At 51.9% G+C, this 72,089-nt stretch overlaps 3 protein-coding genes and 1 non-coding gene across 6 annotated transcripts in view; 1 reads left to right on the forward strand and 3 right to left on the reverse strand.

Moving 5' to 3' along the window:
* Nucleotides 1-13,615: 13,615 nt before the first annotated feature.
* On the reverse strand, nucleotides 13,616-32,479 carry LOC116942559 (YTH domain-containing family protein 3-like). 2 transcript variants are annotated; one of them, XM_032954620.2, is made up of 6 exons: nucleotides 31,153-32,479; nucleotides 27,637-27,661; nucleotides 24,940-25,019; nucleotides 18,479-20,716; nucleotides 16,452-16,679; nucleotides 13,616-15,130 (listed from the first exon to the last, which is right to left on the reverse strand). In XM_032954620.2, exons 1-6 carry the CDS (start codon nucleotides 31,174-31,176, stop codon nucleotides 15,107-15,109), a joined length of 2,619 nt encoding a protein of 872 aa, XP_032810511.2. In that variant the 5' UTR covers nucleotides 31,177-32,479; the 3' UTR covers nucleotides 13,616-15,106. The 2 variants fall into 2 exon arrangements, with proteins under 2 accessions (XP_032810511.2, XP_075923307.1); XM_076067192.1 differs by lacking the exon at nucleotides 27,637-27,661 and having other exon boundaries at nucleotides 31,153-32,477.
* Nucleotides 32,480-33,570: 1,091 nt separating this feature from the next.
* Nucleotides 33,571-54,463, reverse strand: LOC142924623 (transmembrane protein 214-A-like). Its single transcript, XM_076067193.1, has 15 exons — nucleotides 54,190-54,463; nucleotides 51,399-51,601; nucleotides 49,452-49,602; nucleotides 48,155-48,292; nucleotides 47,344-47,426; nucleotides 46,469-46,574; nucleotides 46,123-46,204; nucleotides 45,889-45,993; nucleotides 45,440-45,679; nucleotides 44,641-44,689; nucleotides 44,382-44,495; nucleotides 43,028-43,145; nucleotides 42,520-42,616; nucleotides 40,837-41,008; nucleotides 33,571-39,485 (listed from the first exon to the last, which is right to left on the reverse strand). Exons 1-15 carry the CDS (start codon nucleotides 54,335-54,337, stop codon nucleotides 39,342-39,344), a joined length of 1,950 nt encoding a protein of 649 aa, XP_075923308.1. The 5' UTR covers nucleotides 54,338-54,463; the 3' UTR covers nucleotides 33,571-39,341.
* A 1,287-nt stretch (nucleotides 54,464-55,750) lies between these two features.
* On the reverse strand, nucleotides 55,751-55,823 carry TRNAT-UGU (transfer RNA threonine (anticodon UGU)). The gene has a single exon. It is a non-coding gene; the product is annotated as a tRNA-Thr (tRNA).
* A 5,605-nt stretch (nucleotides 55,824-61,428) lies between these two features.
* The window catches only part of LOC142924624 (alpha-tocopherol transfer protein-like), a 16,474-nt gene continuing 5,813 nt past the window's right edge, over nucleotides 61,429-72,089 (forward strand). Inside the window, exons 1-5 of one of the 2 annotated variants that reach the window (XM_076067194.1) lie at nucleotides 61,429-64,039; nucleotides 65,984-66,284; nucleotides 68,458-68,611; nucleotides 69,161-69,354; nucleotides 70,019-70,129. In XM_076067194.1, the coding sequence (XP_075923309.1) occupies nucleotides 66,072-66,284; nucleotides 68,458-68,611; nucleotides 69,161-69,354; nucleotides 70,019-70,129 (672 nt within the window). In that variant the 5' untranslated portion in view covers nucleotides 61,429-64,039; nucleotides 65,984-66,071. The remainder of the gene's footprint in view (nucleotides 64,040-65,983; nucleotides 66,285-68,457; nucleotides 68,612-69,160; nucleotides 69,355-70,018; nucleotides 70,130-72,089) is intronic. The other variant, XM_076067195.1, reaches the window with a different exon arrangement.

Genomic DNA, 72,089 nt, shown 5'->3' on the forward strand with positions numbered 1-72,089 from the left:
TCACAAGGCCAGATAGCAGGTCATCCACCCAGCCAGCCAGCTAACCAGATAGCCTAAAAACCAGCCAGATAGGCAGTCAGATAGCCAGTTAGCCAGCCAAAAAGCCAAATGACCAGTCCGCCACCAATGATAGTCAGAGAGCCATAGAGCCTGTTAACCAGACAATAATTCGGATAGTCATCTGACCAGCCAGTTAGCCAGATATCCAGATACCCAGACAGCCAGCAAGATAGCCAGACGGTCAGATAGCCTAATAACCAGTTGGTAGGTAGCCAGCCGTATAGCGAGACGGGCAGACTAGGCAGGAACTAGGCAGACAGCCGTTATAAATGTCTTGTCTCTTTAATCAAGGGGGGCGGAGACCCAGGTGTCACCAGTAGAGACAAATAGGGTCCCATGTGTGTTTGCACGTGTGTGTGTGCGTGCATGTGAGTGTGTGTGCCGATGACTGGTACCAGCGGTATCAAGATCGGCCTCTGTGGAGGAGGCTCGTGAAGGACGCTACTGGGCAGTTGGAGGTAGTCGCCCTCCAACAACAACGGAGGGCGGAGGAGCGACGCTCACAACAACGAGCGGAGCGCCGGGTGGCTAAAGCACAGCAGATTGGCACAGTAGGGGGCACAGGTGGTGCATCAGCCAGTCATCTCAGTCAGTCGACCCGTGGCACCTGGGTCTGCCCCGTGACCTCCTGCCAGCGGGCGTTCGACGCTTCACGTGACCTCAGGGTGCACATAGCCTGGCACAAGCGTCGTGGTGACGTCACGCCACTTAGTGGCGAATGGCGGTTGTTGTTGTTGCACGTGTGTGTGCACGTGTGTGTGTGTGTGTGTGCACGTGTGTGTGTGCACGTGTGTGTGTGTGCACGTGTGTGTGTGCACGTGTGTGTGTGCACGTGTGTGTGTGTGCAGCGGTTACAAACCGGGCGCCCAGAGTTTGATTCCCGCTCACGGCCAACACCAGTAGCGATTACCTGAAGCGGCCCTGGGACTCCCCTAGATCGACTTAGCCTCAAAACGAGTACCTGGTGCAATGTGTAAACACCGCCACTGGGGAGACAAAGGCGTCCTGGTGTGTTACTGCCCACCCACCCCCTAGTGTACCGGACTTCGTAGGTGCTCACAGCACTTGCCCCAGTAATCTGTCAAGGCTATACGGTGGATCTTTGTCTTTGATTTGTTGTGTGCACACACAAACACACGTGTATAAACATCCTACACGGGCTCAAGTTTGTTTTACCAAGAGACCAGGACGAGTCTCGTTCGTCTCACGAGAGTGATCTTGGGCATCAGGCCTGCCAGTCGGGGGGGGCGATGATAACCACTGTGAGTTATAATTGAGTCATTTTTCACACCTGGCAAAATCTGGACCCTGACCGCCAGCAGGCCACACACACAACAGCGGCCTCGGCTCTTGCCAATGCCGACCAGGGGTGCTGTAACGTCCGCTCTGAATGGGGACGGCCGCGGATGACTCCCAGGGTTAACACAACCGCAGTATTAACCGGTGTGGCCCCTGCGACGAGAGGCGGACGCGCTACACCGATAGGCCACCGTCGCCCGCCCCTGTCGAGGGAACTTGCTGTTAGCGAGCGCCTATTAAGGCAATCACGGAACATGAGAGGGCGGTGTGGGCAAATATAACACCACGCCCGGCCGCCTTTGTCTCCCAAGTGCCGATGTCGCCCCAGTGCTGGTCTCACCAGGGACTCGTATGAGGCTGAGTTGGCTCAGGTTAGACCCAGTGCCGCGTGTACAAGACACATACAAAGATCCCCCGTATAGCCTCAACAGAATTTTGGGGAAAGTGCTTTTAGCGAGCAACAGCAATGCCTTTAAAGGCCGGGATTGCACACGAGGGAGCGGTGTGGGCGTACACCCCACGCCCGGCCGCTTTTGTCTCCCCCAATGCTGATTTTATTTTGTACACCCAGCCGGGTACTCAATTGAGGCCAAGTCGACCTAGGAGAGACCAGCTACAACCACAGAGTTACACATCACGTGTTTGGACCAGGATATAAACTAGAATTTTTTGTTTTACTAGGTAAGGCAAACTGCGCTATTTAACGCTCGTTCAGAAACGGCCTGCCACAGATGATAGATGAACGAAGTGGCTTATAATAACGTGGAAATATATAGCAGCCAAATCCTCTAAACGTGTGATTCTAAATGTGGAAGGATAAACCGGAGGGCCCGGAGAAAAATTCACACAGCCACGTGGAGAGAGACACGCAAACTCCAAATATACAGCAGGCGTCAGGGTCGGGATCGACCTCACGACCTCCTGTATACCAGGCGAGGTAGTTAACATCTCACCACGTGGAGAGAGACACGCAAACTCCAAATATAAAGCAGCAGCAGGCGTCAGGGTCGGGAGAAACCTCACGACCTCCTGTATACCAGGCGAGGTAGTTAACATCTCACCACGTGGAGAGAGAGACACGCAAACTCCAAATACATAGCAGGCGTCAGGGCCGGATCGACCTTACGACCTCCTGTATACCAGGCGAGGTAGTTAACATCTCACCACGTGGAGAGAGAGACACGCAAACTCCAAATATACAGCAGCAGCAGGCGTCAGGGTCGGAATCGACCTCACGAGCTCCTGTATACCAGGCGAGGTAGTTAACATGTCACCACGTGGAGAGAAACGCAAACTCCAAATATACAGCAGCAGGCGTGAGGGTCGGGATGGAACCCACGACCTCCTGTATACCAGGCGAGGTAGTTAACATATCACCACGTGGAGAGAGACACGCAAACTCCAAATATACAACAGGCGTCAGGGTCGGGATGGAACCCACGACCTCCTGCATACCAGGCGAGGTAGTTAACATCTCACCACGTGGAGAGAGACACGCACACTCCAAATATACAGCAGCAGGCGTCAGGGTCGGGATGGAACTCACGATCTCCTGTACACCAGGCGAGGTAGTTAACATCTCACCACGTGGAGAGAGAGACACGCAAACTCCAAATATACAGCAGCAGGCGTCAGGGTCGGGATGGAACCCACGACCTCCTGTACACCAGGCGAGGTAGTTAACATCTCCTCGCCACCGTGGCGCCCAGAGAGAGTGCGAATTGCAGCCGTTCATCATCCAGCCATTGCGATAACCGCCGACCGTGAGCGACACGGCGAGGCTTCCGCTTGGTGCTGTTTAATAATCTGGAGGTCTGCTGACATCGGTGGCGCTGTGATCGCGGGTGGGGAGTCAGGAGGCGGGTGGGGGGGGGGGCGCTGGGGGGGAGACGCTGGGGGGGGGGGGGTGGGGGACGCTGTGGGGGGAGACGCTGGGGGGGGGGGGGAGATTTCGGCTCCCCCGCGTCCAATCTTCGTCTCTTTAGCTGCCCTGGGGTCGATTCTCCACGCGGTTCCAACGCCGCCTCGAACTTCCCGTGCGCCGTGGGCCGGAGAATCGAGGCCGTGCGTGTGCGTGTTTGGGAGGGGGCGTAGGTGTGAACATCGCCACGAGGGAGACAAAGGCGGCCGGGTGTGCTGCTGATTCTTGTTCGTGATTCTTGTTCGTGATTCTTGTTCACAGTGACTGGTACAAGCACTCCACGAGTGATGGCGTGAGCTCACCTCATCTCCCATCTCCCAGCTGCCATCTCTCCTCCTCACTTCCATCTCCCCCCCCACCCACCCACCTCCTCTATCTCATCTCTCGGCTCCCACCTATCTCCCGCCTCTTGTCTCCAACGATTCATCTCCCTTCCATTATCTCACCTCCCTCCCTCCCCACCACCTCCCACCCACCGGCCCTCCCTCCCCCTCTCCCGCCACGCTTCGATAGTTTAGGTGGATTTGCATAAATTGCAAATCTCAGTCGTAATGGGATAGACTCCCACAGCGGTCAAGGTATTAAAGTGCGATTCAGCACATCACTCCTCATCACTCCTCATCACTCACACTCACATCACTCCTCATCACTCACACTCACATCACTCCTCATCACTCACATCACTCCTCATCACTCACATCACTCCTCATCACTCACATCACTCTCCATCACTCACATCACTCCTCATCACTCCTCATCACTCCTCATCACTCACACTCACATCACTCCTCATCACTCACATCACTCCTCATCACTCCTCATCACTCACACTCACATCACATCACTCCTCATCACTCCTCATCACTCACACTCACATCACTCCTCATCACTCCTCATCACTCACACTCACATCACTCCTCATCACTCACACTCACATCACTCCTCATCACTCACATCACTCCTCATCACTCACATCACTCCTCATCACTCACATCACTCTCCATCACTCACATCACTCCTCATCACTCCTCATCACTCCTCATCACTCACACTCACATCACTCCTCATCACTCACATCACTCCTCATCACTCCTCATCACTCACACTCACATCACATCACTCCTCATCACTCCTCATCACTCACACTCACATCACTCCTCATCACTCCTCATCACTCACACTCACATCACTCCTCATCACTCACACTCACATCACTCCTCATCACTCACACTAACATCACTCCTCATCACTCACACTCACATCACATCACTCCTCATCACTCACATCACTCCTCATCACTCCTCATCACTCACATCACTCCTCATCACTCCTCATCACTCCTCATCACTCACACTCACATCACTCCTCATCACTCACACTCACATCACTCCTCATCACTCACACTAACACCACTCTCCATCACTCACACTCACATCACCCCTCATCACTCACACTCACATCACTCTCCATCACTCACACTCACATCACTCCTCATCACTCACACTCACATCACTCATCATCACTCACACTCACATCACTCCTCATCACTCACACTCACATCACTCCTCATCACTCACACTCACATCACTCCTCATCACTCACACTAACACCACTCTCCATCACTCACACTAACATCACTCTCCATCACTCACACTCACATCACTCCTCATCACTCACATCACTCCTCATCACTCACATCACTCCTCATCACTCACACTCACATCACTCCTCATCACTCACACTCACATCACTCCTCATCACTCACACTCACATCACTCCTCATCACTCACACTAACACCACTCTCCATCACTCATACTAACATCACTCTCCATCACTCACACTCACATCACTCCTCATCACACACAGTCACATCACTCCTCATCACTCACACTCACATCACTCCTCATCACTCACACTCACATCACTCCTCATCACTCACACTCACATCACTCCTCATCACTCACACTCACATCACTCTCCATCACTCACACTCACATCACTCCTCATCACTCACACTCACATCACTCCTCATCACTCACACTAACACCACTCTCCATCACTCACACTAACACCACTCTCCATCACTCACACTCACATCACTCCTCATCACTCCTCATCACTCCTCATCACTCACACTCACATCACTCCTCATCACTCACACTCACATCACTCCTCATCACTCACATCACTCCTCATCACTCACACTCACATCACTCCTCATCACTCACATCACTCCTCATCACTCACACTCACATCACTCCTCATCACTCACACTCACATCACTCCTCATCACTCACACTCACATCACTCCTCATCACTCACACTCACATCACTCCTCATCACTCACACTCACATCACTCCTCATCACTCACACTCACATCACTCCTCATCACTCACACTCACATCACTCCTCATCACTCACACTCACATCACTCCTCATCACTCACACTCACATCACTCCTCATCACTCACACTCACATCACTCCTCATCACTCACACTAACACCACTCTCCATCACTCACACTAACATCACTCTCCATCACTCACATCACTCTCCATCACTCACACTCACATCACTCCTCATCACTCACACTCACATCACTCTCCATCACTCACACTCACATCACTCCTCATCACTCACACTCACATCACTCCTCATCACTCACACTCACATCACTCCTCATCACTCACACTCACATCACTCTCCATCACTCACACTCACATCACTCCTCATCACTCACGCTCACATCACTCTCCATCACTCACACTAACACCACTCTCCATCACTCGCACTCACATCACTCTCCATCACTCGCACTAACACCACTCTCCATCACTCGCACTCACATCACTCTCCATCACTCACACTCACATCACTCTCCATCACTCACACTCACATCACTCCTCATCACTCACACTCACATCACTCTCCATCACTCGCACTAACACCACTCTCCATCACTCGCACTCACATCACTCTCCATCACTCACACTAACACCACTCTCCATCACTCGCACTCACATCACTCCTCATCACTCACACTCACATCACTCTCCATCACTCACACTAACACCACTCTCCATCACTCGCACTAACACCACTCTCCATCACTCACACTAACACCACTCTCCATCACTCGCACTCACATCACTCTCCATCACTCACACTCACATCACTCCTCATCACTCACACTCACATCACTCTCCATCACTCGCACTCACATCACTCTCCATCACTCACACTCACATCACTCTTAATCACACACAGTCACATCACTCTTCATCACCCACACTCACATCACTCTCCATCACTCACACTCACATCACTCTTAATCACACACAGTCACATCACTCTCCATCACTCACACTCACATCACTCTCCATCACTCACACTAACACCACTCTCCATCACTCACATCACGCTCCATCACTCACACTCACATCACTCTCCATCACTCACACTAACATTACTCTCCATCACTCACAGTCACACCACTCTCCATCACTCACACTAACACCACTCTCCATCACTCACATCACGCTCCATCACTCACACTCACATCACTCTCCATCACTCACACTCACATCACTCTCCATCACTCACACTAACACCACTCTCCATCACTCGCACTCACATCACTCTCCATCACTCACACTCACATCACTCCTCATCACTCACACTTACACCACTCTCCATCACTCACACTCACATCACTCCTCAATCACTCACACTAACACCACTCTCCATCACTCACACTCACACCACTCTCCATCACTCACACTCACATCACTCCTCATCACTCACATCACTCTTCATCACTCACACTCACATCACTCCTCATCACTCCTCATCACTCACACTCACATCACTCCTCATCACTCACACTCACATCACTCCTCATCACTCACACTAACATCACTCCTCATCACTCACACTCACATCACATCACTCCTCATCACTCACATCACTCCTCATCACTCCTCATCACTCACATCACTCCTCATCACTCCTCATCACTCCTCATCACTCACACTCACATCACTCCTCATCACTCACACTCACATCACTCCTCATCACTCACACTAACACCACTCTCCATCACTCACACTCACATCACCCCTCATCACTCACACTCACATCACTCTCCATCACTCACACTCACATCACTCCTCATCACTCACACTCACATCACTCATCATCACTCACACTCACATCACTCCTCATCACTCACACTCACATCACTCCTCATCACTCACACTCACATCACTCCTCATCACTCACACTAACACCACTCTCCATCACTCACACTAACATCACTCTCCATCACTCACACTCACATCACTCCTCATCACTCACATCACTCCTCATCACTCACATCACTCCTCATCACTCACACTCACATCACTCCTCATCACTCACACTCACATCACTCCTCATCACTCACACTCACATCACTCCTCATCACTCACACTAACACCACTCTCCATCACTCACACTAACATCACTCTCCATCACTCACACTCACATCACTCCTCATCACACACAGTCACATCACTCCTCATCACTCACACTCACATCACTCCTCATCACTCACACTCACATCACTCCTCATCACTCACACTCACATCACTCCTCATCACTCACACTCACATCACTCTCCATCACTCACACTCACATCACTCCTCATCACTCACACTCACATCACTCCTCATCACTCACACTAACACCACTCTCCATCACTCACACTAACACCACTCTCCATCACTCACACTCACATCACTCCTCATCACTCCTCATCACTCCTCATCACTCACACTCACATCACTCCTCATCACTCACACTCACATCACTCCTCATCACTCACATCACTCCTCATCACTCACACTCACATCACTCCTCATCACTCACATCACTCCTCATCACTCACACTCACATCACTCCTCATCACTCACACTCACATCACTCCTCATCACTCACACTCACATCACTCCTCATCACTCACACTCACATCACTCCTCATCACTCACACTCACATCACTTCTCATCACTCACACTCACATCACTCCTCATCACTCACACTCACATCACTCCTCATCACTCACACTCACATCACTCCTCATCACTCACACTCACATCACTCCTCATCACTCACACTCACATCACTCCTCATCACTCACACTCACATCACTCCTCATCACTCACACTAACACCACTCTCCATCACTCACACTAACATCACTCTCCATCACTCACACTCACATCACTCTCCATCACTCACACTCACATCACTCCTCATCACTCACACTCACATCACTCTCCATCACTCACACTCACATCACTCCTCATCACTCACACTCACATCACTCCTCATCACTCACACTCACATCACTCCTCATCACTCACACTCACATCACTCTCCATCACTCACACTCACATCACTCCTCATCACTCACACTCACATCACTCCTCATCACTCACACTCACATCACTCCTCATCACTCACACTCACATCACTCCTCATCACTCACACTCACATCACTCCTCATCACTCACACTCACATCACTCCTCATCACTCACACTCACATCACTCTCCATCACTCACACTCACATCACTCCTCATCACTCACACTCACATCACTCTCCATCACTCACACTAACACCACTCTCCATCACTCGCACTCACATCACTCTCCATCACTCGCACTAACACCACTCTCCATCACTCGCACTCACATCACTCTCCATCACTCACACTCACATCACTCTCCATCACTCACACTCACATCACTCCTCATCACTCACACTCACATCACTCTCCATCACTCGCACTAACACCACTCTCCATCACTCGCACTCACATCACTCTCCATCACTCACACTAACACCACTCTCCATCACTCGCACTCACATCACTCCTCATCACTCACACTCACATCACTCTCCATCACTCACACTAACACCACTCTCCATCACTCGCACTAACACCACTCTCCATCACTCACACTAACACCACTCTCCATCACTCGCACTCACATCACTCTCCATCACTCACACTCACATCACTCCTCATCACTCACACTCACATCACTCTCCATCACTCGCACTCACATCACTCTCCATCACTCACACTCACATCACTCTTAATCACACACAGTCACATCACTCTTCATCACCCACACTCACATCACTCTCCATCACTCACACTCACATCACTCTTAATCACACACAGTCACATCACTCTCCATCACTCACACTCACATCACTCTCCATCACTCACACTAACACCACTCTCCATCACTCACATCACGCTCCATCACTCACACTCACATCACTCTCCATCACTCACACTAACATTACTCTCCATCACTCACAGTCACACCACTCTCCATCACTCACACTAACACCACTCTCCATCACTCACATCACGCTCCATCACTCACACTCACATCACTCTCCATCACTCACACTCACATCACTCTCCATCACTCACACTAACACCACTCTCCATCACTCGCACTCACATCACTCTCCATCACTCACACTCACATCACTCCTCATCACTCACACTTACACCACTCTCCATCACTCACACTCACATCACTCCTCAATCACTCACACTAACACCACTCTCCATCACTCACACTCACACCACTCTCCATCACTCACACTCACATCACTCCTCATCACTCACATCACTCTTCATCACTCACACTCACATCACTCTCCATCACTCACATCACTCTTCGTCACTCTCCATCACTCACACTCCCATCACACATCTCACACTCACATCACTCTTCATCACTCACACTCACATCACTCCTCATCACTCACACTCACATCACTCTCCATCACTCGCACTCACATCACTCCTCATCACTCACACTCACATCACTCTCCATCACTCACACTAACACCACTCTTCATCTCACACTCACATCTCACACTCACATCTCACACTCACATCTCACACTCACATCTCACACTCACATCACTCATCTCACATCACTCATCTCACACTTACATCTCACACTCACATCACTCATCTCACACTCACATCACACATCTCACACTCACATCACTCACACTCACATCTCATCTCACACTCACATCACTCATCTCACACTCACATCACACATCTCACACTCACATCTCACACTCACATCACACATCTTACATCACATCACTCTCACTCACATCACTAATCTCACACTCACATCTCACTCTCACATCACACATCTCACACTCACATCACACATCTCACACTCACATCACACATCTCACACTCACATCTCACATCACTCACACTCACATCACATCACACATCTCACATCACACATCTCACACATCACACATCTCACATCACACATCTCACACTCACATCTCACACTCACATTACACATCTCACACATCTCACACTCACATCACACATCTGACACTCACATCTCACACTCACATCACACATCTCACACTCACATCACATCACTCACATCTCACACTCACATCTCACACTCACATCTCACACTCACATCTCACACTCACACATCTCACACTCACTTATCTCTCATCCTCTACTCCGCAAAAGGCCGAGTGGCTAATGGGATGTGTTAAACATGACTTTCATTTTGTTTATGTAGAGGGACAGATACAGGAAGGAGTTGTAGTCATCATACAGGTTTTTGTTGGGTAAGGTCGTGTAAATATATAAATATTGTGTCGTTCAACCCGCTATCACCCGACAAAGCCAATTAGTAAGGGTTGTCACGTAAACAGAACGTGCCAATTCGCCACTAGTACAGCACACCGGTGTGCTGGAGAGCCAAGCCACAACATTTGCAATCTGAGTACGACGTTTCGCAAGCAGTTGCAACTAGCTTCATCAGGCAACAGCCAGTAATTACAACTAGCTTCATCAGGCAACAGCCAGTAATTACAACTAGCTTCATCAGGCAACGAGTAACGAATTGTCACGTTTCGTTTACGTGACAATCCTTACTAATTGGCTGTCAGGTGGTGGCAGGTTTAACGACACAACATTAATATATTTACACGATCCAAACGCAAAAAAACTTGTATTATTGATATTGTATTGTCTGCGTGTTCATTGTTATTCATATTCTCCAGACGGGCGCTCGTGGCTATTTTCAGTGGTGGCTCCCGTGGTCCAGCATTACTGTGGCAGCAGCAGGGAGGGTTGGTGGATCACCGCACAAGATGCTGCTGTGGAACTCCCTCCCCGTGGGTGGATGTCGAGGAGGTGCCGTACCCCACGGCTCGCCAGCAGAAGGCGGCACAGCAAAGCGTGGACTAATCGCGCCGTCTGTTTATTCCGTCTGTACGGGGATAGAGCGTTGCCCCCTCGCGCGAGGCGTCGGTTTTCTCCGTGTGCTCCGGTTTCCTTCCATTTATATACTAAAACACTCATCATTTACTGGTTGAAAACATCTCACCAATAAAAAAAAACACAACGCAAGACGATCCCAACGGTAAGCCCCGTAGCGTGCACAGAGTCTCAGACGTCAGAATTTCACCTGCAAACATCGATTCAAGCGAGCACGACTCTCCCGCTCACGAGACCCCGAGTGCCGAAAGCGGCCCAGAGGTTTCGCCTTGCAGTTGAATCGACGACGCCGGTAGTGAAAGTTGTGCACTTCCAGGAAGAGAGCTGTGCGGCCGAAGGGCTGTGTAAGGAATGCTTTCATGCCGTGCGCCGAGAGGCGGAGACTTCAATGCTCATCTATCGTTTTGGCTTCGTGCAAAGACGCCGGCAGTCACGATGGCGTGAGTCCACAGCGCCGCCTGGCGTTTGGAGAGAGACACGTTTGACAAAATCCAAACTATAAACGAAACTAAACCTAAAGTACGTTACTTTCAAGTCCTCGCTGACAAACGAACATTATCTGCGCCAAACATTAGCTGCGCCAAACATCCCAGTGTTAAGCAGCCTCCTACTGAGAACGAGTCTGTAAACCCAGGGAGTATTCCTTGGCCTGCGGGTGAAAGGCGCTTATGATGTATACATAAAAAATATATTACTATAAATTCCAAGCCACTGTCGTGTAATTATCTATGTTAAAGGGGGTGCATCACTGGATATTTACTATTTTTATACCAGGTAAGGCCCACTGAGGTACACAGCTCTTTTTCAGAAGCGACCCGGCCACAGATGATAGCTCAACGAAGTGGCTTATCATCATCACGTGGAAATGTATAGCAGCCAAATCCTCAAACGCCTGATGTTGATTCTAAATGTGGAGGAATAAACCGCACCACCTGCGGAAAAATCCACGCGACCGCGAGGAGAACTTGCGCACTCCAAATAGGCAGCCATCGTCAGGGTCGGGATCAAACCCAGGACCTCCCGTATATCCGGCGAGGGATTTGACATCTCGCCACCGCAGCGCCCAATAAGAGCATTACCTAAAGCAGGCGAGCCTCCCCCAATTGTGAGGGCTTTATTCACGCAGCGCTACGTTTACATTTGGGATGTGCGCGCGTCTAGAGAGTGCAAAAAACAAATCGCAAAACGAGACTCGGATGCTAAATATCGGAAAAAATGAAAAAAAAGATTCTGTATTGTTAAAAAGTTAAGTTCGGTCACGTCCCGTTCTGCTTCCATGTTGACACGTGGCGTCGAGGGACGTCACTATTGTCAGCCCACAAGACAGACGCATAAACAACACCCATCACGTGACACGAATGACCCTAAGATGATGACAAAAAAACCATTCCTGGCGTAAAATAAAACGTGCAAAACGTGTCGATCCGAAACTCGCCCCGAAGTTTACGTAACAATCGATTTAGCATGCCCGCCTTTGTGAATGCAAACTTAGCGACAATTAAACTTGCAGGTTGCAGGGACACCCTGGGATCGGCGGAGGGTGTGCATCGAGCAGAGGGGGTCGGCAACCTGCGGCTCCCGAGCCACGTGCGGCTCTTTCAGGAGCCGCCTTCGTGACGTTGTTTATTAAGGACCACCCACAGTGCATTGCGGCTCAGGAAATATTGATTTTTTTTTTTACGAATTCGAACGGTCTCTGCTAGTGATGTTTGGCGACCCCACCCCCACCTCGAACAAAATCCCTCGTGGCAACAGCTTGCCAAGGTAAAGACACAAACAAAATCCCCTATATAGCCTACTCCAGATATTAGGGTAAGTGCCGTTAGTGAGCAGCACCTATTAAGGCCGGCCATGGCACACGAGGGGGTAAGGTGGGAGGCCAGCAACGACACCGCCACCTTTGTCTCCCCAGTCTCCTTTCTGCAAATCGCTACGACAATCGGACATTTTCCCATCATGTGACAAGCACACAAAACACACACACACACAGGCTCAGGGTGTAATACCACATTTATTAAGGCTAATGATGACTTCCTAGAGGCAGGAAAATTAACTTCACTATTTCCTCATCATCTTCCAAATCACGGGCAGACAGTCAAAAAAGATATAAATGATTTTAGACTTTTTTTTTGATGAAAAATTCATTCCGGCAAAATGAACAGGGTCCAAGTTGTACTGTACAATCGCAGGGCTCCGGTCCGATTGGAGAGAGCAAAAGCCCTCCCCTCTCTGTTCATTCGCGTTCGGGCGGTCGATGACAAGAAAAACGCGGCCTCCGGCGTTGAGCAACGCTTTCGCTTCGAAACTCTGTGATAAAATCTGTTTCTCGATCGATCGCCAATAATCATCAGTCTTCAGGCAGAAATCAGTCTTTAAAATGGCTTTTTTTACGTTGGGAGCAATCATTTCGTCTCAGTCTTATCATCATCGTTATAATCGTCACCGATGGGTGCTCTTGCCGTTGTTGCTTTGCTTGTTGTCGATGTTTTCGGGATGTTTAAATATTCGCGATCGATGGAAAGTGGGGGGCTGGTGGTGGTGGGGGGCAATGGCGGATTTTCACGGGAGGAGTTTTTTTTTTTTCGCCGTTTGCAGGGCTGGCCACCAGTGCGTTGGGCCCCTTTGCACGATCCCTGTGCTTTTGCGAGTAGCACCCTGAGTTAAAACAATAAAAATGTATCCGTCGCGTTGTCTCCTTCCCCAATCCTCCTCGTGTCCCACCCACCACCGCCCCTCGACACAAAAAAAATCATTCCAGGAGTGGACCTGTTGATAGTATTGGTCTCCCCCCCCCCCCCGACACCCAGCACCACCAATCTTGTCTGAAAAAAGAACAAACGCAAGGAAAGCTTGGCAGATATTAAATACGCAGCTCACGATTCTGTTAAAGCATCTTCTGAAATGAGCCGAAGAGCTGGAGGGAAGAATTACACCACCGTCATCATCATCATCACCACCATCAATCATCACCGTGATTACCATCATTGTCGTCGTCGTCATCATTATCATTATCACAGCTACGTTTGAGTTAATATCATGGGCACTGTAAATGGGAGGTCACATAAAAAGCAATTTTTTCTTCTTCTTCATCTTGAAAATGCAACTCTGCCAGGCGATACATTCACACTAGGCCTACAGTATCGTACGATATAAATGACGATGCTGAAGAGAGAATTGAGGAAAGGAAACGATAGGAGGGGGCATTACAACAACGAAAGGATAAATCACAAAACAAGGATAAGCATTTCATTTTTTTTCTTCTCATTATTCTTATTCTGCTGCTGCTTCTTCTGCTGCTGCCGCTTTGTTTTAAAACGGATAACCACATTCAGGAGAAGCTCTAGTTTCGGTGTCTTCGTGCTGTAGACGTCGGCAAGCTTGGGCGAGCGCCGGGCACACGCTCGGGTCCACCGTGCCCATCACCGCCCCCCCATCACCAGCCACCCTCCCCCCAAGCCCGACACCCCCAACCCACCGCCATCATCATTTGTTACGAATTTGTCGATCCTGCCAAAACACGGACAACACAAGAGAGATGGGGGGGAGGATGAGGAGGGTTGGGGGGGGTCAGGGAGGATGAGAAATCAGAGGAAATGAGAGGAGATGAGAGGGGTGGGGATGCAGGTATTGTGTGGAGCGATGTGGGGGGGGGGGGACAGAGGGAGGGTGGGAGAGAAGAGAGCATTTAAAAACACATCCAACTCTCGATACATCTCATCAAGTTATTTCACCTGGAGAATCTCTTACATTTGCATGTCTCGTTTGCAAGAGTGCCCAGGGTAATACGAGGGGAGCAAGTGGTCCGCATAAAATAGAACCACGGACAATCCAACATTTTTTAAAGTTTGTGAATTTGGCTTCAAACCGTCTCGTTTATGCGGACAGCATAAGGGTATAGGCAGCGAGATGTCGACTACCTCGCTTGGTATACAGGAGATCGTGGGATCGATCCCAACCCTGACGCCTGCTCTATACGTGGAGTTAGCTCGTCTCTCTCCCCGTGGTCACGTGGATTTTTCTTCGGTCCTCCAGTTTTCCCTCCACATTTAGAAACGTGTGTTAAGAGTATTTGGCTGCCATATATGTTCCACGTGATCATAAGCCACTTTGTTAAGCTATCATTTGTGGCCAGGTCGCTTCTGAAAAAAGCTATATAGCTCAGTAGGTCTTACCTGGTAAAAAAAAAATGTATAGTTCTTTTTCATAAATAATCGGAGGATGCTTTGTGATCTGGGTTCTCCCTCGACGGAACATCTCAGTCGAGATTGGGCCCTCGCTCGCATTTAAGTTAACGATGACCTTAAGCGCCACCTAGTGGAACTTTTCGGCGATACCACTGCAAACCATCTGAGTATGGATTCCTGCAGTCACGAAAGCTTCAAATCAAGCTTCATCCAACTCGTGTTGAACTTGGCTGACTTCATTCCTCCACCCGCGTCGAGGGCTCGGTTCTACCAGACACGGACTGTTTCGACTCATCCACCACTGCACAGTAGTCAGCCACCAGCAGGTGCATCACACTTGGAGGTCATCACAGCACACTCACTTATATAAGATGATATTAGTCTGGACTTTGCCAAGCCGCCTTCGACCTAACGAGCCAGGGTATGGCACCCTCCTCGCTGCCCACTGGTAAGGGAGTTTCGCAACATTCGTGCGGAGATCAGCCGCCAACCCCCTGGCCAAGAGCAACAACTCTCGCAGCGCTTATCGTGCGTGATAAGAGCTTCGGATCGGCCTTCCCATCGCGCCTTTTTTCTGGCCGATAAAGTTTGCCTATCGCTTCCACGGAGAGGGGTGGGGGCCGACGATGACGACGACGACGTACCTTCTTCTGGCCCTCCTCCTCCTCCTGCCGGCGCTCGTAGTGCGCAAAGTCGTCGAAGATGGAGGTGGTGTGGCGGAAGGCGGCGATGACGCGCAGCACCTGGCGCGCCTTGTCGAGCGGCACCTCCTGCGTGTCGCGAGAGTTGGTCACCGGCTTGTTCTCGTTGTTCTCCAGGCGGATGTGGCGCAGCTGCGAGTTGGGCACGTCCTTCACGAAGATCCAATTCACCTGCGAGACCACGCCCAGCCACCCCCCCCCCCCCGGGGGAGGGAGGGGAGAGGGGGGGGATGATGGAGGGAGGGATGGATGGTAGGGATAGTAGGGAGGGGATGGTGGAGGAAGGGGGGAGAGGAGTTGAAACGTCAAGGTTTCTGTAGCCCAGGTTGCTCACCGCTGTGCCACCACTCCGCACCACACCATAGACATCATGTGTATTCACGATGCATCCATGAATCAATGCCGATTCTTCGGCTAAAAGATACGTGGCATCGAGGATGCTTCTCTATTCGAGGTTCGTACGCCAAATGGGTTCACGTGATCCCTGCGGCCACAAGTGGGCGCTACACGCTCCGCGAGGCCAACAAACACACGAGTCGATTCTCTCTTGACACCGCGATCATGAAACGCGACGATTCGCTACGTCTGGCGGGCGAGTCGCCCATTCCCCCGTTTGGCGATTTGATGAACGGTGACGGCGAGTTTCAAAAAGCCATTCCCGTCGTTGTGTCACTTCTCAGTGGTGGCGTCTCTGGTGACTGAAGGGTGACGAGGGGAGGGAGGGAGGGGGGGGGTCACACCAACCAATTCCGTACAATTTTAGACCAATAAATAACGCACGACGATTCTTCGAAACGTGACCCGATGGGCGGGTCGCGAGATGAGAACTCTCAAAGGATTGAGAATTCGGTGCAGGTCACCCCGAGGTGTCGCAGCGGTGAGAGCACTGCACCGAGGCTCCCCTCCCTTCACCAACCAGCCCGGTGAAGTATGGTCAAACATGTCCTGTGACCCAACACGGCATGGGGGAGTCCTCCGTCGAGCAATGCATTGACACGGGGGTGGTGTCACAATCCTCGTTATTTTATATTTGAGAAGCAAACTGCTATTAATAACTACTTTATTTACATACTCTTTGGGTCTTTCGCAACACAATCAATCGTCTTCAGGTGAAAAAATATGGCAGGCGGACTGCTGAGGCAGGAATAACTTTTTTTATTATTATTTTTCTATCTACGTGACTTACCGAAAGACCCAAAGAGTATGAATTCCTGCAGTCACGAAAGCTTTAGGTCATTATTTTATTTACAATTATTTACTTACAACAGCTGGGCGGAGGTGGCGCAGAACTGTAAACCAGCAACTGTGGACGCCAGGGTTGGTGGCTCGCAAAAATGTCGTCAAGACTCCCTTCCCGTGGGCGTCGAAGGTGCCATACCCTGGCACTCCAGAAGGCAGTACAGCAAGTGGATTAAGCTCCATCCAAATGCACCAGCACGGGGATTCAGCGTTGCCCCCTCGCACAGGATGGTTTTCTCCGGGTACTCTGGTTTCCCACCACCAACCACCATGCCCACCACTACCTGTATCACTATAACCACCATCCGTACCTCCCACCACAGCTTTCACCAATACCTATACCATCACCACCACGATCACCCGTACCACAACCGCTCAAACCACCACCCGCCACCACCAAAGAGAAAGATCGCCTGGAAAGCCTTGCAGACTGTTGGGACAAGTGGGAAGAACCTATGAAGGTTGGCATGTTGCACGAGGGGGTGGGTGGCCAGCACCACGCTCGACCGCCTTTGTCTCGCCAATGACGACGTTCACACGCCACACCAGGAACTCGGTTGAGGCCGAGTCGACCTAGAAGAATCTCAGAACCGTTTCAGAAAAACCGCAATTGTTGTTGGCCGCGAGCCGGCATCGAAAAATCGTGTCGCCGTGTTGGTAGCGCGGCGCACCAATCACCGGCTCCCAGCGCTCCCCGGCCACACCCACCACCGGGGAACCCACGGGCATACCTCGAACTTGCCCTTCCACTTGTCCTGCGACCACACGCCGGCGCACGTCTGGTAGTCCACGGGCGACGTCATCTGCGCCACGCCGCAGAAGTGGCCGCTGCCGTTGACGCTGAAGAGGAGGTAGACGGGGCCCTTGCCCTGCATGGCGCGGTAGGCGCCGTCCAGCCGCCGGTTGCCGTGCTCGGTGCTGCACCAGATGGAGTACTTTATGGAGCGGTGGACGTCGTCCTCCGAGTAGCTCTTGATGATGAAGGCCCGTGCGCTGCGCGGGCTGCACTCGAAGTCGCGCGGGTTGTAGCTGTTGGCCACCTTCAGCTTCTCCAGCACCGGGTGGCTCTCCGGCGGCAGGGGCGTCGCCGCGACCACCGACAGCGCCAGGCCCACGGGTGCCAGCTGCTGCTGCTGCTGCTGGTGCTGCTGCTGCTGCTGGTGGTGCGGCAGTGGTGGCGGAGGGGACGGATCTGACGCCGGCATTATGGGGCCGGACGGCATGGGCGGTGGCGGTTGTTGCGGAGGTGCCAGAGGCTGCATGGTGTGGTGGTGATGGTGCAACTGATGGTGCTGCTGTTGCTGCTGTTGCTGCTGGTGATGCTGGTGGTGCTGCGGCTGCTGTTGCTGCTGGTGGGGAAGCGAGTGGTGGTGCGGGTGGTGGGGTAGAGGTTGCTGCTGGTGCTGCTGCTGCTGCTGCTGAGCAACCGAGCTCATGGCGCCGACCGTCAGCATGTCGCCTCCGAACACGCCTCCGTTGCGACTGCGTGGTGCGGACCAGCGCCCAGGCTGCTGCTGCATAAGCTGCCCGTGCTGCATCGGTTGCTGCAACTGATTATGCATCTGTTGCATTGTGTGCTGCATCGACTGCTGCTGCTGGTGATGATGCTGCTGCTGTTGTTGTTGTTGTTGCTGCTGCTGCTGGTGATGAAGATATAACTGCTGCTGCTGATGCTGCTGCTGCTGCTGCTGTTGTTGTTGCTGCTGTTGCTGCTGCTGTTGCTGGTGAAGCGAACTGCCGGGCTGGCTATTCGGCTGCTGATTGGCTTGCATCGACACCTGCACGGGCGCTAGCGACTGGGCCTGGCTGCTCGGCTGCGGAAGTGACATAACCGGCGCCGCAGAAGTAACAGCCACCGCCGGTGACGGGGACACCGACTGCTGCTGCTGCTGAGGGCCAGGCGCCTCGCCAGGCCCGCACACCGGTGGCGCTGCCTTGGCCACGACCCCCTTGTTGTCCCACGTGCCGATGTCCATGTTGTGCTTGATGGGGGGCGGAGGGGGCATGGCGGCGCCGGCGGCGGCACCCCCCGCAGAACCCCCCTTTCCCTTCAGCTGCTTGGGCTGCGGTTTGGCCGGCTTGCTTGCGATCGCAGCCCAAGACGTGGGTTTCTGCGCCTGCGCCATTGCAGCCGCCGCCTGCTGTTGCTGTTGCTGCTGGTGCTGCTGGTGCAGCAGAGCCTGCGCCGCCGAGTTCGATACCGGCACGGGGATGGTCGGCACGGTCATGCCGCTCACGGAAAACATGGAGCCCACGATGGGCGCGCCGACCGTCTTGTTGGCGACGTCGCCGCCGCCGCCGCCGCCGTTACTGCCATCCAACTTGAGCCCGGCCACGCCCTGCTCCATGCTGCTCACGGGGCCCGGCGCCTTGTTGATGCCCTCGTTGGCGAAGGTGGCGTGGGCGTCCATCGCTGCCCCGCCCAGCGAGCTCGGCGGGTACACGTAGCTGCTGCTGCTGCAGCTGCTGCTGCTGCAGCTGCTGTTGCCGCCCCCGTTGCCGCTGTAGACGGCGGCGCCAACGGCCGCCGCCGAGGCCTGCGCCGAACTCTGCTGCCCGGGCGGCTGCCCCGCGCCGCTCGTGGCCGCGGCCGCCTGCGCCGCCTGCGCCGCCGCGCCGGCCCCAGCCCAGGCCGCGAACTCGGGCCCCCCGGGGAAGAAGCTGAAGGGCCCCGGCGCGTGCTGCCCCAGGTAGGTGGCGTGCGCGCCGAGGCCGCCGCCGGCCCCCGCGGGCGCCGGCGCCCCGAGGCCGCCCTGACCCAGGAAGCCCGGCTCCGGCTGCAGGAAGTGGTGGTGGGCCTCCCCGTTGGCGAGCGTCTGGCCGTAGTGGTGGGCCAGGTACGGGATGGGCGGGTCGCCCCCCGTGGACCACGCGGCCTCGGCGGCGCTCAGCGAGTACGAGGGGAAGCCCATGGACGGGCCGTAGTAGCTGGGCATGTACGGGTCGGTCATGGCCGTGTAGCTGTTGTTCTAGGGTACAACGGGAGGACGGGCGAGCGAGGCGAAACCGAGGTCAGTTGACGTCAAAATATCCGGGGCAGCGAGGGGTTCGTGGCGGTGCTGGCGGCTAGGCACAGCACTGCGGGCGGCGAGAGTTGGCGGATCGCCGCGCGAATGTTGTTAAGCCCCCTTCCTGTTGGGTGTCAAGGGGAGGTGCCGTAATCTGCCTCGCCAGGGCAACGTGGTGGAGAAAAGTGTGGACTAATCTCCATCTGTCCCATCTGACACTTGCATAAACACCCGTCATTAATTGGCTGAATACGTCTTAAATCTTCTCGCCGCCATGATTGCAAACCGCGAGGTGCTGTGTGATACTATTGCAAAATTGACGCTTACAATATTCACGGTATTATTATAGCCGATTTTAAAGATAACTGTAAGAGACAGATCAAATTGATGAAATGGAGGTCACCACTTTACACATGTGCAGTAACTACCATTGTGATATATTACGGAATGTGGGGAGGGCAATTAGAAGTGAAGAGAGAGAAAATTGTCAGAAACGGCTTATCATCATTTGCTTGCGAACAAAGATTTGTGTCCATCCAATTTGCTAGATAGCTAATAGCGAAAATCACAGCGGCGCTTAGTGGCGCATTGCTAGGGCACGGTTGCTAACCGCCTAATCCGGGGGGGTAGTGACAAGAGCCCAGTGGTAGTGCGTACAACCGCTTGTTGCAGACATTCGAATTTACAATCCTGCAGGCCGCCCTGGTTATCACCGTATTAAAACCAACAGACACGCGCCGTCTGCTTAGCAGTGAACGTTGCAAGATCCGCCGACGTCATTCCAAAAGCGTTAGGCCGTTGTGTGCCGGCAGTTCATTAGCCAAATTTGATTAATTACACTGCAAATAACTCAATGGGGATTACACAGAGCAACACTGCCCCCTAGCGGCAGACAATATCCCCCTGTGAAACATAGCGCCTTTGTGATAGCCCTGCTCTATAAGAATAGCGCGGACACCAAATGTACTGTATTATTTATAGTTCAATCCACCCGACAAGATGACGGTTGTCAGTAAGTTTCCATTGTCAGTAACTACAAGCTGCCCATAAGATCCTAATGTCGGTAAGTCCCCGTTCTCAGTCGGTCCTCCGCTCTCAGTAGGTCCCCCACTCTCAGCAGGTCCCCACTGCCGGCAAGTACTCACTCTCAATGTCCTCACCATCAGTAAGTTCGTCCCGGGAAGTCGGTTGCCGATGGTAGTGGCCGCTCAAAACGGGACCCGTACCGCTCGGCTCCGAAACCCGAGCCATGTTTACCGCCCCCCACTACCCCTTCTCCATGTGACGGACAGGGCGGGCGCCCGTGCCAAGGCTCACAGTGGCGCTCCCGTTGCCAGGGGGCTCACGGTGCCAAGCTTCTTCCCTTGCAGGGTTCCCGCCCGCGGTCTCCCTTTTGCTCAACATCAAGGAATTCGAACTGGAATCCATGGGGGGATGCCTCGCGATTTAAACCGGGTTCTTAAAATGTCGCGGAGTCGATGAGTGTCAGGCCAGGCAACCGATGACAGCACGAGAAAAAAACAACTAGTGACGTTAAATTTGATTCCAGCGTTGAAAATTGAAGGGACCTCAGAGGTCCCTTCAATTCGGTGAAGAGGCACTTGTGGTTTCCGCTTCCGTCGCTCATTCTCGAAACCCCAAAGGTTTGCACTCTTCTGGGAAAGGTCCAAATAGGTTCGTCATATCTAATGACGTGACACCGATAGCGAGAGCAATAACAAATTTTGGAAAAAAAAATACAATTTAACAGAACGTTGGAAAGCGTGCAATGTCATCGCAAATTGGACGTCGAATATAATAAAAAAACGGACAAACGGTTGGTCTGTGTGGCGGATGACAGCTGTTTTACATTGGAGTCATGGATTATTGACGGGCGCCTGTGGGATTGCAAGAGCCCGTCCGTAGGTTACTGGCACCGCGAGGACCCCACGTGAGCATGCTCGCAGCGCCACGCTCGCACCGCCACGCTCGCACCCTACGCCTTTCTTCCAAGAGAACAGCTCGCTACTGCGACGACCCATGATTATATGCTCATGGCAGCCATGAAGCCGATTTTTTTAATAAGCAAACAATGGAGTTAATGTACTAAAAAATATATATTTGACATTGGGTTTTGTTTATAATTCTACTGCTCCGATCGTGAGCACAGGGCATGTATTTGGGTCTCGGCAAATTCTTCATTTTGATATTCCAAAGTGCCGCTGTCAGACTTATCACCTGCATCTGCTAATGAAATCAGTTTTCTCCAATACTCCACTTAGCTCCCAATCCAATCCCAGATCAAGTTCAAGATCGCACTAATAATCTCCAAGATCCCCCAAGGACTTGCCTCTGCCTACCTCTCCCCCCTCTCATCTCACTACTCCTCTGCACACGGTCTGCTCCTTCTTTCTCCTCCACCCCCCCTCATCTCACTCGTCCACTCCACGCACACTCTGACCTCAGTCCAATGACCGCCACAAAAACATTGGAAGAACCTTGCTCAGTGGTGAATTGATAAAACGGTTGTACATATTCAATGCACGCCTCTCAAACAAATATCACTAAGAGAAGACCACCCCCCCCCCGTAAACATGTATCTCCGTTTTGTCCTCTTGGGCGCATTCCCAACGTATTGCACGTTAATCTTATTTTACAAATAGTAGCGTACGATTAGATGCACGCATCCCTAATAATGTCAATTCAGGAAAGCTTCATTTGCAAATGGAAACAGCTCTATTTTGCTTTGGGCTGCTGACCACTGGCCCAGAAGGCCTGACATGCCAAGCGCTGGCAAGAAAGAAGCACCATTAAAATTATGATAGATAAAAAGACAATCCATTTCTTAAATTGGCTAAGGTAAAAAATATACAATGCTGGGAGGGGATTCCGCAGTGGAGCAGTGAGAGGGAGGAAGAGAAGTGAGGTGTCCCGCAGTGTGGTGCGCGACTGGTTGAGTTGGTGGTTGTACACAATACGGACAAGACAAAACAGTCAGCCCGGTAGGCCGAGACCTCGGCATGGGCAGAGGAAACGCGGAGGGAATTTCGTGGTAACAGCCACCGCGGCAGTAGCGATAGAAGAGTGATATGCTCTTGTCATAGACAGACAAAATAACACTGGCCAGGAAACATGATTCATGCAGTCAATGTGGAACTATGCAATTAAGTTGCTAATTTTTGAAATGTTATGTTTTTTTTTATTTTCACATTAACAGCATCAGTAGCTTCGTATCCTCGCCATTTATCAGACAACTGCACATGCGCTTGAGAGCGGGAAATAATGGCTAAAAGCAGACGGCTGAATAATTCATGGCCACGGTAAATACGTCACGAAACAGCCACTTAAAAAGCTACTAAGTAGAATTTAGGAGCACACGGACGGTTGAATGAATGAGCTAAAGTATTCCTCTAATCAGGCTTGTTAATTTTGGGGTTTTCAGCGTTATTGATTATCGCATGCAAAAAAACATAAAATAATCAATTATCAGTTGACCACTCCTATAAGGCGACTGATGAACCATGGGGCGCCACGGTGGCGAGATGTTAACTTCCTCGCCTGGTATACAGGAGGTCGCGGGTTCGATACTGACCCTCACGCTTGTATATTTGGAGTTTACGTGTCTCTCTTCCCATAGGTTACGTGGATTTTTCTCCAGGTCCTCTGGTTTTTCCCTCAAAATTTTTAATCAACGTGCGTTTAGAGTATTTGGCTGCTATAAATTTCCACATGATGATAAGCTACTTCGTTGAGCTATCATTTGTGGCCAGGTCTCTTCTGAACAAGAACTACATAGCTCAATGGGCCTTACCTGGTGAAATTAATAAAAAATGTAGTTTAATAGTTTTTAGTAACCCGGCCACTGGTTCCTTACGATGGCGGCTGCTGACCAACCAATAATCGGATACGGTTTGAACGTTTCACTTGAAGGAAGAGTAGCTCTGTGATATCCACTTCCATGGGCCATTCTCCAAGACGGAGGAGATGGCATGAAGCCGATAGCTACAATCGACATAAAACTGCGGGAAACATATTATTTTTATTTCAAGGTTGCCATAGAAATCCCGGCAAAGCCCACTAGCCTGGTTTCGCGAAGCGGGCTTGGACACTTTCAAGTGGTCGTGGTAACACAGTAAGAGAGATGTGCTGAAAAGAGTATGGGTGGAGGGGGGGGGTATGTGTGATGTGGGGGGGGGGGGTCTCACCTGGCTGCTCTGATTGGTCAGGTAAGCTTCAAAGTCGTCGTCATTAACTGTATCCTTGGAGTGCATCGAACCGTTTTGAACTGCGAGCCAGGCAACGGGGACAGGGGTGTGGGGGAGAGAGTGGTGGATAGTGATTTCAATTAGCAAGTGCACAACACTGACATTCAACTGTTTGTTGTTGCCCTTTTAATTTTAAGAACAGCACGTATGCGAGGCAAAGATCCCCCAAATGTCATATTCTTTGGGCAAGTGCTGTTAGAGAGGACCTATTAAGGTCAGAAAGGCACACCGAGGGATGACAGCACCAGCGCCAAGCTCAGATGCCTTCATCTCACCACTACGGATGTTTTTGCCACTGCATGCGGTATGCAGTGAAGGCCGAGTCAGCCTAGGAGAGGCCCAGGACCATTTAAGATATCGGTTTGGTAACCGATATTAACCGTGGCTGGGAATTGAACTCGGGCACAAATGCAAATTATTCACACCACAAACTTCAACAGACTTATGACAAACACACCAATGTTAGCACATCCCGTGTCACACACCTGACACAACACACAACGGCACTCTTATATTAAAAAACACGACACGAGCACTGATAACTCGACACTCTACAAAGTTACACGCTGCAACAGACACGCCCAGTGAATACACACAAACACCTTGACACTCGCACCAGCACACGCCTACAACATTATACTGCTGCACACGGCACACAAGGAGGCAACAACAAAGACGACGAGAAATCTGAATAAATCACGTCTGTGCTTCTCGTGTCGTGAATACCTCACCACTCGCACTGCACGCCACACTCAATAGCCGGTTATGCATATTAATCCAGGCATCTCATTCAGCGGGTACACGATTATTTAACCAAATTGTTTCATGGTGATACGTTGGCAGTGGTACACAGGGCACACTTAACAAAACAGAGCAACACATTCGTCAATAACCTTATAAATGTATAAAATAGTCGACGTTTTGGGCAATAGCCCTTGTTCCCAGCACATGTGCACAAATAACAAACTTGGTGCATCCACCAAGTGTTTTTGTTTGTTTTATTTTTAAGCGAGCTATTCATCGTTTATCCTGTTTGCAGGAACTTCTGTTGCGAGTTTCTTGTAAACAATCATTTGTTGACGTTGTTTTTGCTCGTGGTAGTGTTGTTTCTTGTTGTAACGTTCTTACCCACCTCCCACTGGACATCAATGAAAAAGAGCTTTATAGCTCATCGGATTCTGCCAGTATAAATAAACATTCTGATTCTACACGTGCCCACCCTGCAGTGCCCCCCGTAGCTGCCACCACTGCCGACAGATGGGTCTTGGGGCCTGTGGCCGTCCTTGTAGCAGAGCTGCAAAGTTCAATATGGCCTTACCAGCTGAAATAAAGTTTGAGTGCGTGTGTCAATAACACTGTGGCTTTAAGTGGGGGTGGGGAGGGGCAACATCTATAAGAGGCAACATTTTGGACAATGGTTCTTCTGGACAGCACACAAATGCTCAAGACATCTTAGGGCACTCGCTACCACAATCTTACTTTCAAAAAGTCCCCCGATATGTATGCACTTGAACCCACTAATGATAAGATTACACTGCTTTCCAGACCTACAGCATACTCGCAACACCGATATAGGTGAAGGCAGACTCAAAAGCATAGAAGTACAGTATTTCTGGGACTGCCATCCACACTGCACCAAACCCAGCGTGACAAAGTTGTGTAAATAAAGACAAACACCCATGACCCCGAGGGCGTGTGGAGAGACCTTCATCCAGCTGAGGATTCACAAGCACACAACGCGCACGCCGACACGAACACATTGACACAGTCCTAGCCCACACACAGACACACACACACGGGTCGTCGAGCCTTCCGATCTTGCTGGGGCAAGTTCAGTTTGCGAGAAGCCGTTGCAGACGGGCAGGCGGCACGGCGTGCAAAGTGCGCGGCTTGCGGGCCAATGCCACGCGCAGCCACCTTTGTTTCCCCATCCTACAGTGCCCTTGGTATTCATTCAAGGTCTGAGGAGACCTTGAAGAAACGTTGCGCGCGCACACAAAGCATGCAAGGAGTCATTCACAGCCACACTTCACACCCGCCCACGTCTCACAGTGCAGGCGCACCACCGGAAGCCGATATAAATACGTGTGCAGTTAGTTATACACACAGGGTATAAAAATACCCCGCGTTGGAGTGCGAGTGTACGAGGGCGAATGCGCGTGTACGAGTCTCTTTGCGACTGTGCGAGTATACAAGTGTGTATACGAGAATATGTCAGTATGCGTGTACTATACGTGTGTAAATGTTTGTCTTTATAGTAGTATACGTGCACAGTATGCGTGCAACCTTGGTACAATTTCCGTAACACGGCGAGCATCAGGCCGCGAGTGGCATCCGAATCTGTCCGGGGCCTCCTCTAAGCCGACCTCCGATGAGCACGGTTGGCTACGTATGGTGCGAAAGACGTTCAACACACAATACATTTGTAGTGTGTGTGAAAACAGCACGAGGTAGACATACGGCTGGTCATTGATATGACCACACCACCCGCCCCATCACACACCGTGCAAGTCTTAATAGGTGCTCACAAACATCGCTTGCACCCAACACGAACCTTCGTGTGTATACGTGCAAGTGTGCAAAACCGATACACGGGTACAATCACAGGACGGGCCAGTCGTATATGTATCTTCTTACCTTTACCAGCCTGTCCTTTCGTTCGCTTGAAAGACAAAGAGTGGTGGAAAGGGATGCGGATGGGGGGCCCGAAGATAGGAGCACAGGGAAAGGAGAGAGACACAGACAGGGAGAGATGAGACAAGGAGAGAGACGGGAGAGAGGAAAGGAGGCAAAAGGCAGAGGGGACAGCAGATGGAGTCCGTGAGACAATGCGAGACAAAATCGACACGGGACATTGCCCAGAAGGCGGCTTATATCAGAATATTTGTTTATACTGAATGAATCCGATGAGCTATAAAGCTCTTTTTCAGATAATTATAGGGCCTGCATTGAAAAGGGGCCCAACTTTCAGAATATATATTGAAGAGCTTGGAGTGCCGTTGACATCCTTCGAGATATTAAAGTGACTGCCATGACTGTTCAGAGATCTATTCTCAAATCGTTCACCACTAACTTTTATAGAGTTCCCTTTCGGTATATTTTACCTTTTGACTGTTTATGTACAGTACAGCTCTCTGTCAATCCACTGCTGGATGAGGGCTTCCCCATATTGTGCTGCGTCGTCATGGTTATTTGACCACACTTCAGCACAACTGGTCTGTACGAGTTGAAGACGGAGGAGCATAGGAGTGCAGGACAACAATGGATTTTGTTCCATTTTCCCATGCTGCCCGCGACTGGTATTGATTTGCACATCGATCTACTATGAAAGTGACGGCCAATGGTTTTCATAGATCTCTTACGTCAAATGTTATGACCCGAGATGAAGAATTTAGGCGAGGGTGAGTGTTCAATTTAAGCCAACAATTAAATCACCTTCGGTGTTTAAAAATCTACAGCTGAGTTATATGGGCAAAAGTTTAGGGGATTCGAGCTATCGTCAAAAGGTTTTGTGGTTTCATTGGTTATGGGCTATGGTTTCAGGTTCAGGCTAGGGTTAAACTATAAGTTCCCCAGCTCAGTGTTTGGTGATAGGCTTTAGGGCTTAAGTAAAGGTTTAGGCCCAGGGATACGCTCCAATGTTCGGGTGTATCACCATAATCACTATCGGTCGTGATCAATCCACTGCTAAAGGGCCTCCAAACCCGCCTCCATCTCTCGCGATCCTGCTCTGCAACAACGCACAATTAGCACCTGCGCACGAGCCGATTTCATTGCTCCATCTCCTCGGCCAAAGTCATTCTCGCCGTCCCTTTGCCGCCACTCAAGGGATGGGACGCATTGGGCGTTCATAGGAACACACGTAAAACTGAAGTCGATGCTACTGCAGTGGCTGCATCTGTGTGGATTTCACCCCAATAATAACGCCGCCGGACGCGCTGCACGGATAAATTGATAAGCAGGTCGCTTTGACAAACGTCAGTGGACGTGATTGGTTGGCGGCGGCGCCTCTGAACACGAGCCAGTGTGAGAGGATGCCCGTGTCTTTTCGATCAGCGCAAGGGTGGAGTGAGAGTCGGGCGATGAGTAATGAAACGAGCGGCCGCATTCGCCTGTGCTTGCTGATGGATGTGTGCGAGTGAGGTGCTGATGCTACTACAGTGCGTGTTTGGGGCTCCATCTCCCTTCCCGTCCGCCATCCCTGGGTCTTCATCACTCCTCCCATCTTCCCGTCTCTCGTCTTCCTCCTCGTCTCCCAAGTGGCTCACCCTATATTCCGTCTTCTCCCCCCCCCCCTCAATACTTCAATGCCTCAAAAATCTTCTCCACTCCATCTTGCCTTCTCACCACAAGCTCCACTCCGCCAACTACTCCGACTCCATCTCCGCTCCATCTCCCTCATCTTCCGCTTCTCACCTCCCCGTTCATTGTGACATTACCCGCGCACCCTTCCTCTCCTCCTCTTCCACCCCACGTTTCTCGCGCCTTCCACATACACACAGATCCTACGTGCACCCCCCCCCCCTCATCTCCTATACTCCCAACTTCCGCCCCTCCCATCCTTCTCGCTCTCCTCCCTACTCCACATCCCACCCACCATCTCCCTTTCTTTCATCTACCTCCTCCTCAGTGCCTCCCCCCCACAAATCTCCCATCTCACACAAAATGTAGGACCCCCACCCATCCTCCCCCTCACACACCCGCCCTCTTCCCTCGTCTCCTTCACGTCCCTTCCATCCCACCCCCACATCCTCATCCCTCTCCCTTCTCTCTTCTCCCTCCTCGAATGCATCATCCCCCTACCCCCTTTCCATTCCCCCTCCCTCCCCTTCTCCAATCTCCCTCCACTTCACTTCGATACCCCCCTCGTCTCCCCCACCACCCTCACCATTTCCCCCCTACCCCTGACCTGCTCCCCTCTCCCACTTTAAACCCCCTCCAACCCCCGCCGCCCTAGCTACTTCTCTCCTTCCCGACATCTCCACCCTCCCCACACTTAAACCCCCTCCCCCCACCACTTAGACCCCTGCACCCACCACTACCTTGTAGTCCCCGGCCCCTGTACCCCCCCCTGCCAATACCTCCTTTATGACCTCCTCTCTCCCCTCACCCCCGCTCTCTACCCCCCCCCCCCACCAGCTCTCTACCCCCCCAACCCCTGCTCTCTACCCCCCCCACCCCTGCTCTCTACCCCCCCCCAGCTCTCTACCCCCCCCCCAACCCCTGCTCTCTACCCCCTCCCCAGCTCTCTACCCCCCCAACCCCTGCTCTCTACCCCCCCCCCCCAGCTCTCTACCCCCACCAACCCCTGCTCTCTACCCCCCCCCCCACCCCTGCTCTCTACCCCCCCCCCAGCTCTCTACCCCCCCCAACCCCTGCTCTCTACCCCCCCCCCCCACCCCTGCTCTCTACCCCCCCCAGCTCTCTACCCCCCCCAACCCCTGCTCTCTACCCCCCCCCCCACCCCTGCTCTCTACCCCCCCCAGCTCTCTACCCCCCCCAACCCCTGCTCTCTACCCCCCCCCCAGCTCTCTACCCCCCCCAGCTCTCTACCCCCCCCAACCCCTGCTCTCTACCCCCCCCCCACCCCTGCTCTCTACCCCCCCCCAACCCCTGCTCTCTACCCCCCCAGCTCTCTACCCCCCCCAACCCCTGCTCTCTACCCCACCCCTGCTCTCTACCCCCCCAACCCCTGCTCTCTACCCCCCCCAACCCCTGCTCTCTACCCCCCCCAGCTCTCTACCCCCCCCCCCAGCTCTCTACCCCCAACCCCTGCTCTCTACCCCCCCAACCCCTGCTCTCTACCCCCCCCCAGCTCTCTACCCCCCCCCCCAGCTCTCTACCCCCAACCCCTGCTCTCTACCCCCCCAACCCCTGCTCTCTACCCCCCCCAACCCCTGCTCTCTACCCCCCCCCAACCCCTGCTCTCTACCCCCCCCAGCTCTCTACCCCCCCCAGCTCTCTACCCCCAACCCCTGCTCTCTACCCCCCCCCAAACCCCTGCTCTCTACCCCCCCAACCCCTGCTCTCTACCCCCCCCCCCCCCAACCCCTGCTCTCTACCCCCCCCCCCCAGCTCTCTACCCCCCCCAGCTCTCTACCCCCAACCCCACTTTAAATCCCCCCACACCCCGTCCCGCTTCTCCCCCCCCACCTGCTCGAGTCGGGCCGCGCTCATCCTTCAGCGCCGCGTCTCTCGCTCCGCGCTTCCTCGGGAGTGGGCAGTGTGGGGGGCGCTGTAGAGACGATCGCCGCCGCCGCCGTCGCCGCGCTCTCTCAGCCGCAGCAGGCGACACTTCTCCTCAGCCGCAGCAGGCGACACTTCTCCTCGGCCGCAGCAGGCGACACTTCTCCTCGGCCGCAGCAGGCGACACTTCTCCTCAGCCGCAGCAGGCGACACTTCTCAGCCGCAGCAGGCGACACTTCCCCTCAGCCGCAGCAGGCGACACTTCTCCTCAGCCGCAGCAGGCGACACTTCTCAGCCGCAGCAGGCGACACTTCTCCTCAGCCGCAGCAGGCGACACTTCTCAGCCGCAGCAGGCGACACTTCTCCTCGGCCGCAGCAGGCGACACTTCTCCTCGGCCGCAGCAGGCGACACTTCTCCTCAGCCGCAGCAGGCGACACTTCTCCTCAGCCGCAGCAGGCGACACTTCTCCTAAGCCGCAGCAGGCGACACTTCTCCTCAGCCGCAGCAGGCGACACTTCTCCTCAGCCTCGTCCCCCACCCGGCTCGGGCGACTGAGGGAATCGCGGCGGCCCCTCGTCTTCACCACCACCACCACCAACCACCTCGTCTCGGCGTCTCCTCGACGCCCCGCTCGCCTCGTCTCTCCGTCTCCGGCCTCTCCTCTCCTCTCCCCCACCTCGTCTCCCTCTCCTCTCTGCCGCCTCGTCTCGCTCGCGTCTCCCCGCTAAATGAAGGCGGCCGCGCGCAATGGCGGCTCTAGGGGCGCGCGCGCGGCTCGGGCGCTCGCCCCATTGGTTCGCGGCGCCGCACGTGACCTCGAGGACTCCCACCCGCTCCTCACCGCCTCCACCACCGTCGTCCCTCGCCAACTTCCAGTGGCGGAAGACGTCTTCCAAAAACGGTGGCGGTCTTCCAGACACGGAAGTAGACTTTGCAGTTTTAAAGCTTTCGTGGAGTGCAGGGAATTCATCTTCTTGGTCCTTTCGGTAAAGTCACGTAAAATTCTCACTTGCTGTGGCCGAAACGTCGTGAGAATTTTATTTTATTATGTTTTATATTTATTATTTTATCTCCATTCTACGTGGCTTTACCGAAAGAACCAAGAAGAGACTGTGCAGCTTTGAGTGTCGGAAGATGGCTCTTCTAAAGGGCACCGTTGTTGTCTGATAAATACGGGAAGACTGTCTTCTCCTGGTGGGAGATGTTCACGTGCTAACGTGAGAAGGGCTAATGCCCGAAACGTCGCTCATGTAATTTTTAAGGCCGCAGTTATTGGCGAAAGTTATGGGGGGGGGGGGGGTTAAAGACAGCTTTTGTCTTAAACATATGGAAAGACAACTTCCAGAGATAATCGTGGATTTCTAAATGCGGAAGTTGCCTTCCAGAGACGGTAGATATCTTCCAAATATATATTGTAGAAGACACATACCCAACCAAAAAGAGACCTCTACTGAAATCATAACATAACTACCGGATTGAGAAGTTCCCTACCGGATTGTGAAGATAACTTCCGGAATAATAAGATGCCGACTGGAACAAGAAGAATCTTTCTAAACGATAATATCTCTGCCGGAATGAGAAGTTCTCGACAGGAACAGGAAATTAAAAAAGATCGCAGTGCGGAGTCCCGTTCTAACATGGCGGGCAGTGACGTCATAGACGTCTGTAGCCAATCGCGTGGCGCCGCGAGATGTGGCGCGCGAAATCTTTAAATGTCCCTTTAACACGTCGTAGGCCTTTGTGACCAATATCGTCCACAATACAGGGGTTTTGTGTTAAATATTTTAATTCCCCCGCAACTTATATGTATTTACATATTAAACGCCGATTTAAATACACGCGAACGGCCTCGCTGAGCACACCCTGGTAACATTTTAATGATCGCAATTTCCCGCACGTGCATGTTTTGAAAGCGAAAGAAAAACCTACTGGTTTTGTATGACGATGTATAGGTGTGGTTGTTGTTGTGAATTTCTCAAAGAATATGGGGGAAGGACACATTACGTCTACTTATACTTGGCGTTCTCTGGTCTGACACTGGTGAGACTCGACCCTAAAGAAGGCTGTCTCTAGGGTAGACCAATCCCTCTCAAAGATAATGCATATATTATCAGAGCATGTTTTTATTTTCATGTTCACAAGTACCGTGTGTGGTTAATGTATACATGATTCCTTGTAAAAGGTTTCTATTTGGTGTTTGAGCGACTTAAAACCTTTTATTGCCAGAAAAGTTAAAAGCTATTCTTATTTATGTTTTCATTCTTCCAAGGTTGATTCAACGTACGACCAATGTTGGGCCAACATCGAATGTTTACTTGGTGATTTCCTTCATAAAGTGCAATGTTTCTATTTCACAACAACAGTTAAAGTAGCAAACATGGGAATTCCTTGCACGTAAATTTATTTTGCGGTCTGGCAGGGGCGACACAAAACTGCGCTCGCTCGCCTCGTCGTTACCACACTCGCTCAAGACAAAGCACTCCGGGGGTCTGCCCTCCTCTCTACAAAACCAACAGCACCACCGTTGCAAATAGAAACCCGAAAGCGACCGCGTCCAGCCTGTTCTCCCATAACGCACGCGGTAGTTGCGTTCCTGAAGGGCACCGCGTTACAGAAAAATCGCGTTATAATAAATATAGGGTGAAGCATAGCCCGCAATAGTATGCGAGATGCGTACGCAGGCTGAACAAAGACTGAGGCGCGTGGGTAGCGTCTATATCAGTGGTTATTCTTAACCTGGGATGCACGCACCCCCTGGGGGTGCGTGATGCTCTTTCTGGGGGTGCGAGACATGGCCAGATTTTTTGTCATAAGGTAAATCATCGAAACAAATTAAGCACGGGGGCGTACGTACAACTACTTTGTTTAATCAAACTCTATGTATTTATTAACATTATAATTTAACGATTGAGAACCAAGGGGGTGCAAGGCTACAGTGAAGGTTAAGAACCACTGGTCTAGACGCATCCAGCAGCATCCCAATTCCTTGCAGGATGATGCTACGCCGAGGCAGCCGTTACGACCGCTTAATTCCGACTCGCTTACGTTGGCTCGATCGCGTTATATCCAACTCGCATCCGCGTTATAAAAGAAACACCTGTTCCCTAACACATTCATCGCGTTATAGAAACACGCATTGTAGAACAGACTGTTACTCTCATTTCGTGTGTGCATAGACTCTGGTTGGCTGTTCGCGTTGGCAAAATGAGCAGGGAGCAAACCACCTCGGTTGGCTCTCTCACCTCAAGTTGTAGTTTGTTATTATTAAATTATTATTAAATTGATCCTTTTATGCAAAATGTTCCTTTCTGTGGGTGACAGTTCATGGCTTGTGGCCCTTAAGACATTATCTTCTCAACAAACGAGTCCATGATGATGATAATGCCGCTGTTACTTTGGCAATGGTGCACAGGGACAAATGTTAAGCCCACCACTCGTCAATAACATTGTGGCTTTAAACGTAAAAATCTTATCAAATGGGCAATTGTTCGGATAATGACCCTTCCTCATAGCAGGGCTATTGACGAATGTGGGGAGTTTTTTTCCCCCTCTAACGAATTAAGAAAAAAATTACTACAAATACAGCAGCAGCAATGAGCTGTAATTACAATTTTTCTCATCTAAATATATTTATAATGGTAATGTTTGTTGCAGGCCACTGGGCGTTTTGGGCCCCTGTGGGCTTGTGTTAGGAAATGTATGTTGAACTTCTTTCACGCCGTACTTAGCCAACAGTGATAATTGTGATTTAATGCAAAAAAAAAAGATTCCTCTAATATTCCACAATTGCAATCGACTCTAGATCTGTTGGGCCCTTAAGTCAACCACTCTCTCTTGGTCAACGTCGTTACCGGTCTGGGCTTTTCCAAGCTAATTGTAAACAGGTTTACAACTCATTTCGTTACAACTGCTTTTTGTGTTTAGTTTGTTGTCCTTCCCCCACACCTCCGCTTCGCACGGTTGAATTTGCACGGTTGGCTATGTACGGTGTGCAAGAAGTTCAACATTCATACAAGTCAAACCTCCCATCACTCCACTGGCAGTTCCATCAGGAGCTCTAATCCGTTAGCCTTCTAATAGCCCAGATTTTGGGCCAACGTTGGTCTAACGTTCCATGTTGACCGGGAGTTCTGGGTGGAACAATGCTTTGGCTCACTAAAATGTATTTATCTCAATAATTACACTCATCAAATCATTGAGAGGTGGGAGTTTATGCTGACAGAGTGAAGCATATCAGTCTTAGACAACCTTAGAACAAAAAGAGTTGATAACAATTCGATAACAATGAATTAGCAACAAAACCACATCTCTCCAGAATGAAAGTTAAGACGGAGTGACATCTCTCCTTAATTATGATTCCCAAACACGTTCACGTAACAATCAACAGCAAAATCTTTACTCGGCTTGATGGCCACGTGATTAGAATCCTGCATAAATTTCCAGGTTCCACGAGACAGGCATACAACAGCCAAAGAGAAACCTTCATTTCCTAGTTCGTAAAATATACATATTTTTTATGAACATTGGGCACTCAGGAATGTTCCAGAATCACATCAATGGGAACTGCAGCAGTCTTAACCCGTAAACACACAGCTCCCCGCACGTCCACCTTCATCGGTCCGTCCGACAACTGTAATGTACTCATTAGGGCCTTCAGCTAGGCTCTGGCAAATAAAACTATTCTACAGATAAACTCACGTCAATTGCATTCAACAATGGATGAGGCAATAACAAAAAGGCAAGTAACGTACCATATCTAAATGTGGAGACAATCTTAAACCACTTTTTTTTGGCACAAACATCCTTGTGGAAATCTGCCAGTGTGTGTGTGGAAGAAATTGCCAGCGAGCCTACAGGCATGTGGAGTGGTAACATTGCCCAAAGGTAAATGACGATTATCATGCTTTTTTACTTATCCGCAAAAGCCTCAACGAGTCTCACAATTGCAATGTCAGGAAACCGGCACACCTGGAGAAAACCCCACCACACACACACGACAGAGGGTAACATTCAAAATCTGAACTTTGTCAACTGCTATGTTCTTCCAATTTCACAGCCAAAGTCGACAACACCCGGTATTACCAATTTCCCATCCGAGTACTGACCAGGTTCAACCGTGCTTAGTTTTGGAGATCCCACATACTTCAAGAGTGACTTAGTTATATCCGATCAGGAGCCAGTCGTGCGATACGTAACCTTTCCAGGAAATAACCGAATGAAAACAAATCTATTTTTGTTTTCAAACAATAAGGGAAACAAGACACCTCGCTTAACTGTATAGACTCTGATACTGCCCGGGATTCCGATATCTGGATGTTAGCCACGTAAAAAATCACCTCGACCACCCACTCAGCGATTCGATGAAATGTGAATCCTTACGATTCGGTGCCTACATTCAAGAACGCATTCCGTTCGTGTTGCTTTTGCCGTCTCGTTTGTACTTTCATTTTCTCCACGAGCCAAAAATGTAACGCTGGCATGTCGGCTGGGTACAATTTGAACGAATCTCAAATATTTGATACGCATTTCGATTAATTGTGAGAATAAGAACCGACTCAAATTGATTAATGGATTATTCAATCTGCACTGAGCAGCATGAAGAATGGTTACATAACCCCCATGACCGACAGTGCTTGGTGAGGCCTTGATTCGGGAGTGGATTGACAAATGGCTGGACTCTACATGTTATTTAGAATCTACTTACAATTAAGCTAATGGGAGAGAGGAAAAAAACTTGCACACGCGAGACGAACAAAATAAGGAACGGTACAAACGAAACGGTTCTCCAATGAAACTGCGACCCGGGATCGTTACAATTCATGGAATCGCCGAGTTGGGGGCAGGGGACGTTGTGAATCATTCAGTGCCCACGTAACCCTTGAGTATTGTTAAGGGTCAAATGAAAGTGCCAGAAACACTGTCAACACAACTGACTGATACCTTCTCGTTGGAGACCACTTACGACTGTGGTAAACCTTGAAATGTTTTGACCAAAAAATAATTTTAATAAGAACAGCGCAAGCTCTCTTTTACACGAATTCGAGATCGCGCTGCCGTGTGCAATTCGGCACGATGTCCGACGTTTCGCTCCATGTGCTGGAAGCTTCTTCAATCAATGCAGTTCCCGAACAAGCCGTACGAGCGCAACCGCAAAAAAACCCTACGCAGCGGCGCTACTGACGAACGAACATTCATGCATTCGCACGGATGGATACGGCCGCTCGGCATAACAATTAATTTCTCCGACACAGGCCGCAAAGTGGACGGATAGACATGCCTTACCGGGCTCACTGTGGAGCATCTTCAATGGACGCCGCTCCCCGTGAGGACACGGTGAAGGGGTAATTCACACTCGATTTCACGTACGGTGTTTTAACATTTAATGAACGCAAAGCTCGCCGCGACTCCGCAACATAACGTCTCGGCAAAAAAAAAAACTATCCGCGTTGTTGGTGCACGCCACGTCCCTCGGTCGCCGCCAAAGTCGGGGAAAAAGCTTTGCGGTCACCGAGTGGGCATGCCTCCTCAAACATCGCGTTACTCCCACGTGCGTCACGTGTTTGTAATCAGTACGGCCGCGGCAGCCGCAGGATTGCACGTGTCTTGTGTTTAGTTTGTCATACTTGCCCCGCACCTACGGTTAAGCACGGTTGGCTACGTACGGTGCGAGAGAAGTTCAACATACATACATACAAGTTAATGGGGCGATTTGTTAAACCATTTGGCCGCGCAACGATTTTCAAAAGCCAATTTATCAAATTCCCCTGGGGTTCGGGACCTGCCGCTGAAACGATGGCGCAGCAAGCCGAACCCACGAAACGTCTCATTCAAAACCATCCCCGTGTCAAACGCGCTCGCCGCCCATCCCAAGTGGAGACATCGGAGGGCAGCCCGGCGATGGGTGTGCGGCTGTGTAAAAACCTGACCGGGCACCATAGCGGACCATTGTGAACCATCGTGAGAACCCTTGGCTAAATTCAGGGGGAGGCACTTAAGACAACTGTTCGGCTCCTGCCAATGCTGTGCTGTGGCCCTCAGGCCAGGACAAAAACTTAATCAATGAAGATCACTAAACGGTAAAATTGGTTTTACAATTCGGCAGTCTAACACCTAAACCATGAATGGGGCAGCCTCCGATACCCCCGCCACAACCACGCTCGCAACAATCCACGATAATATTCATGCACAAGGTCTTCCACGTGGGCCGTAGAATTGCCGTGTGTAGAGCTTGCACCGAATAAAAAAATACACGAGGTTTCAAACGAACCTTCCGTAGGATACAAGAGAGAGGCAAGCCACTCAGACACACAAAAGACAAAGATCCCCCCAGTATAGCCTTAACAGACTTCTGTGGCAAGTGCTGCTAAGCGAGCATCTATGGAGGCCGGCACTGCACACGAGGGGGTGGAAGGCCAGCACCATGCCCGGCCGCCTTTGTCTCCTGAGTGGCGATGTTTACACACTGCACCAGGTACTCACTCGAGGCTCAGTTGACCTAGGAGAGGCCCAGAACCGGTTCAGATAATCATCGCAGGTGTTGGTAGCAGCGAGCGGGGAATCGAATTCGGGTCGCCGGGTTCGGAGTGCAGCACGCTAACCCGTTGCGCTTCCGTTTTGCGCACACACACGCACACGCCGACCAGCATGCATTGCATTGAGCCAAGTTCTAGCATCCTCTAGTTATATTGGCAGACACTACTTTCTGGCTGAACACGTTCTGGGTTGCTGGTAGACTGGAGTCGGTGGCACGTGACGAGTAGTAGCCAAAGCCATGCCGAATGGAAGTACATAGGTGCTGTGTGCAGAAAAATATTTTCCGGGTCGTTGATCCGGACAGATCTCGGCTGAAATTAAAGTCCGCTTATCGGCATTTGATCGGAAAAATCTACTCCCGCTCATGTCGTCTCTTGCCGAGTGTTCTCATTGCGGGTCAAGTCACTGCTTTGGATGGCGGGGGGGGGGGGGGGGGGTAAAAAAAGAAAAAAATCGCTTCCAAGTAGACCTCTCGTCGTTTTAAATCTGCGCCGAGGAGATAAAAATATATAATATAACAGCGGCGAGGCCGCCGCTCCTTCGCGCGTCATCGCTGGCCCGCGGTGGGAGAGAGGGCGAGAGCGGAAGCGACGACGCCGGCAGAAGAGTAGACACGGGAGCGTCACTCGGCGGCAGAGACCACCGCTCCGCCGGAGCCCGACAGGGCGTGGAGCACGGGCAGCAGGTAGCGCTGGTGCACGTGGGCAGCCACCTCCTGGGTGCGTCGAGCCACTTCCTCCAGCAGCGCCGGCAGCTCCGCACGCGCCTGGAGAACAAACCGGCGTTGGGGGGTGGGGCGGACCTCGAGGGTGCCGCGGTGGTGAGATGTTAACTACCTCGCCTGGTATACAGGAGGTCGTGGGGGTTCGATCACGACCCTGACGCCTGCTGTATTTTTGGAGTGTGCGTGTCTCCCTCCCCGTGGCGAGATGTTAACTACCTCGCCTGGTATACACAGGAGGTCGTGGGGTTCGATCACGACCCTCACGACGCCTGCTGTATCTTTGGAGTGTGCGTGTCTCCCTCCCCGTGGCGAGATGTTAACTACCTCGCCTGGTATACAGGAGGTCGTGGGGTTCGATCACGACCCTCACGACGCCTGCTGTATCTTTGGAGTGTGCGTGTCTCTCTCCACGTGGTGAGATGTTAACTACCTCGCCTGGTATACAGGAGGTCGTGGGGTTCGATCACGACCATGACGCCTGCTGCTGTATATTTGGAGTTTGCGTGTCTCCCTCCCCGTGGCGAGATGTTAACTACCTCGCCTGGTATACAGGAGGTCGTGGGGTTCGATCCCGACCCTGACGCCTGCTGTATCTTTGGAGTTTGCGTGTCTCCCTCCCCGTGGCGAGATGTTAACTACCTCCCCTGGTATACAGGAGGTCGTGGGGTTCGATCACGACCATGACGCCTGCTGTATCTTTGGAGTTTGCATGTCTATCTCCACATGGTTGCGTGGATTTTTCTCCCCGTCCTCTGGTCTCTTTCCCTCAAAAATTTAGAATCAACATCATGCGTTTAGAAGTATTTGGCTGCTATACATTTCTATGTGGTAAGCCACTTCGTTGAGCTATCATTTGTGTCCAGGTCGCTTCTAAAAAAAGACCTATATAGCTCAGTGGGCCTTACCTGGTAAAATAAAAAAAATAGTTTGGAATAGTTTAGTTTGAACACATCCGCCGAATCGCTGTCACACGTAGCAGGACGCACATCGTGCGGTATCGTTGGCCCGTTGCGCGGCCAGGAACCTAAACGTTTACCCCAAATTAAAAATCGACTTGAGCTATTCTCAATGTATGTATTTTTTTTACTTCTTTCACACCGTGCGTAGCCAACCATGTTAAATCGGAGGTGCGGGGGAAGGGCAACAAACTAATCCAGTGAAGCACGAAGGCCTCGCCGAACTGTGGTCGGTCATGGGGAGTTTTTCGGACCATATTTCACCACACCGGTCAGTGTGGGTTGGGGGGGCCATGGACCGCTTTCCGATATCGTTCGCCGGCAACGTCAGCGCGGCGCGCTCACCGCTGCCGCCGTTGGTTACCAAACGCTACCCCATCGGAGAGCGCCGGGAGCGTGCGAGTGAATGAGCGGGCCGCGGCACGTCGGGTGCACACCGTTTTGAGGCCGGCGTGCAGGCCCTCGGCTGTCCACGCGACGGCCGGCTCCACGCCGCGCGCCCACAGCAGAGCGCCGGCCCCGGCGGCCGCGTCCCAGGCGCGGGCCGCCCACGGCCCCAGGGCCCCGCATGCGCGCGCCCACAGCGGCGGAACGCTCTCCTGCAGCCAGCTGTCCCGCGCAGGACACAACCACAGCCACAACAATGACAACTTTGACAACTATGACGATGATGATACTGATGAGGTGAGTGAAGCAGCCATCGAGCGTGCAGGCGGTGCAACCGCACCAGCGTCTCATGGGGGCTGGAGATGCTCATGCACCAGAATACGCAAGTTGTACAGGGGGAGGGGCCCCCCTCATTTCATCACCACTGATGATTCATTCCAGCACTCACTGATTCACTCCTGTCCCTCATCTGTGATTAGTCAACCTCACTCCTCTTCTATTGCTACGCAACGCACTCACCACACTGCAGGTCACCTCACTTCTCTTTCTGCTTCTTCCCTCGGTACTGCTCCACCGTGGAAATTTGTCCTCCCATCATCGTCATCGCGGCATGAGTTGGTATCCTCTGCGCACGCACGCTCACTCTCCCGCTCCCGCTTCCTGCTTCCCGCTGGTAGACGGCGCGCAGGGAGACCGTCTCCGGACCGCCACGTGGCCGATGGCATCCCGGAGGCGCGAGACGTGGTCCCGCTTCCAGACTTCACACACTGACCCAGAGTCCCTTCCGGCTTCCCCTTATAACCCCCTCCCGCGTCACCAAGCCCCGCCTCTAGCCACGCCCCCCCACGAACCTTCTAGATGGTACCCTACTAGCACCCTCGGGCTCCGCCCTTGACCTCTAGCCCAGATACTCCCTGTCACCCGATTGGCTTAGAGGCTGAAGCGGCGAAGCCTATCCCACCGTTCGGCGACCGTCAGCTTACACATTACACAATGATAACCTCGCTCAATTCACGAAACGTGTTACGCTATTTATCCACGACAACTTTCACAGTGCTGTTTTGTTGCTGGTTGCTTGGCGTTTTGCACATTTGGGCCCTTGCTCAGAAACCAAAAATATCTTCATCGGAGCCCACGCTAACCACGGTGGGTCACTCGCCTACTTTCCGTCGACGCGCACGACCCTAGTGTGAATCCGAGTATTCACGCCGCCAGCGCATTTCTGTGTTTGGCTTCTTCCCCCCCAACTCGAGTTGACTGCAAAATTCGCGTTCGCGGCCAGAATTTTCCAGCCCAAGATCTGGAAACGCGAGATGCTGGCCTGCACTCCGTACAAGCCGTACTAATAGCAGATGCTGTAGGCCCGTAGGTTCGGTGCAGCGTTAAAGCTAATGATGCACATCTCACCGCTGTCGGTGGGCCAATCTTGATCTGTGACTCGGAGGGACTTCTGGAAAAGTCTTACTCGGAAGTATTTCGAGAAAGACTACTTCGAGGGAGACTAAGCCGTGGTGGCGAGATGTTAACTACCTCGCCTGGTATACAGGATGTCGTGGGGTTCGATCCTAAAGTCTACACAACGCCCAGCTCGTTATTCCAAATAAGCCTCCCATCTGAGTGCTTAACCACGCTAAAGCCTGGTTATTTGCACATGAGAGTGAGTGAGCGAGTGAGTAAGTGAGTGAGCGAGCGAGCGAGTAAATGAGCGAGCGAGCGAGCGTGTGACCTCCCACCTGTATCCCCATGCCGAGTAGAGAGTCGTGACGGCCCAGCCTCGTTGAGCGGCCTCAGCAATGCCCGTCTCACGCAGCAGCCTGGCACTCGTCGAATCTACAATTCAAACGCGTGGCTGAAAACACCTTAACATGCAGAGGACTGCTGAGCTTTGGCAATCGTTGGTAGCGACCGGCTCCTCACCGCCTGGCTGCCGCCCTCCAGCTCTGGTCTGAGGTTCCTCAGCGATTGCGAGGTGCCATTTAAAACGCACGAACTGAACCTCATCAAACGGTGCAATTACAACACAACGCAGATTCACGGCGCGCGTAAATGAGACCGTATCTCATGGCCTTGCAGGTAAACAGTGGGAATGTTTCTTTTGTAGAACCTGACAGTTACTCAACTCTTTATGGTCACACCCATGTCTTCGAGGCGAAGGAGGAATGCCAAAGCGAGGCGTGCGATGTTTGGGTCCTCAACGACTGCGCTTCAAAAATAAACGAATGAGCGATCCCTGGGGCTCACCTTGCATGGAGCCGCTCCGCCACACGTCCTGAGCCAGGAAACAGCAGAGCAGGAAGACGCCGGCCATCACGTACCTCCTCCACGGCACCGCTTTCGCCTTCATCTTCTCCAGGAGCCCCTGCGCACATGTTGCCCGTGCGCGCCCGGGTTAAACGTGGTGGGTTGTCGGCAAGGCTCGCCGGAGCGCTCTGCTTAAGACGGTTCCCCCGCCAGCGCAGTTTTCGTTGACGCCGTGTGGCAGGAAACTTACAAGCGGGCAGCATTTTAAAAAAGCAACTCTGCGATTTTGGGGTAGAGGCAAAGCACAAACGATTCAATCGGATTTTAGCCAGGCTAGCCCTAACCACACTAGCCACTACTACCACCACCCATAACACCACCACACTAGCCAACCAGACACAAACACCACCTCGAACACTAACCACACTTAGCCTTACCCCCAAGCATATTTAGCCAAGACTCTAGCCCTACAAGGTGATGGTCATAACGACCTACTTCCACCCCAAACCACAAAGATCAACCAGGCTCAGACCCTGCCCATAACTATCGCAAGCAAACACAATCCGTAACCGTCAACACACGAGCCAACCATCCTCTGGCCATAATTCTAACCACGCTGGCCATCGACACATTGGCACTACCAACTCGGGTAGCCGGGTTGGTAACACACTGCGCTAACCACGACACCACCACCACCACCGTCACATGGATCGGGCCCTAGTTAAAAGCGTGCCGACGCCGGTTAAGCAAATACATTTGTAGTGCTAATACTTACGTGATCCGAGGGTAGAAATCAGGGGCGGAGCCAGGATGTTCAGCCCGTGGTGACATTCAACATTTTTTTATTTCAAGAATGATTAGAGAGTCAGGCTGTTGAACTAGACGCCATCGGTTGGCGACACACTCTGACAATGCAGTTGCACTGAGTCTGCCAGACCGAGTGTCGTACACTTATACGCAGAATGTTTCAGATTTTCGATTTTTTATGTTTTTTCGGGGGTGACAATAGTCTACCCTGTCACCCCCCTGGCTCCGCCCCTGGTAGAAACACTCACGCGAACTCAGGTGACAGTGTTAGAATGACGTCACGAGGGAAGAGAGAGAAAAGGCGGTGCGAGAGAAAGAGAGAGGACGCGCAGGGAGAGAGGGATTGATGTCAGCGGGTGAGGCGGGGCAATCAGGGCGCTTCTCGGAGGGAATCGGAGGCGGGTGGACGCGTGCGGTGTGAGCCCGCAGAAGAACCAAGAAAAGTGTGGCCTCTCGGACTTCGTCTGGCGGACTCTTTACACGCTTATAAACACGCAACGCTCATGACCGAGGTTATCACCGGGGTGCGCTCTCTGCGTGAACTCACGGCGCAAGCGGCGGTGCTCTCCTTGAGGCCCTCCCTGCGCCGGCTCTGCAGCGCCATCTGCTTGTTGGCCTCCGCAAACACGAGCACCGACTGGCGTAGCTCCTGCTGAGAAACCTGGGGGGGGGGGGGCAGGGGGGCGGGAGGGGCAAATACGTTCCACCGATCGCCGGCGCACGAGAGAAAGAAGATCGTGAGCGGAAGAGCCAGGAGGCATCAATGTGGCGCTACCCTCGGACGCGGTGCGACGAGACGGCCTCACCTTGCCTGACACGGAGCTCCAGTTCTTCAGCAGATGCTGCAGGAGGAGGCTGAAGGGGATAAACAAAGATAGGGGAGTCACTCAGGAGTCGCCCGGAGTAGGCCTGCGTACAACGGCGTCTATGCGATGCGACCGCATTTAAAACATAATTCTAACCACACTCGCTCGCTTGGTATGCAAGAGGTCGTGGGTTCGATCCCGAACCCGACGCCTGAATATTTTAGGATTGCGTGTCTCTTTCTCCCCGTGGTACCGTGGACTTTTCTCCGGATCTTCCAGTTTTTCCCTCCACATTTAGAATCAACGTGCGTTTAGATTATTTGGCTGCTATACATTTCCACATAAGCCACTTCGTTCAGCTATCATTTGTGATAGCCAGGTCGCTTCCGAAGAAGAAATATACAGCTCAGGGAGCCTGGACCTGGTAAAAAAAAAAATAGTTTCAGTTTTTTTTAGGAGAGTGTGTGAAGTGGAGTAGAGTGAGATGAGAGGGGAGAGGTAGGAGTGTGTGTGGAGGGGAGTAGAGTGGGATGAGAGGGGAGAGGTAGGAGAGTGTGTGGAGGGGAGTAGAGTGAGATGAGAGGGGAGAGGTAGGAGAGTGTGTGAAGGGGAGCAGAGTGAGATGAGAGGGGAGAGGTAGGAGAGTGTGTGGAGGGAAGTAGAGTGAGACGAGAGGTGATCGCATGTTTAGTTTCACTCTCATCACACTGCACTCCACCGACTCCCGAGTGGGTGTTCCACAACGCTTCCCCCACCCCCCAACGCGACCGCCCCGCGCCGGCTCTCTCGCGAGCAGCACCTGGACGGCGCCAGGTGGTCCGCGTAGAGCCCCCTCCACACCGCGAGCGCCTCCGCATCGCCGCTCGCCAGCCCCTCCACCAGGCAGCCCAGCAGCTCCCGCGCCTGCGCAGAGCCGCGCGCCGTCGCGGCCAGGCGCGCCAGCAGCACGGGGAGGGCGCGAGGCGGCGCGGCGTCGGGGCAGCCCCGCAGCACCAGCTCTTTCAAGCGCGGGTAGACCACCTGCAGCTGTTTCTGTGGCCTGCGGGTGGGGAGAGCAAGGAGGTGGGGGTGGAGGGGGTGGGACGGGAGGAGGGGGTGGGATGGATGGAGGGAGGGAGGTCAGCGTGGTGGGGGAGGCAGGTGGCGGGGGAGGAGGAGCTGTGCTGCCTCAATGCCCGTGTGAGCAGGAGGGGACGCGGGCTACTCCGCGTGCCCCGACAACACGAGGGTCAAGGGGGCATTGCTCACCCGGGGGCCAGGGCCGTGCTCGGAGACGCAAACGCCAGCTCGAGCAGGGAGAGGAACTGCTCCAGGGTCACGATCCCGAAGCCCCTGCTCAGGTTCCCGTGAGCGCTGCGCACCGCACCGAGGGAGACACGGTGGGGGACAGGCAGATCCGGGGTGAACTACGGTTGCGACCGGGCCGTTGGTAACGAATAACAGGTGGCGACGCGCAATGGCGGTGCGGCAGAGGGGACTCACTGCAGCAGGTGGTGGAGGCTGCTGATGACGTAGGCCGAGTACGGCTTCATCTCGATCAGGGGCAGGAAGGCTTCCACCCACACTGCGGGGCAATGCGCGACAACGACGACAACCACCGTGACGATGATGAGCAATCCAATCGACCGGCTCCAGTGATGTGTTCAGCGACAGGCCACGGCACCGCATAGCATTGGCAACCCCCCCCCCCCCCCCCCCCAAAGGACTCGACGGTGGACTCACGGCACCTCGCTCCACGCTGCCTGTGGAGCGACCGCCGTCTGGTGCGGCAAGACGAGCGGACGGTAACGAGCGACAATTGTAAGAACGCGTTGATGTTCGGTCTCACCTCGAAGTCCAACGGCGAGGTCGTGCTCCCCACTCTGGTTCAGAGCCCACAGCAGCGAGAGGCACTTGTTCGTTTTGTTGACGGACGCGTTGAGAAGCTTCAGGTTCTGCGGGGGAAGACACGACGGGGGTGGGGCGAGCTCAGAGATGGAGCGTCATACCGGCGGTGCACGAGCGCGGATGTAACCGCTATGGTGCTAAGAGTCACGGACAGAGGTGGCAGAGGCTTGGAAAGAGCTCTTCAGATTGAAGACCAACGCGTGAGTGTTTGTATGTCTGCGTGTGTGAGAGTGGGGAGCCGTAGTGCAATTGTTAGCGGTCTGCGTTACGAATCCGGCGACCCCCGTTCGATTTCAGCCCTTAAGACCAACACATCGTTGACTAATATCTGAAATATTTTTGGGTCTTTCGGTAAAGTCACGTAGATAGGTTATTTTCTTTGAACCTATCTATGTGACTTTACCGAAAGACCCAAGAACAATAATTCCTGCAGTCTTTAGGTCAAGATTTAATATCTGTAATTTTCCTGGGCTTCCCCTCGGTCGACTCGGCCCCAATTCAGTATCTGCTACCATGTGTAAAACTTTCCCACTGGGGAGACAAAGGTGGCCGGGCGTCGTGTTGGCCACCCACCCCCTTGTGTACCGTGCCGGCCTTAATAGGTGCTCCCTAACAGCACTTGCCCCAAAAGTCTGTTGAGGCTATATGGAGGATCTGTATCTCTGTGTGCGCATGTGTGTGGGGGGAGTGATCAGTGGACTGACTTCCCGGGTTCGGCTCGCGGTCGCCCACGGCTACCATCGGCGGTGCAGGTCATCATTTGATCGGGGATTCTAATTGTATCTGTGAACTGTGTTTCACATGAGTACCCCGTACCTCCGTCATGTGCACCTCCACAACATCGGGGTACTCCGAGAGCACGAACTGCACGCACAGCCGGTAGCCGTGCACCGACTCCCCTGCAGGAACACAAAAAACAAAGATCCCGTGTAGCCTTAACAGACTGTTGGGGCAAGTGTCATTAGCGAGTAGCACAATACCGAGGCCAACAGGGCACAGGAGAAGGTGGATGGCCAACACCACGCCCAGCCGCTTTTCTCTCCCCCAATGTGGACATATATATACGTGATATTTACACACGGCGGCCCAGGACCGGTAGAGATATTTGTCACTGATGTTGTCACTGATGTTGTCACTGATGTTGTCAATGATGTTGTCACTGATGTTGTCACTGATGTTGTCACTGATGTTGGCCGTAAGTAAGAATCGTACTCGGGTTACCAGTCTCTTAGCACGATGCGCTAACCACTGCGTTACCATTCCCCACGACAGAATAAACACACACACACACGTACAGCATTACACGTGCACTGTGCACCTTCTCACACAATGACACACACACACAAACATAACACGTGCATGCACACATAATACACATGGTGGCGGGTCAGAGAGGCCTCAATCCAGCCTGTAGATAGATCATGGCTGATAACGATGATGATGCCAATAATGATGCAGATGATGCCGATGATGACGATACCAATGATGATTCCGATCATGACGAAGCCGATGAATATTACGTTGAAGACGACAACGACGACCACGGCGCTCGCGACGATGGCCACATCAACACAACGACGAGCGACGATGAACGTCGAGGTGTCTACTACAACGACGACGGACACACCTGAGGGCTTGTCGGACTCGCGCAGCATCATGGCGAGGGAGTACTGCAGCAGCGTGCAGTGACCCCCAGGGCCGCAGCGCTGCAACAGGCCCAGCACCACGGCTCTCAGCTCCCTCTTTGCCAGGCACAGCGGGTAGTCTGCAGGGGGTGGCACGGGGGCATTTGCGGAGAGGTGAGGATTTGCCTCCTCGTGTTCGGCGTGTCGTTCAAGCGCCACGCCCTCCCATCATCAACGTCCCGCACCTCTCGATGACTCCGCCAGCCTTGTTGCGGCGGACGAGCCCAGGGGTCGCCCCGGCGGAAGTGAAGCAGTACGCCCCACGACGAGGTGCGCACGACACTGGCCATCGTCAGTAACCCACACCTCCGATTAGCACGGTTGGCTACGTACGGTGCGAAAGAAATTCAACGTACGTGCAACATACACATACGTAAGCCTCGCGTTATGTTTGTGCGTGTGTGGGTACCCGAGGGGGATATTTCTTGATGCAAGCTCCTTTCTGCAGTGACATAAGTGATTCGGCAAGACATCCTGGGACTTACGGATGTCTTGCCGATTCAAAGGCTGATTAATTATATGGCGACCCATATTTAAAACTTACAACTATTTTTTTTATTTTATTTTACCAGGTAAGGCCCATTTAGCTAGAAAGCTCTTTTTCAGAAGCGACCTGGCCACAAATGATACTGCAATGAAGTGGCGTATCATGTGGCAATTTCTAGCAGCCAAACACTTGAAAAGCATTTGTCTAAATGTGGAGGGAAAAACCGGGAGGACCCGGTAAAAAAAAATTACACAACCACGGGGAGAACATGCAAACTCCAAATTATACAGGCATCATCAGGGTCAAGATCGAACTCACGACCTCCTGTATACCAGGTGAGGTATTTAACATCTCGTCACCGTGGCGCTGTGGTAGAATAAAAGCGGAATGCGACGGAATCACCGTTCTTGCTGATATTAGCCAAAGAAATGAAGGGGCCGTGTCACATGACTACTCGATCCAAGTATTACTTCCCAATGGATTGCCAATGAATCGACCTTTCCAGGATGGCTGGCCGATCAACTTTGAGCGACTGCCAGATCCAATGAGCTCAATCAATACGATTAGCTTGATTCACAATCCACAATACCATATATGGGCAAAGATACACCCCTTCGGTCACACCTACTTTCATTCCATATATGGGCAAATCTCTGATCGGTGATTTCGTCGGGTGTCCGATTTCATTGTATTAAAAGCGTCCAGGGGGCAAGGATTCCTTAGCGTGGGCGTAGATGTAGGGAGCGTGAGACCGTGTGGGTAGCGGCTGAGTGCGGGATCGCTCTCGGGAGCTTGCAGCTTGAGGTTGAGGTATCCTGCGATGTCCTTCACCCAGACCGTTGGCTCCTCCATGAACATCGCCTGGGACTTGTCCAGCTGGGTTTTCATGTCCTTCAGGTCAAGCTGTGTCACATACACACACACCACACACACACGTGAGAAACGAGGGCAAAATTCATGCACGTGCGTGGATTCCGTAACGCTTGCCCAACATGCATGTGTCATCCGAGGGATGCCATGAGCGGTGATGACCGATAATAACCGTTACGCTGTCCGAAAGCGTATAGGTCTTTAGACAGCAAATCATGTTTGCGAAAATTACGCGTGCTGTGTATGTCATTGTCTTCACACGTTGACACATCTGACCTTTTCACATATCTGCCTTTACCTCTGTCCCTTCCGGGTCACATTGGCGACATTGCACTGTTCATGTAGCCTGTGAAAAGGTCCCCAAGACATGTGTGCACGTGGCAGATACATTCCACTCTGTTTATGGACCATGGCTTGTTTTTTTCTCAAGCTCCCCAAGTGCAGGGACTTTGGCCAAAAGGGCTCGTGTTATTGATCCAAAAGTTGGTTCACGAAGTTATATGCTGCGTCAACACTGCCACTATTTTACCAGATGGCACTGGAGCACGCCAACGTGGTGTGCATGTGTGCGAAAAAGCAACACACGTGTCAACTCATCGTCAGCTATGACCTATCTACTGCTGGATGAAAGGATCCCGCAACCGTCGCCTTCTCTCACGGTCTCGCGATGCAACAATCCATTGAGCAACCCCCGCACAGGAGTCAATTTCGTGGCTCCATCTCTGTGACGGACGTGCCGTTGGCCATCTAGTGACGTGCCCCTGTTCCACCCCACTTACATTTCTTCACGCTCAATACGATGCCTTCTAACCTACCTGTGTACCTCTAATCCACGTGTGTTCCTCATTTATTTCAGTGCAATTTCAAGCGTGCAGCCTCGCCACGCTTCTCCGCTCACTTTTAAGCTTTTGTTCCAATCTGTGTCAACTACGCCCATAACAAAAAAAACACCAAGGCCCGAGTCCTCACTACAACCCGACCGCATCCCCCAGGCCCCCCAAAGAGGAGAACGCGCCCAAGTCACCGCGGAGACGGAGCGACGAAATCCATTCATGTGTACGAGTAAAACGGGCTGTGGCATAGCAGGGCCGCGATTGATGGAGCAAGCACGTGGAGGCCTTGATCCGGCAGTGGATAGACAGCATGTTAAAATAAGTAATATTTAAAAAAAACTTTTTTTTAAACACGCTTTTATGAAATGTATTAGTAATGTAAGAACCCTACGACTCCAGGAAGTGGCCCCGAAGCTTGCCATAACGTAAGGGACCGTGGCCAATTACAGCCAACGTCAGTTGATCGTGGACAATTAGACCGAAGCCGAAACATAACAAATAAAAAATAATGTATAAAAATATATATTTTTTATTTTGTATGATAGAATATAGTATTGTCATCAGTATGACATAAGCATACCAAGTTTGCAGTCGATACCACATTGGGAAGTGGGTTAAAATTGAGTTACAAGATTTGAGGATACAACAACAGACAGAGTGAGTTAAATGAAAGCGTGTAATGACTATGGTGATGATGATGATGATCAGTGAGTCCAGAGGGACTTAGGGGAGTTATTCAAACCAACACTATAAAGAATGGAGTCGCATATTGCTCTTTCCTCGCTTGTAAGTGATCCTAGCCCCCACCCCACCAACGACCCCCACATCCACGTGGTGACGAGCATTAGATAAATGGAGATCAGGCAGGGGACGATTGGTGGGGTTGGCATGCAGGTGGTTGCGCGAGTAACTTGGTGCCGTGAATGAGGCCACGCTGACGACGGTGATGGGTACACACTGCCATCGGACACAACAGGGTTCCCGGCGGCCACTCACCGCCTTCAAAGCATCCTCCAACGTGGCAAATCGCCCTCCCGACGGACTTGCGTCTCCGTTGGCTTTCTTGCTCTGCTTCGCCGATGCTTTCTTGATGTTCTGCTGCTGCTGCGGCGGCGGTTGCTGAAGAGGCTGCTCCTTGGCCGACTTCTTCTCTCGGTCGAAGGCGAGCTCGAACATCGTCTCGCTCGTCTTGATGGGACCTGCGCAAGCCCGATGCATCATCAGCAGCATCATCAGCGGGGGGATAGTTGATATGTAGGGTAATTATGGAGTCGTAGTATGCTTAGTTTCCGCAGCAATCAGACGAAGTTTTACGTTTCAAGAGGTCACCAGATTAGAGTTACCTAGTTTACAGCGAGGGCCCTACAGACACGAAAAGTGAAAGATTATTCAAACGTGTGGTCCATCAGCGGCAAACGCCGTCACGAGCGAGTTTTTACGCAAAAGTGGGTCGAGGGTTGAATAGACGATAGGATGACGGGCAAACGCCGTCAAGGCAATGAGGAACAAAAGGGCCGAGCATCTGCTCGAGTTCGCAGTTGGAAATAAAAAAAAAACATTAAAATAATAAATCTATATACGTACGGTTTTTTTTCCATTTTCTAAAAGAAATCTAAGAAATGTGCGTGGAGAAAACCAAATGGTGAATTTAGATCCGAGATGGTAAACTTTGTCGTAATGGGCAACGCGTGAGTTCAAGATGCCAAAGTGGGTCCAACCACACTGCCATAGTGGGTCCAACCACATTGTCTAAGTGGGACCAACCACATTATCCAAATGGGTCCAACCACACTGTCTAAGTGGGACCAACCACATTGTCCAAGTGGGTCCAACCACATTGTCTAAGTGGGACCAACCACATTGTCTAAGTGGGTCCAACCACATTGTCTAAGTGGGACCAACCACATTGTCCAAGTGGGTCCAACCACATTGTCTAAGTGGGTCCACCCACATTGTCCAAGTGGGTCCAACCACATTGTCTAAGTGGGTCCAACCACATTGTCTAAGTGGGACCAACCACATTGTCTAAGCGGGTCCAACCACATTGTCTAAGTGGGTCCAACCACATTGTCTAAGTGGGTCCAACCACATTGCCCAAGTGAGTCCAACCACATTGTCCAAGTGGGTCCAACCACATTGTCTAAGTGGGTCCACCCATATTGTCTAAGTGGGTCCAACCACATTGTCTAAGTGGGACCAACCACATTGTCTAAGCGGGTCCACCCATATTGTCTAAGTGGGTCCAACCACATTGTCCAAGTGGGTCCACCCATATTGTCTAAGTGGGTCCAACCACATTGTCCAAGTGGGTCCAACCACATTGTCTAAGCGGGTCCACCCACATTGTCCAAGTGGGTCCAACCACACTGTCCAAGTGGGTCCACCCACATTGTCCAAGTGGGTCCAACCACAGTCTAAGTGGGTCCAACCACATTGTCTAAGTGGGTCCAACCACATTGTCCAAGTGGGTCCAACCACATTGTCTAAGTGGGTCCAACCACATTGTCTAAGTGGGTCCAACCACATTGTCCTAGTGAGTCCAACCACATTGCCCAAGTGGGTCCAACCACACTGTCCAAGTGGGTCCAACCACATTGTCCAAGTGGGTCCAACCACATTGCCCAAGTGGGTCCAACCACATTGTCCAAGTGGGTCCAACCACATTGTCCAAGTGGGTCCAACCACATTGCCCAAGTGGGTCCAACCACATTGTCTAAGCGGGTCCACCCACATTGTCTAAGTGGGTCCAACCACATTGTCTAAGTGGGTCCAACCACATTGTCTAAGCCGGTCCAACCACATTGTCTAAGTGGGTCCAACCACATTGTCTAAGTGGGTCCAACCACATTGCCCAAGTGAGTCCAACCACATTGTCCAAGTGGGTCCAACCACATTGTCCAAGTGGGAAGTCCTCGTCAAAGTGCCTCCCCCCTGCTCAAATGTCCGTTGGGCAGTGCGCTCATCTACGCCGGTGGTGTCAATTCCACATTGCCATGCCGAGGCGTTACTCTCAAGATTGCAAACACTCTCTCTCAAGATTGTAAACAATAAACAGGTAAACAACAACACCAACAGCGGGTAAACAATGAACAAATACCAAACAACACGACGAGGCGGCTGGCATACGGAGCTCTTGACACCAAGTTAACCAGCCCTCCCCCCCCACACTCACGAACCTAACCCGTGAACAAGCAGCAGGTGAACAATACTGAACAAGTAAAACAGAATCAATACAAACTTAAAAGTGCTCAAACGAATCACGGAGCCGTGCAAACATCCCCGGTGGCCACGTTGAGAGGCAGCGAGAGCAGGAGAACGGGTGCGGATTGGAGAGACCGCACGCGGGTTGAGCGACATCGCCACCGCACTATGAGAAAAAAATAAAACTAAACAAAAAGAGCTTTATAGCTCATCGGATTCCTCATGCAGTGTCAATAAATATTCAGATTCTGCCGAGAGAAGTGAACGGGGGGGAGGAGGGGGATGGGGGAGTCGCGATGGGCCCTGACGGTCGACATTAGAAGCGGAGCGGCTTGCGGAGGGCTTCATCCAGCAGTGGATAAATCTATCGCCGCTGGCGTTATTGCTGTTGATGATGGTGTTGATCGACAAGTGCTTGTTGGTGTGTGTGTGGTGTTTGTTGTCGTCCCGCTCACGCACCTCCGATTTAGCGCGGTTGGCTACGTACGGTGCGAAGGAAGTTTTACGTGCGTACGTACAACAACAACATCAACAACAACAACACGTAAAGCTTGGACAAATACCGTGTCGAGACTGCCTCACTCACCCATCATCGGCCCCAGCGTCACGGCGACCGGACGAGAGGGCTTGCCTCTCACCCCATTCGACTTCTTTCCCTTCACCACCTCCCACTTGCCTCCTCCTCCACCACCTCCACCACCACCTACAACGATTTCACCGCCTCCGCTCGCCATCGCACCAGAAGAGAAAAGACAGACGCGCCGAACACCTGACAACAACAGCCGCAAGTCGTCGCCGTGAGGGGGAGAGCGCCGTGCTTGTCGCAGGTCGTGGCAACGTCAGCACGCCGTTGAGCGCCGCTCGCCAGGCGGTGACGCGCGCAAGCAACGAAGCGGTGTCGGTCGCCATCTTGGTAGGGGAAGCTACCCCGAACACCCCTCCCCACTTACTCACTGCCTGTGACGTCACTCAGTTGCCCCCCCCCCTCCACCACTACCCGAAGCCCCTCAATTGCTTTTGGCGGGTTGGATCCCTTACTAAGATGGCGATTGCGGGGTCACTGGGTGGCGTGTGGATGGCGCGGGTTGTGTGGTCGTGCTGTGACGTGGAGTGTTACACACATTATATTATTATTTTTATTTGTAGTATGCCACGTTTGTTAAACCAAATACCCACCGGTGTATTAAATTATTAATATCCACCAGTGTATGAAATACCCACCAGCGTATTAAAGGTTGAGTTTTACAGTTGTACATGGGCTCAACCGTGAATGTTAAACAAATGGAATCACAAAACTATCTGATGATTGGACATCTGTGAATTACTGGGACGTCTGTGAAAAGGCGCTTTTAGGTCATCGGATCCCTCCGGTATAAATAAATATTCCTATTCCAAATCTGTATATTTTTTGCTTTTTTGTGAGCTAATGGTGTAGTGTACAGAGTTGCCAAAAATCAGGACACAGAGGGTTATTTTATTTATTTTAACACTGGCATTAAAACTTGTAATTGTTTATTTTTTTAAGATAAACTTTTTTTTAAATCAAGATTCAAAGTCTATTTTTTTCTTCTTCGTTTTCAGAGTGACGTTTAAAAGTTGAACGAAAACTTGAACGAACAATTGATGAATGTTTTAAGATCACACCTGTATTCCTGTAATCTTTAAAAAAAAAGTTATAGATTAATATCAAAATATATTAATGGCTGCACAAATGTTAATGTCAGTTCGAACATCTGTTAAAATAAATTGAACATGATGCAGAGCCACCACGAGAGGGCAACGCACTCAACATTGAGTCTGCGGCAGGGCCAAAGCAGCACTGTCATCATCCTCAGCCATGGTCGTTCCACTGCTCGATGAAGAAGGCCCCTGCAGAAGCCTCCACCGCCACCTGTCAAGATCTTGCGATGCGACAATCAATCCGGCACCTCGACATTAAAACTAATTTCATAGGCCCTGTCCACTCGTTACTAAATGTAATCATGTTAAATGAAACGGCCAGGAACATTACAACAAAAAGTATGATTCTGCACATGAAAAGTCTGACAAGGGCCCATCGGAACGAGTGGGAAACTGTTGAAGGACGCAATAAATTGAAAAACGTTAAAATTAATTTTGATTAAAATAATTTAAGGAAAAAAATGGATAGGCCCCTGCGAGATTTGAACTCGCGACCCCTGGTTTACAAGACCAGTGCTCTAACCCCTGAGCTAAGGAGCCGCTCACACACGCGGCTTCGGCAGGGGCACTTATGAACCCTACAACGAACCTTACCTCGCCACGTATGGACACGTGGGGAAAAAAACACAGCGTATCAACATTGCCGTATCGTGCCAAGCTGAATGATATCTGGAACTAATTGAATGGATGAGGATGGTTGTTGGTCGGTGAATGAATGTTTGGCGGGCCGGCGGCTTGTGGCTTATGTTCGTGCGGTCTGAAACGCGAATTTGAGTCGACCGCCTCCTATAGGCCACGTGGCTTCATAGCAGCACCAACGCAGAAGAAGCCCTCTGGGTTTAATCTTCCACGAAGCTGCTCAGAGTCCACCCCTAAACCGCATCCACTGCACAAAACACCCTGGCAGCAGATACGGGATACCTGACGATACACAAATGGCACAAAAAAGATAAAACCTCTCTAGTTGTGGTGCGACTGTGGTCATCCAGAACAGACTGTGGTGCAACGTGGAACGACGCAATCATGCCCCGATCCACGAATACTAAGACGGAGACATCACGGCGGCACGCAAGACCATGTGGCATGGTGACGGCTTGGGGGTGGGAAGGTTTTAATGCAGCAGCGGATCGAGCATGGGTGATTAACCTATGACTTCTGGAAAGGGTCATTGACCTGCTGCTCCAAAACCAGTGTTGCGCAATGCGTTGGTGATCATCACTACACTAGTGCAGGTGGTGATCATCACTACACTAGTCCAGGTGGTGATCATTACTACACTAGTACAGGTGATCATTACTACACTAGTACAGGTAATCATTACTACACTAGTACAGGTGGTGATCATCACTACACTAGTACAGGTGATCATTACTACACTAGTACAGGTGGTCATTACTACACTAGTACAGGTGATCATCACTACACTAGTACAGGTGATCATTACTACACTAGTACAGGTGGTGATCATTACTACACTAGTACAGGTGATTATTACTACACTAGTACAGGTGATCATTACTACACTAGTACAGGTGATGATCATTACTACACTAGTACAGGTGACCACACTAGTACAGGTGATCATTACTACACTAGTACAGGTGGTGATCATTACTACACTAGTACAGGTGGTGATCATCACTGCACTAGTACAGGTGATCATTACTACACTAGTACAGGTGATCAATACTACACTAGTACAGGTGATCATTACTACACTAGTACAGGTGGTGATCATTACTACACTAGTACAGGTGATCATTACTACACTAGTACAGGTGGTGATCATTACTACACTAGTACAGGTGGTGATCATTACACTAGTAAAGGCGATCATTACTACACTAGTACAGGTGATCATCACTACACTAGTACAGGTGGTGATCATTACTACACTAGTACAGGTGATCATTACTACACTAGTACAGGTGATCATCACTACACTAGTACAGGTGATCATCACTACACTAGTACAGGTGATCATTACTACACTAGTACAGGTGATCATTACTACACTAGTACAGGTGATAATTACTACACTAGTACAGGTGGTGATCATCACTACACTAGTACAGGTGATCATTACTACGCTAGTACAGGTGATCATTACTACACTAGTACAGGTGATCATTACTACACTAGTACAGGTGGTGATCATTACTACACTAGTACAGGTGATCATCACTACACTAGTACAGGTGATCATTACTACACTAGTACAGGTGGTGATCATCACTACACTAGTACAGGTGATCATCACTACACTAGTACAGGTGGTGATCATTACTACACTAGTACAGGTGGTGATCATCACTACACTAGTGCAGGTGATCATTACTACACTAGTACAGGTGGTCATCACTACACTAGTACAGGTGGTGATCATCACTACACTAGTACAGGTGATCATCACTACACTAGTACAGGAGGTGATCATCACTACACTAGTACAGGTGATCATCACTACACTAGTACAGGTGATCATTACTACACTAGTACAGGTGATCATTACTACACTAGTACAGGTGATCATTACTACACTAGTACAGGTGGTGATCATCACTACACTAGTGCAGGTGATCATTACTACACTAGTACAGGTGATCATTACTACACTAGTACAGGTGATAATTACTACACTAGTACAGGTGATCATTACTACACTAGTACAGGTGGTGATCATTACTACACTAGTACAGGTGATCATTACTACACTAGTACAGGTGATCATAACTTCACTAGTACAGGTGGTGATCATTACTACACTAGTACAGGTGATCATCACTACACTAGTACAGGTGATCATCACTACACTAGTACAGGTGGTGATCATCACTACACTAGTACAGGTGATCATCACTACACTAATACAGGTGGTGATCATCACTACACTAGTACAGGTGGTGATCATTACTACACTAGTACAGGTGATCATCACTACACTAGTACAGGTGATCATCACTACACTAGTACAGGTGATCATTACTACACTAGTACAGGTGATCATCACTACACTAGTACAGGTGGTGATCATCACTACACTAGTACAGGTGATCATTACTACACTAGTACAGGTGATCATTACTACACTAGTACAGGTGATCATTACTACACTAGTACAGGTGATCATTACTACACTAGTACAGGTGGTGATCATTACTACACTAGTACAGGTGATCATTACTACACTAGTACAGGTGATCATTACTACACTAGTACAGGTGGTGATCATTACTACACTAGTACAGGTGATCATCACTACACTAGTACAGGTGGTGATCATCACTACACTAGTACAGGTGATCATCACTACACTAGTACAGGTGATCATTACTACACTAGTACAGGTGGTGATCATTACTACACTAGTACAGGTGATCATTACTACACTAGTACAGGTGATAATTACTACACTAGTACAGGTGATCATTACTACACTAGTACAGGTGATCATCACTACACTAGTAGATCACTTTAGTACAAATACATATACAATTTGATTCATATGTTGTTTTTAATGACTTTATGTGAACGAAAAGACAAAAATTCGCCCGTTTTCTCATTGAAAATAAGCAAATTTTAAAATATCACTGTCCTGGTCACAGAAGCAAAGTTTGTGGAGAATAATAGCCATTTTCTGTACTTTTGAGGGATAAGCAATTAGGAAATAACACTTACTACCCAGGAAGATATAAACTATTACACAGTGTAATCGTCACCGATGTTGGGCCGTGAGCGGGAATCGAACCCGTGTCGCCGGGTCCGTAGCGCAGCGCGCTAAACGCTCCACGTCGGCTCCCCACCAGCGCACAACACACACACACGTACACACAACACACACACACGTACACACAACACACACACACGTACACACAACACACACACACGTACACACAACACACACACACGTACACACAACACACGTACACACAACACACACACACGTACACACAACGCACACACACGTACACACAACACACACACGTACACACAACACACACACACGTACACACAACACACACACACGTACACACAACGCACTCACACGTACACACAACGCACTCACACGTACACACAACACACACACACCGCACGTCCACTATTTAACTCGGGGACAATGCGATGCTGTTGCTAATTGATCTGTTTTCGCGCTGGGTCATTATCGGTGCCCTGTCGACGCAACGTGGCGCGGGCGTTCCGCACTCCATTCCAATTTCCTGCACGGTATCCGCTCCGCACCCACCACCGCTCCATCTATCACCGCGGTCGCGACCTCCGGCTCATGGCCCAGCGACGGGCCGCAGTGGTTTATTTTTTTGCTGCTGGAGGTTGTGTCACGGGTCACGGGACTGGGTTGGACCTTCGGCGCGTCCAGTCGCCAGACACACGAGACGCCAAATTCTACGGTCCGATAATCCGAGCGAGCTGGCACGCAGCGGTGGGCATTTCGCATTCCTGTTCGTGTGCAATTGTACAGACACCGCAGAGGGCACACTCGTGCGTCTGCGCAGTCGCAGATCCAGCGGGGTGGTGAACGGGGGTAGCTGCCCCCCTACTCATTGACATGTCTGAGCCCCCCCCCCCTCCCCACTGGGAGGTGTCTTTACTCGCCTGTCTCTAGGTCCCTGGGTGGACGTGGGTCTCTCTATGCGCCTGACTATGAATCTGTTGATGCGTCTATGGGTATGTGTATCGGTCTGTCTATGGGTCTGTCTGTGGATCTCTCCGTGGGTCTCTCCGTGGGTCTCTCTGCGTGCCATGGTCTCGACAACGCCTGGGGTCTCGCTACAACGCAACGTGGGTTTGTAATCGCGTTTTGAAAGCGTGGGGGTCTCAAACTCCACACGTTGGGCCTCTCGCTCAGTGCGTTCTCTGCTCGCATCCAAATTTGACGTTCACGACAAGGGTGGAGGGTGGGGTGGGTGGGATCGGGAGGCCTTCCAAGTTGATTTTTATTTAACCAAGTGGAAGAACTCTAGAGACCCAGGAATGAGCCCCATGTCTAAGAGTGACCCCTGTCACAAAAGAAAAAACGACGCTGCAAAGAGAAATGGGAGCAAACCTAAAAACAACTGCGACTTTTGGTTTGGGTGGCAAATTAATGGTTGTCTCAAGGCCGTGACGGCGTGCAGTCGAGACGAGTGTCGGAGTTGCAGCCAACGGAGGGAACGCGCCGGGAGAGATGGCAGCGGGGATATCGGCTCGTGTGCCCGGAGCCGAGTGGATCTCTTGTTAACATCGCCGGACCGCGAGGAGGAAGGAGAACGCCTTCATCCAGCAGTGGATAGATCATGGCTTGATGACGTTAATGATGATGATGAACATTGCTCCTGGCGAAGAGGTGGGCTGACTGGTGAGACGAAATTAATATGCATGTGCGGAGACAGAATGCAATAATATTTAATGTTATTTAATTGCATGATGTGTTTACAATTAAGTCCGCTTGTTGCGGTATCCGTGTGAGGGGTCAACGCGGAGAGCGTGTGGGCGACCGGGACTCCGGGAATACAACTCCTCGCTCCGATCAACTCCTCGCTCCGATCAACTCCTCGGCGATTCAGAAGGGTAAAGGCGCAGCCCCTGCACGTTCCTGCTCGCGCCAACTGCTGACGGAAGTGGCCTCCACGTGAGGGGAGCCTCCTGAGAGGCGCCACCCTCTGGGGCGCGACCGACTCCTGCGCTAGAGTACTCACACTTTACCCCACCACGCGCCATCTATACCGATCGATTAACTGCGGTGAGCTGAGTTGTACCGCCGGGTAGGATTTCAAGTGTTTGGTGGGGGGGGGGGGCATGAACAGATAATGAGTGAATACCAGAAGTCGGTTCCTGTGGGTACAACGCACTTGAGTGTTGTGGAAAGTCATACTATTTTGAGAGCGTTGGTCCAGAAACAGCACTTTGGATAGGTAAGTGACTGCCCATTTAAAAAAAAGAAAACGAGGGACATCAGAACGTTAATTTAATTTTTCATCAAGGCCCCATCGTGTCATCAAGTGCAGTCACCAACTCTTAATCCCCCGTCTCTGTTCTGGCCTGTTTCATATGTTATGACGAAGATCCATTGCCCGAAACGTCGCCTGTTATACATTTTAACCTTTTTTTATTAACCGCGCTGTTATTGACGAACGTGGTATCGTTTGCTACTCGCGTGTGTTGACACTCGGTGCGACTTGCATGCTCAGCTGTTCGCGTGTTTGCGTTCCGCACAGCCTCACTGATTGGTGACTGATGCAGAGGACGTTGATAGTGGCCGCGTATGAACTGCCCATGCCCTTTGAAAACAAAAACAGATGCGACACGTTGGCTCGAATATTTTCTCACGAACTTTCAGACGAGTCCAAAGCCGTCGCATCATTGTGAAGACCCGTTGATGTATTTATCGCCACTGCGACATGGTACGCAGTCAAACGTGGAAATATTTAATATTCGTGAAGGATTTCTCTCTTTTTGGGGGGTGGAGGAGGAGTGGGGCAATGGATGGGCCATCCGGAATGCGCCACGTCTTGTCGCATATCGAAATCACCCGCAGGGTCGAACCGGGATATGACGGTCGGGCCAGACGAGTACATTTAACACGTAATGCTTTCCCGACCCAATATTCTGCATGATAATTTTGTAAAGTTTGTTTTTATTGGGCTATGTCGCGGAATTCTGCCGTAGACCCACCTCCAATCGACACGGCCAATTACGATCCTGCTGCTGATGCTGCTGTCTGATTATTTTGGTGGTTGACATCCAACCGCCGGTGACGATGCGAGAAAAGTAAATGCATCGCCACGTTCTGTTCACGTGACGCTCCTTGCTGATCGGCTGTGTCGGGGGGAGGTGGTTACGACACATTCACATGGACGCGATCTCTAAGACAAGCCACAAGAAACAAAACACTTTATCATGAACTGCACAAACGTGTTTGTCCAGAACCGTTTACGCAGGTCGTGGGCGTGGGAGTTACACCAACTATATAAAAAACATTTTACCAAGTAAGGCCAACTCAGCTATATGGCCCTTGTTCAGAAGCGACCAGGCTACCACAAATGATAGCTCGATGAAGAGGCTTATCATCGTGTGGAACTTTATAGCAGCAGCCACATACTCGAGACGCACGGCGATTCTAAATGTGGAGGGGAAAAACCGGAGGACCCGGAGAAAAATCCACGCGACCACGGGGAGACACAAAAACTCCAAATATACAGCAGCAGGCGACGTCAGGGTCGGGATCGAACGCACGACCTCAGCCATACCAGGCCAGTCAACATCTCGCCGCTGGTGGGCAATACAACTTGTTGTTGTATGGTACTATGCCCCCCACGTCTATGCCCCCCACCGCCTTCACACACCCGCGTACTGACGAGCGTGGTGAAGTATGGTCAACATCCAGCAGCAAATTGCCAATAGTTATGTGCGTGCATGTGCATGGGGCTCCTCCGCTTGCAGCTGTGACTAAACGTAAACATTAGTTGACAGAATGTGTTTTCAACTAAATGTGTTTTATCATTAGCAACGACGCCCTGCCACCTTTGTACTCCCAGTGCTGATGTGGCATCATACACCACGGCAGATGCTTGCTTTAACCATGCGGATGCCCAGTGACCATGTTCATATCTCACTGAGCCACTGATGTTAGCCGTGGGCGGGAATCGAATAAATATTCATGCGGGCCAGTTCGCTTCACTGTTGGATTGAGACCTCCCCCACCCCTCCCTCCACTACGTCCAAATAAGTGGCGGAGCGTTGCTTGACCATACTTCACCATTCAGGCTGGTGGGAGCGGTGTGAGTCGGGCGGCGGCGGCGGTGGTGGAGAGGAGGGTGGAGACGGAGATCCGATTTCACTTCAGAAATAACTCGCCACTCATGTTCGCCGCGACTGCCCATCAATCTCGCTTCGGGTCGCTGGGTTTCACAGCGCAGCGCGCTAACCACTGCGCCACCGCTCCCACCACCACCACCACAATCTGTCGGACTCTTGCACAATTCTCTTCCAATAAACTGGACACCGTGGCAGGGGGGGGGGGGGGTGATTCGTGCTCAGCCGCTTGCCACTGCCACTGGCATCGTTCCTCTCTCCGCCTTCGGGGTTGGCTGTCATTCATTAATCCCCTCGGCAAATGTAAACACAATAAATAACTCGCATGAATAAATAAACAAATTGCCGGCGCGTTCATCGCAGCGCTCGCTCTCGGGCTCGCTCCTCTTCGACTGCGACTCGCCGCGCGTGCTGCCCACGTGAACTCCACGCGGCGACTCGCCAGGGCCTAGAGGACTCTGCCGCTCAAGGAATCGCTCCGTGACATTTGAGAGAACTCCCCAACTCCCGACGGGGACTCGCAGGGACTCGAAGATAAAAGGAACTCAAGGAGTCAGAGTCGAGCAATCGGACTCGAAGGTTCGTAGGCTGATCGCACAACGACCGAGGTGGTGATTCAAGGCACCCCCCCCCCCCACCGAGTCAAGGACTCACAGACTCGGGGATTGAAGGACTCGGCGGTTTAGAAACTCGGAACTTTAGAGACTCTCACTTGGAACTCGGGATCCGACTCAAGACTCGAGGAATCCGGTACCCAGGGAATCGGGATCCTCGGCCTGAGGGACTGTTGAGACTCCAGAGACACGTGGACCGAGATACTCGTAAGATACGCGGGGACTGTGAGACTCGGGGATTGGAGAGATCCTGGACTCGAGAGCAGGATCTCGATTTGACGTGCAGGATGACGGAGTGCGGAGCGCAGTGATCACACAACACAGACTGAGGAGGTGAGTGCGTGCGCGGGTTCTCACAATCATCAGCAGTAGAATCAACAACAGCAGAATCATCGTCAGCACCAGAATCATCGTCAGCAGCAGAATCATCGTCAGCAGAATCAGCAGCAAAATCGTCAGCAGCACCATCATCAGCAGCATAATCATCATCATCAGCAGCAGCCGTTATAAGCACACAGACTACATGCAGTCATAATTGGAATATTTAACTATACTGGAGGAATCCGATGAGCTATAAAGCTCTTTTTCCACAGATGTCCAGTAAAATTATGCTGTGACCAAAGGTGAGCTATAACTCGACGATGGATTAACGTAAGGGGAGCAGCTGTAGTGTCACGGTGTGAGCACACTCCACTTGCAATGCTGTAGTGTCACAGGTGAGCACACACTCCACTTGCAATGCTGTAGTGTCACAGGTGTGAGCACACTCCACTTGCAATGCTGTAGTGTCACAGGTGAGCACACTCCACTTGCAATGCTGTAGTGTCACAGGTGAGCACACTCCACTTGCAATGCTGTAGTGTCACAGGTGAGCACACTCCACTTGCAATGCTGTAGTGTCACAGGTGAGCACACTCCACTTGCAATGCTGTAGTGTAACGGTGTGAGCACACTCGGCTTGCAATGCTGTAGTGTCACGGTGTGCGCACACTCCACTTGCAATGCTGTAGTGTCACGGTGTGAGCACACACTCCACTTGCAATGCTGTAGTGCACGGTTCGATTCGATCTCCTGGCGCGGCAGTTTAAATCCACCGTACCCCTCCCCCTCTGTCCACCCAGCAGTATAAATGACAAGCGGCACGCCACAGGCGTACGGGAAGTTCTCGTGCCGTGGGGTCAAGTGTGCTGGGTACGCACACGAGAGACTCTCCACTAGGGGGACTCGATCTGCCCCTGGTGGAGAGTCTCTCGTGTGCTGGGTACGCACACGAGAGACTCTCCACCAGGGGGACTCGAGCTGCCCCTGGTGCCCAGCACACGAGAGACTCTCCACCAGGGGGACTCGAGCTGCCCCTGGTGGAGAGTCTCGCGTGTGCTGGGAATGCACACGAGAGACGCCGATAATGAATCCCTACTCGCAGCCAGTCTATAGTAGCAGCGTTCCACAAAGTGTCCCGAGGGAGAAATTAAACTAAACTATTTTTTTTAATTTTATATTGACTTAAAGCTTTCGTGACTGCAATAATTCATATTTCTTTGGGTCTTTCGGTAAAGTCACGTAGATAGGGTCAAATTAATACAAAATAAAATAAACAAAAAACTACTACGATCGTCATCAGGAGGAAAACTGTTTCAGTTTTGTGAAACTGAAACAGTTTTCGGTCGCTTGTGTTGTGATCGAAACGTGGTAGTTTTTTGTTTATTTCATTTCAATTAATTTTAACCTATTTACGTGACTTTACCGAAAGACCCAAATAATATATTTTAATTTTTCACGGTAAGGCCCCACTGAGCCGTACAGCTCTTGTTTCAAAAGCGACCCGTCTATCACAAATTATAGCTGGGCGAAGTGGCGGCTGACATCACGTGGAAATGTACCGCAGCAACCACATGGTCTCTCTCAACGCGTGGTGTTCATTCTAAATGTGGGGGGCGGAGGGGGAAACTGGAGAACCCGGAGAAAAATCCACGGGGAGAGAGAGACGCACAAACTCCAAATACAGGGGAGTTCAAGCAAATGTTGAACGCTTCTGAGAATGTGCAACAATATCACGAGAAATGTGCTGCCTCCGGGCTCTAGAGACAAACTTGGAGAAGGTTCCAGGCCACGTGTTGACAACGATGGCGAACAAGTGAAGACTCTTCCACTTTCTGAAGCTATTAACATGACATTTGTTATCATGTGTACGGTGTATTATCCGTTGCTATTTTCCCTCCCATTAAAAACGACAGTCCCATATACGCGCTAACATGTTTTGTGTTTGTTCGTTTGAAGCACCCTGCACACACAGCAAGGCGTCGTCACGCTCGGTGATCGAACCCACGTGGTTGACACGACCGCCCTTGTGACGCCACAGCCGTCGATGGCAATCCTCCCTGGCTGGGAAATGACGGACGCGGGTGGCCCAGCAGAGCCGCGCGACCTGCCCAATGAGCACCCCGTGGTGAGGGCCCGCGTGCGGGAGCTCCGTGGCCTCGCCCTGCGGGACCTCCCCGGCGTCCCGATCTGCCTCGCCGACGATTTCCTGATGGCCTTCGTGCGGGCCCGTGACCTCGACTGCGCGCAAGCCTTCCAGGTGAGTCGCTCGATACTCCGTGCCAGGTGCGTGCCAGGTGTTGTGTGTGTGGGGAGTGGTAGTGTAGCGGGTAGTGCGCTGCGCTACGGACCCGGCAGCCTGGGTTCGATTAAGGCTCACTGCACGGCCAACACCGGTGACGATTATTTGAACCGGTCCTGGGCCTCTCCCCTAGGTCGACTCGATATCAAGTGAGTACCTGGTGCGGTGTGTAGTAGACATCGCCACTGTGGAGACAAAGGCACCCCCTCGTGTGCCGTTCTGGCCTTCATAGGTGCTACTCGCTAACGGCACTTGCCCCTACAGTCTGTTAAGGCGACACGGGGGATCTTTGTCTGTGCTGACAGTGGTGGTGGTGGTTGGTGGCGTTGGCGAGCTGACGGCTCTGAGCACCCCCCTGGTGATATTGACACTGCACGCGACCGAGACGATTCGCAGTTCCAAGCTGCACCCAGTGATACGGGCAGGGGGCACGCGGGGCTATCTGCAAAGTGTACCCAGAAGTGTAGAACGGAGTTCAAAATCATCATCATCATCCTCATCACTGTGGCGGTGATGATGATTTCATGTTTACAAATCTGCTGCGTATGAGGCGAGTGATGGTGGTGTTGATGTTACTGCTGATGATGATGGTGTTGGTGCTACTGCTGATGATGATGGTGTTGGTGTTACTGCTGATGATGGTGGTGTTGATGTTACTGCTGATGATGATGGTGTTGGTGCTACTGCTGCTGATGATGGTGTTGATGTTACTGCTGCTGATGATGGTATTGATGTTACTGCTGATGATGGTGGTGTTGATGTTACTGCTGATGATGGTGTTGGTGCTACTGCTGATGATGATGGTGTTGATGTTACTGCTGATGATGGTGTAATGGTATTGTTTATGATGATGGTGTTGATGTTACTGCTGCTGACGATGGTGTTGATGTTACTGCTGATGATGGTGTTGGTGCTACTGCTGATGATGATGGTGTTGGTGCTACTGCTGATGGCGGTGTTGATGTTACTGCTGATGATGATGGTGTTGGTGTTACTGCTGATGATGATGATGGTGTTGATGCTACTGCTGATGATGATGGTGTTGATGTTACTGCTGATGATGATGGTGTTGATGTTACTGCTGATGATGATGGTGTTGATGTTACTGCTGATGATGGTGGTGTTGATGTTACTTCTGATGATGATGGTGTTGATGTTACTGCCGATGATGATGATGTTTCTGCTGATGATGGTGTTGATGTTTCCGCTGATGATGATGATGATGATACTGCTCATGCTGCTCATGATGCTGCTGACACTGCTGCTGATGATGATGTAGACGCTGACGCATTCCCACCGCTGGAGCGAGGAGTTTCAAGCCTGCCGCAGGTCACGACAGTCACCTCCGTGTCTCTCTACTCTCGCTGCTGCTCATCTTGCTCCTTCTACCTCCACGTGTTGCTGCTCTCACGTTCAACCCCCGTGGAGCCTTCTGCTGATTGTGCTTGGTCTGCTGCCTGCTGATGATCATGATGCTGATGATGCTGATTATCATGTCACGTGTGCTGTTGATACTCATCATTGTGCTGCTGCTGATCACGCTGCTCGTGTTGATTCTGCGGCTGATGATGATGATGCTGCTGCTGCTGTCTAGCCATCGAACAAAGACGGTCACAGGAGCGCGCGCTTCCAGATGCGCTTCTGCGGCCGTCTGGAACGCTCTTCGTTCCGATATTAGGAAGCCACTGGAGCTATGCACTTTGAACATCCAGGGTGAACACTAATTTCTTTAGACCTGCTTCTTGTGTTTGGTTTGTTGTGCTTCCTCCGATTAGCACGGTTGGCTACGTACGGTACAGAAGAATTTCAACATTCATGTTGATTCTGCTGCTTCTGATGATGATGATAGTGGTGGTGATGATGATGCTGCTTGTGACGATGATGACGGTGGTGATGATGATGATGCTGCTTCTGATGATGATGGTGATGATGATGCAGCTGCTGCTGCTTCTGATGATGATGACAGTGATGGTGGGGTTGATGATGATGCTGCTTGTGATGATGATGATGACGGTAGTGATGATGATGCTGCTTGTGATGATGATGGTGATGATGACGGTGGTGGTGATGTTGGTGGTAACGATAATGATGGTGATGGTGATGATAATGATGGCGGTGATGTTGATTACAGCTGCTGAGGAATTACCACCGCTGGAGGGAGGAGTGCTCGGAGCTCGTTGGGGACCTGCGCCCGGGTCCGCTGCTGCCACTGCTGGCTCGGGGCTACCACGGGGCCCTGGCACGGCCCGACACGCACGGCCGCACGGTGCTTCTCTACCGCGTCGGTGCGGCTCACGGCCAGCAGCAGCACCAGTAGCGTCATCAGCAGCAGGAGTAGCAGCAGCAGCAGGAACAGCAGCAGCAGTAGTAGTAGCAGCATCATCAGCAGGAGCATTGGCGTTAGTAGCAGCAGCAGGAGCAGCAGCAGTAGCAGCATCAGCAGTAGCAACAGCGTCATCATCAGAAGTATCAGAATCAGCAGTAGTACTACTAGTAGCAGCAGCATCATCATCATCAATATCATTAGCAGCAGTAGCAGCAGCATCACTAGTAGTAGCAGCAGCAGCAGCATCATCAACTGTCTCATCAGTATCAGTAGTGGTACCAGTGTCATAAAATTACATAAAGATAAAAACAAATCGATTCTTAATCCGCTGACCTTCGAGCTAAACCGATGCGCGCATTACGTGCCAGTCAATGATTGCACGGGTAAACATCTTCGTGGTGTTTATAGACCAGGACTGGTTTCGACATTCAGCGTCTCGTCAGCAGCAGGGTCGGACTGCCCTGACGCCACGGGTGGCGTGCGCTCGCGGTGTTGTCGCGTGGCGCAGACCGCTGGGACCCCAAGGTGCACTCTGCCACGGAGGTGTTCCGCGTGAGCCTCCTCACCTCGGAGCTGCTGGCACGGGACGCGCGCACGCAGCTACGCGGCGTCACGGTCATCTTCGACCTGCGGGGCCTCCGCTTCGGCCACGTGGCCCGCGTGGGCCCCACCATGGCGCGCCGAATCGCCAGCGTCCTCACGGTGTGTCCGTGTGTGCGTGGTATCTGTTTTTATTTTCTTTACTCACTCGCGTTCCTTTCTCCGTTGCATTCACCGGTAACCGCATGACAATCGGGACGGTCAGAAGCATGTGTTTGCACGAGGCCAGAGGAGCGCGATGAGCTAGACGAGTCGTTTTCCAGGTTTTGCCGGGTTTGTGGCATGCGTGAAGCAAGCAAATATCGACCAGTACACCACGCGGCATGGTGGGTTCGACCTTCTCGTGACCCTGGACAAACGAGGGCAGCATCTGCCACGGTGGAGTGATGATGATGATGGTGGTGGTGGTGGTGGTCAGCAGTACCCCCGGACTCGCAATTTGGAGGGGGTTGGTTGGTTCGATGCAATTTCCCTGCTCGGCAGTTAAACATCTTCATCCCCCGCGCCGCCCACCATCGTTAATCCATCGGCGGGGTGCAGCGTGCTGGTGGGGGAAAGTGTGGGCACTCCCACCTCTTGCCGACGAAAATTCCACGTGAAACGATGACCGGTTGCCGACTTTCCGGAGATGTTTCTGTAATCGTCATCACGGTGGTGTCGTGGTCGACGCTGCCTGCACCGGCCCGGCACGCCGCGTCCGGTGTGCCTCTCGCGATGCGCCGTGGCCTGGGTCTAACCCACGGAGCGTGTGCGGTTGTGTGGACAGGACTCCTTCCCCATCAAGGTGCGCTCCATACACCTGCTCAACACGCCGCTCATCTTCCAGTCGCTCTTCGCCATCATCCGGCCCTTCCTGTCAGAGAAGATGTACTCACGGGTGAGGACACACAAACACACACACCAGACTCTCACCTCGCGCACTGTCAGGGCACCACCATCAGCATCATCACCATCATCATCATATTAACCATAATCATCATCATTACCATGATAATAATTATAATAATCAAGATCATCATCATCATCACCACCACCGTCACTATCATTGTCACAGTCATCGTCACAATCATCTTCACCATTGTCACTACGGCCGTGGGCGGTGACGTGGCCCGCAGTTACAATTGCAGCAGCGCCTGCCCCGGTGAGCGTGGCCCTGGTGAGCGTGACAGTGGTGAGCGTGGCCCTGGTGAGCGTGACAGTGGTGAGTGTGGCAGTGGTGAGCGTGGCCCTGGTGAGCGTGGCCCTGGTGAGTGTGACCCTGGTGAGTGTGGCCCTGGTGAGCATGGCCCTGGTGAGCGTGGCCCTGGTGAGCGTGGCCCTGGTGAGCGTGGCGTCGTGAGCGTGGCCCTGGTGAGCGTGGCAGTGGTGAGCGTGGCAGTGGTGAGCGTGGCCCTGGTGAGCGTGGCCTTGGTGAGCCTGGCAGTGGTGAGCGTGGCCCTGGTGAGCGTGGCAGTGGTGAGCGTGGCAGTGGTGAGCGTGGCCCTGGTGAGCGTGGCCTTGGTGAGCCTGGCAGTGGTGAGCGTGGCCCTGGTGAGCGTGGCAGTGGTGAGCGTGGCAGTGGTGAGCGTGGCCCTGGTGAGCGTGACCCTGGTGAGCGTGGCCCTGGTGAGCGTGGCAGTGGTGAGCGTGGCCTTGGTGAGCGTGGTCCTGGTGAGCGTGGCCCTGGTGAGCGTGGCCCTGGTGAGCGGGGCCCTGGTGAGCGTGGCAGTGGTGAGCATGGCAGTGGTGAGCGTGGCCCTGGTGAGCGTGGCAGTGGTGAGCGTGGCCCTGGTGAGCGGAGCCCTGGTGAGCGTGGCCCTGGTGAGCGCCCGCCTGCCGGTGTCGCCCACCCCTATAAACGCTCCGCTTGGCTCGCAGCGGACGCTGCAGGTCCAAATTCGCCAAATTTTAAAATATTGCGCCACTAATGAACGAGTGAATGTCCTCCATTGGAATTGTACTGCAGCGGTAACCAAAGACAAGATCCCCCCCCCCCGCCCATATAGCTTGAACAGGCTGTAGGGGCAAGTGCTGTTAGCAAGCAGCACCTATGAAGGCTGCCACGGCACACGAGGGGGTGGGTGGCCAGCACCACGCCCGGCCGTCTTTGTCTCCCCAGTGGCGATGTTTGCACACCGCACCAGGTACTCGTTTGAGGCCGAGTCGACCTAGGGGGAGGCCCAGGACCGGTTCAGATAATCGGTGTCGACTGTGAGCGGGAATCAAATACCGAGTCGCCGGGTTTTCGTAGCGTGAGCACACTAACCACTACACCACCACTCCCCCACACCCACCCAACCACAACAACAACAACCGCCATTCGCCACTAAGTGGCGGTGACGTCACCACGACGCTTGTGCCAGGCTATGTGCACCCTGAGGCCACGTGAAGTGTCGAACGCCCGCTGGCAGGAGGTCACGGGGCAGACCCAGGTGCCACGGGTCGACTGACTGAGATGACTGGCTGATGCACCACCTGTGCCCCCTACTGTGCCAACCTGCTGTGCTTTAGCCACCCGGCGCTCCGCTCGCTGTTGTGAGCGTCGCTCCTCCGCCCTCCGTTGTTGTTGGAGGGCGACTGCCTCCAACTGCCCAGTAGCATCCTTCACGAGCCTCCTCCACAGAGGCCGATCTTGACACCGCTGGTACCAGTCATCGGCAAGTCCACTCAGCTCCACGTCCTCCTGTACCACATCACTCCATCTCTTCTCTAGCCCGTGCCGCGCCCGCTTAGCCCCCTCAATCCGGCCAAACAAAAGCTGTTTCGGCATGCGGTGGCTGGGCATGCGGGCTACATGACCCAGCCATCGCAGCCTTGCCTGCCGGAGGAGCTCACCGATGGGACCCTGCCCAGATCTT

This window comes from Petromyzon marinus, chromosome 15, assembly GCF_048934315.1.
Source record: "Petromyzon marinus isolate PM22_M1 ecotype Great Lakes invasive population chromosome 15, UKy_Petmar_22M1.pri1.0, whole genome shotgun sequence".
Taxonomy (NCBI): domain Eukaryota; kingdom Metazoa; phylum Chordata; class Hyperoartia; order Petromyzontiformes; family Petromyzontidae; genus Petromyzon; species Petromyzon marinus.

What these genes read in the sequence shown, in the direction of transcription:
- LOC116942559 (XM_032954620.2), bottom strand. Translation starts at nt 31,176, where the DNA reads ATGAGCGCGGCCCGACTCGAGCAG. An exon ending in GAAAGGACAGGCTGGTAAAG is followed by an intron (nt 25,020 to 27,636) that starts GTAAGAAGATAC and finishes CCTGGCTCGCAG; the next exon opens with TTCAAAACGGTTCGATGCAC. An exon ending in AGTGGAAGGGCAAGTTCGAG is followed by an intron (nt 16,680 to 18,478) that starts GTATGCCCGTGG and finishes GTGGTCTCGCAG; the next exon opens with GTGAATTGGATCTTCGTGAA.
- LOC142924623 (XM_076067193.1), bottom strand. Translation starts at nt 54,337, where the DNA reads ATGGCGAGCGGAGGCGGTGAAATCGTTGTAGGTGGTGGTGGAGGTGGT. An exon ending in TGGAGGATGCTTTGAAGGCG is followed by an intron (nt 49,603 to 51,398) that starts GTGAGTGGCCGC and finishes TATGTGACACAG; the next exon opens with CTTGACCTGAAGGACATGAA. An exon ending in TGCACGCCGGCCTCAAAACG is followed by an intron (nt 39,486 to 40,836) that starts GTGTGCACCCGA and finishes TTTGTTCTCCAG; the next exon opens with GCGCGTGCGGAGCTGCCGGC.